The sequence below is a fragment of the Chenopodium album genome, chromosome 7, assembly GCF_948465745.1.
Source record: "Chenopodium album chromosome 7, dcCheAlbu1.1, whole genome shotgun sequence".
Lineage (NCBI taxonomy): Eukaryota > Viridiplantae > Streptophyta > Magnoliopsida > Caryophyllales > Amaranthaceae > Chenopodium > Chenopodium album.
This window is the reverse complement of record NC_137840.1, coordinates 24,151,976-24,224,064: the sequence shown is the minus strand read 5'-3', so window position 1 is coordinate 24,224,064 and position 72,089 is coordinate 24,151,976. Positions and strand designations below refer to the sequence as shown.

The window sequence follows — 72,089 nt, the reverse complement described above, 5'->3', positions numbered from 1 at the left end:
TGGATGTACGAAAGGAAGGTTGGGAATTCTATTAATCCTGAGTTCTTGAAGGGGGTAGATGAATTCCTTAAATATGTGGAAGATCATCCTGAGAGTAGCAACCCGAATGAAGTTAGGTGTCCATGTTTTAAATGCAAAAACAAACGTCTCTGGGATCCAGATACGGTCAAACTTCATTTGTATCGCAGCGGTTTTTTACCTAATTACTACGAGTGGATGTGTCATGGGGAAGGGTTTCCAGGAACTCGTAGAAGGCAGTCAAATGAATATCGTGAAATGGTTTTGGATGCCTTTGGTCAGTCTCAAGATCAAGGCCATTCCGAAAAGCCACCTGTTTCATTAGAGGAGGAGCCTAATGCACAAGCCAAGCCATTTTTTGATTTGTTAAGGGCTTCTGAACAACCGTTATACGAAGGGAGTTCATTGTCTGTGTTAGAGATGGCTTCTAGAATCACTAGCCTAAAGTGTGAGTATAATTTGCCGCACAGATGTGTTGATGGATTTGCTTCTTTGGTTAATGAAGCGATTCCTAACAACAACCACATGGCCGAGACATTCTATGAGGTCAAGAAAATTGTTAAGGGGTTAGAGCTGCCCCATGAAAAGATTCATGCATGCCCAAAAGGATGTATGTTGTTTTGGAAAGATGATGCTCAATTATCTAGATGTAGGGTGTGTGGCAGCGACCGATACAAGAAGACTTCTAAAGGTAGCTTAGTGCCTTTGAATGTTCTATTTTATTTCCCTATCACACCTAGGTTGCAAAGGCTTTTTGCAACTAAAAACATTTATGAGGAAATGACATGGCATGCTAAAAATCCTCAAGTTCAAGGCACAATGGCACACCCTAGCGATAGTGAAGCGTGGAAACACCTAGATAGTTGCTTTCCTGAGTTTGCCTCTGAACCTCGTAATGTTCGACTTGGCCTATGTACGGATGGATTTGCTCCACATGGTCAGTTTGGGGGACAATATTCATGTTGGCCTGTCATTTTGACCCCTTATAACTTGCCTCCGTCAATGTGTATGAAAAGACAGTTCATGTTTCTTTCGTTACTCGTTCCTGGTCCTAAAAACCCTAAGGGCAACTTGGATGTTTACATGCAGCCGCTCATACATGAGTTGAAACAGTTGTGGGAAGTTGGGGCAAATACTTACAATATTTCGAGAAAACAAAATTTCAATCTTCGAGCAGCCATCCTATGGACCGTTAGTGACTTCCCGGCTTATGGTATGTTATCGGGTTGGACCACAGCCGGTAAGATGGCTTGTCCATATTGCATGGAGAAAAACAAAGCATTTTGGCTCGAAAATGGTGGTAAGGTTTCTTGGTTTTATTGCCATCGTCAATTCCTTCCGACAAATCATCCTTTTCGAAATAGTAAAAATGCATTTTGTAAAAACAAAGTCGAAAAAGGTTCACCACCTCACATCATGTTAGGAGAGGAACTTTGTGAATGTGTGAAAAACCTCCCGAAAGCAACAGATGGCCCCAAGGCACTGAAACGTCTCAAGAATGCAAAAAAAGGGTGGTTCAAGCAAAGCACTCTATGGGACCTTCCATATTGGAAACATCTACTTGTTCGTCACAACTTAGATGTCATGCACGTTGAAAAAAACTTTTTTGATCAGTTGATTCACACTATAATGGACGTGAAAAAGCTATCTTGTGACACGCCATCAGCTCGGAATGACATTGCTAAATACTGTAAACGGCCCCAGCTACATCTTCAAGAGGATGATAGAGGAAAAGAATTCATACCAAAGGCTCCATTTGCTCTTGACAAGGCTCAGAGAAAGGTTTTGTGTGAGTGGGTCAAATAGCTGCGGTTTCCTGATGGTTACGCTTCCAATTTGAGCCGATGCGTTGATTTGCAATCAGGTAAGTTACATGGAATGAAAAGTCATGATTGTCACGTGTTCATGGAGAGGTTGTTGCCCACTGCTTTGAGAGAATTTCTCCCTACCCATATATGGAATGCAATTACAGAGATAAGCCAATTCTTTCGCGATTTATGTTGCTACACAATTACAGTAAGCGACATGGAGCGATTGGAAAAAAAAACATAGCTGAGATCCTGTGCAAGCTTGAGAAGGTTGTCCCCCCATCTTTCTTCAACTCCATGGAGCATTTACCAATTCATTTGCCATATGAGGGCAAGTTATGTGGACCTGTTCAATATCGGTGGATGTATCCTTTCGAAAGGTAAATCAGAGGTCCTTTCTCAACTCTTACTTTCATCTCTTTCATTGCTTTTCGTTACTTATACTTTTACGGCTACATAAACATAATTACAGGTTCCTCAATCACCTGAAATGAAAAATTGGTAATAAGGCTCGTGTTGAAGGTTCCATATGCAACGCTTATCTCACTGAAGAGATATCAAACTTCTGCTCCAATTACTTTCAGCCCTCAGTTGACACAAAAACACGAGATCTAGATCAAAATGTTAATGCTGATGTGGATTCCCCGACTGACAACGATGAAATCCTTGAGCTGTTCACGGTGGATAAGGGTCGTGTGTCAAATTTGGGTAAAACTCGGTATTTAGATGACAAGGAACTCAAACGTGCTCATTTGTTCGTTTAAAGAAATACCGGCATTCTTGGTGAATACAAAAGGTATATATGTTTAGGATAAACTTTTGAAAATCCCTTAAATTTAATATAATTGCTGCAATGATTAATCATGTGTCATTAATCTATTAGGCAGTTTGAGGACTACATTCTTAGTACTCGAACTTATTTGCGTCTAGAAGATGTCATGGAGAAATGCGAAAGTGAATTCCCTGATTGGTTTCATCACAAGGTGATAATACTTTTCGAACATTGCATATCGATTAATTTGTGATAATATAATATAATATATTTCATTTCAATTAGTGTGACATTTGTATTCGTAACGGTTATAGGTGAGAGAACAAAAACCAAGTTCCGATGTGTTGCGAGCATTGTCTATGAGGCCTTTCAAGCGTGTTCAAACTTGGAACCAGATATTTGCTGGTGGCTTTAATTTCCACACATAGTCCTATGGCAAACACAAATCTACGATGAATTACAGGGTGTGTGTCTCAAGTGAGGACGGTGGAGAGTACTTTGGCATTTTAAACGACATAATTGAACTTGTTTACACCGGTCCCGAAAAAGAGTACAAGACTATTTTGTTTAGTTGTAGTTGGATGGATTGTGGTAACGGAATGAACATTCATGAACAATACAAGCTTGTCGAAGTAAATCATACTAAGAAGTATCCCAAGTATGATCCATTTGTCTTATCTTACCAAGTGTCTCAAGTGTATTATGCATCTTACCCTAGCCTTAAACGTGATCGGGTTCAATGGTGGGCTGTATTTAGAACTCAAGCAAGGTCGGTGATTGATGCTCCGGTGGATTTAGAGTTTTTGCAGGGTCCTTCACCACAAGTACATGCAACGCTTTGTCCACCAAATGACATTCCAGACTATGAACTTGATAGTGATGATGATGATGACGATGGCTTTATTATCTCAAGCGATAAAGAAGAAGAAGAAAGCATTGGCTCCAGTGACAGTGACGAAGAAGAGGACATCGATGTATTTTTAGATGACGCTAGTGATAGTAATAATGATAGTGATAATGATAGTGGTAGTAGTGATAAGAGTAATGAAGAGGAGAATATGTAGTTACTCCTTTAACTATTGTCTTCGAATGTTTAGTTTTTAATGACTACTCGGACTTGTAATATTGCATTATATTTTTGGTCTCATTTTATTATTTTAATGTCTTATGGATCTGATTTATGAGTTTACAATGTGCGATCATGGTACTAACAACTTTTTCAGTTGGTCATCATGGGAGGAGGAAATAAAGGAGAAACGTCCAAGAGGAGAAAGACTAAGGGGAAATCTCAGGTTGTGCGTGCTGACGAGGATGAGTCAATGGAGGAAGAGGAGGCACATGATTTGGGGGCCTCTCAAGATATCGTCAATCGGAGACAGATTCCTAGGCATGTACAAGGGCAACAGGAGCAACAGGAACATGAGCTACAGACTTGCTAGAGTTGGACCCTACCACACTTTGGTGCGTATGTATTTGTATAATGAAATATCCTTAAATTCGTTTGTACTTTGATAAAGTGAATTTGTATTACTTTAACCATGTTTTGTTCACTTTTTGTTGATTATCTACTTACATGAATGTCTATCCTTTATTATAGGTTTGATGATATCCTGGTGAAGAATGTGCTCTCCGACTCGCTAACCGGCTACTATGTTAAGCCTTGGAGGAATTATGGAGAGGTTGATGAAGATTCGAGAGAGCACTTTTGGAACTTGTTCAACGTATGATAACTGTAACCTAACATAATACATGTTTTATAAATTATATTGATGGAGTTGAATTTTGTAATAAAGACATTTTCTTGATTTGCAGAAAAAATTCAAGTGGGCACCTGAGTTAAACAACCAAGTGAAGGACACTTTCGAAGAAAAGTTTGCAAATCGCCTACGTGACACGTTCTACAACATCACACACAGGCTGAATGGTCGCAGACCAAGATGGCTTAATACGGATGTCCACGAAGGCATGATGCAAATTGTTGCCACCGATCCAGAATATAAGAAGCGGTCGGAACAAAACAAGAAGAACCGAAGAGGCGGATCCATGGAAAATGTCGTTGAACCGATCCACTTTCAAGGTTCAATGTCATCTGTACAACATGCTAAAAGGATGGTAAAATTCCTACAACATGTCCAGTAACAATTAAGTCATTTGTCTATTAATGAATTTTGGTGGGCTAACATGTTTTCATTGATTTTCTGCATGTACATATAAAGGCTGCAAAAAACCAAGGCCAATTACCAAATGCCCATGATCTTTTCTTGAAGACACACTTCAAGGAAGTGCCTGGAAAAAGCCAAGTGGCTGCCAACAACAAAGCAAAAAGGATTGCGGTAAACACTTATTATATGAGTTGATATATGGCAAATTAGCAAAGTAGAACTCATTATATGCTAAATTTGGATGATTTTGGATGAGTTAGGGTCGATATTTGACATATGTGCTTATTTGTCTTAATTTCTATCCTTAGGCACTTAAAAGTATGTGATATTGGAATGTTAGAAGAAAGAACGAGTCCATTTGCTTGAAAACATAGAAAATAGGCATGGTTTTAGCCATATAGGCCAAATTTGGATGATTTTGGATGAGTTAGGGTCGATATTTGACATATGTGCTTAATTCTCTTAATTTCTATCCTTAGGCACTTAAAAGAAATTGATATTGGAATGTTAGAAGAAAGAAACCTTACATTTGCTTGAAAACATAGAAAATAGGCATGGTTTTAGCCATATAGGCCAAATTTGGATGATTTTGGATGAGTTAGGGTCGATATTTGACATATGTGCTTAATTCTCTTAATTTCTATCCTTAGGCACTTAAAAGCAATTGATATTGGAATGTTAGAAGAAAGAAACCTTACATTTGCTTGAAAACATAGAAAATAGGCATGGTTTTAGCCATATAGGCCAAATTTGGATGATTTTGGATGAGTTAGGGTCGATATTTGACATATGTGCTTAATTCTCTTAATTTCTATCCTTAGGCACTTAAAAGCAATTGATATTGGAATGTTAGAAGAAAGAAACCTTACATTTGCTTGAAAACATAGAAAATAGGCATGGTTTTAGCCATATGGGCCAAATTTGGATGATTTTGGATGAGTTAGGGTCGATATTTGACATATGTGCTTATTTCTCTTAATTTCTATCCTTAGGCACTTAAAAGTATGTGATATTGGAATGTTAGAAGAAAGAAACCTTATATTTGCTTGAAAACTTAGAAAATAGGCATGGTTTTAGCCATATAGGCCAAATTTGGATGATTTTTGATGAGTTAGGGTCGATATTTGACATATGTGCTTATTTCTCTTAATTTCTATCCTTAGGCACTTAAAAGTATGTGATATTGGAATGTTAGAAGAAAGAAACCTTACATTTGCTTGAAAACTTAGAAAATAGGCATGGTTTTAGCCATATAGGCCAAATTTGGATGATTTTGGATGAGTTAGGGTCGATATTTGACTTATGTGCTTAATTCTCTTAATTTCTATCCTTAGGCACCTAAATGCAATTGATATTGGAATGTTAGAAGAAAGAAACCTTCCATTTCATTGAAAACATAGAAAATAGGCATGATTTTAGCCATATAGGCCAAATTTGGATGATATTGGATGAGTTAGGGTCGAAAATTGACTTATGTGCTTATTTCTCTTTATTTCTATCCTTAGGCACCTAAAAGTATGTGATATTGGAATGTTAGAAGAAAGAAACCTTACCTTATATTGTTGGTTGTTTTTTTTAACAATATTTTTTTTTTATCTTCAATAATATAGGAGACCTACCAGAAGAAGCTTGAAGACACAAGGAGTCAGGGGATTCAGAAGAGTCCCAATGAGTTGTACTGGGAGTCGGTGGGTGGGCGCAATAAGAAGGGGCGTGTGAAGGGACTCGGCCAAAGTGCAGAGCTCTACTATGGCAAACAAATGGGTCGAGGTTCCCGTTCTTCACAGCAATACACGTCGTCCGTCATTTCTCAAATGCAAGGCCAAATGGAACACAGGGTGCAAGCTCTCCAAACTCAAATGGAAGCCCGAATAGCTGAAATGGAGAGGAGATACAAGGAGAGTATGGATGAGATGATGACTCGTCTCACCAACAACGACTCATGTTCCACCATTCATCCTCAGCATCGAGACCCTAGGGACGACCCGGGTAGTGGTGGAGCAGGCCAGGGTTTCCAGGCGATTGCGTAGCTTAGCTTTAGTCTAGCATAGAATCACTCTAACCTAGCTTTTGTTTGGTATATATACCAAAATGTGGACTATCTTTTGTACTAGGACATAATTATTATATATATATGTACATAAATATAATTTCGTAGGTCGGTAATTAATTTTTTTAAAACAACAATTTCAGGACTCAATATTTAGTTTTTTTTTTTGTCAATTTATTATTACAAAAATTCAGGTTTGAAAATGCAGAAAATTACAGAAATTTGTTTTGGGCTGGAAATATATTTTACGACGGAATTTTCCGTCGTAATGTACATATTTGCGACGGAAATTTCTGTCGAAAATTTATAGTTTGCGACAGAATTTTCTGTCGCAAAATAAAATTTACGACGGAAAATTCCGTCGCAAATTATAAATAACGATGGAATTTTCCGTCGCAAATATGTACATTGCGACGGAATTTTCCGTCGTAAATTAGAGTTTGCGACGCTTTTTCCGTCGTACATTATATTTTGCAAGGCTTTTTTCCGTCGTAAATTATAAATTACGACAGAAAATTCCGTCGTAAATTATAAATTACGACGGAAAATTCCGTCGTAACCTAAAGTTTGCGACACACCTGTTTCCGTCGGAAGTTTGCGACGGATCTTCAATAAAGGTCAATTCCAAGTCCGACGATATTATTTCCGTCGTAAATTCCGTCGTAAAGTTGGTTTATGACGGAAATTTCGTCGTAATATGGCCATTTTCCTACAAAGGGTTTTTCGACAACCATTTACGACGGAATTCCGCCGTAACCCTACTTTACGACGGAATTGACATATGTTATGACGAACTTTTTTCGTCGCAATTTTGCTGTTTTCTTGTAGTGGGCAAGGTTTGGAGACACTGTGAATTTGGTAGCATTAAACTAGAGCCATGGCTGATTTTTGCAGACAAACAGTCATTCACTGAAGTTTTTAAGGATTTTTGTGTACAAGAAGGGTTTGGAATCTTTGTTGAAAAGAGTGACCCTCAAAGGTTTATAGCAAGATGTGCTATTGATGGCTGCAACTGGAGAATTCATGCTTCAACAATGCCTAACAAAGTCAGTTGGGCAATCAAGACATTGACAGGGGAGCATGCAACTTGTGGCAGGCTTGAGGTAAACCCTGTTGTTAGCTGTGATTGGCTTTGCAGACATCTGCAGTCAGATATTCAAGCCAATCCAGACATTCCAGTAGAGTCTTTGCAAAGAATCTGTTTGGAAAGGTACATAATTCATGTGAAAAAAAGGTTGTTTTACAAGGTGAAAGCAGTTTCCAAGGAGATTATTCATGGTGGCTTTGGAGAGGCATACAGTCTCCTTCCAAGATATGCTGAGATGGTGAAAGAGACCAATCCAAGAAGTTATGCACTAGTGACATGGACACAATTATCTGCAAATGTCCAACCTAGGTTTAAGGCATGCTTCTTCTCCTTTGCTGCCCAAGTTAGAGGCTTTTTGAGAGGGTGTAGGCCTATCATTGACATTGATGGGGCCCATCTAAGTGGTTATTATAAGGGGATTCTGCTAACAACAGTTGAAATTGATGGGAACAATGAGATCTTTGTGTTTGCTTATGGCATAGTAAGCACAGAGAGTGTTGAGACATGGGGTTATTTTATGAGGAATTTGAAGTGCCTTTTTCAGAAAGAGGGATGCAACAGAGATGATTGGACTTTTATCTCTGACAGGATGAAGGTAATTCTCAATTTGCTGTGAATTTTTTTTTTCAAAGGGCAAAGTTCTCCCTTCTCACTTGTTACATTCCTATGCAGGAAGTTGATGCAACAATTATGGAGACATTCCCCAGAGCCAGTAGAAGAATATGCTGTCAACACTTGTACAACAATTGCAAAACAAATGGTTTTAGTGGAACAGCTTTTCACAAGCTCTTTTGGGTTGCTGCTGATGCTTACAATCCATATGTCTTCAACAAAGCAATGGAGAAGATTCATGCCTACAATCCAAAGGCTGTTGATTACTTGAACAACACCACTGAGGTTTGGTCAAGGCATCAGTTTGAGCCAACAATTTGTTGTGACCATAACACAACAAATTTTGTGGAATCATTCAACTCTTGCACCAAGCCATACAGAGATCTACTTGTGTTAAAGCTACTTGAAGGTTTATAATTGAATTTGCTCTGTTGTTAAGTCAGTTTCTAAATGCAACTTCTACCTTTCTTTACTGTAATTTCTATATTGATTTCTATTTTGTAGCTATTAGGCAATGGTGCATGAAAAGGATGGCTCCAAGGTTTGATAAAGCAACATCAATGGGAGATGGGGAGCTCACTAAGTATGCTACTAAGATCTTGCAAACAAGATCAGATGAGTCTAGGTTCTGCTATGCTACACCATGTGGGGGTGATGAGTTTGAGGTGAGGGATCAACATGTGTACTTTCCCATTAAACTTAGGGTTGGAACTTGTGGTTGTGGAAAGTGGCAACTTTCAAGGATCTCATGTAAGCATGTACTTAGGGTGATTTACCACCAAAGGCTGCAGGCTGTAGATTTTGTGTCACCTTATTTTAAAGGGAGGGCATACAAAAGCACTTACGCTGAGCATATGCACCCAATGCCTGACCAAACCTAGTAGCCTTCTTTCAACCTGCCTAACATACTACCACCCCCAGTGAAACGATTTGCAGGCAGACCTAAGAAGCAGAGAAGAAGAGGTGCAAGTGAAGCAAGAAAAGGGAAGAGGCATAGCACAGCTAAGTGCAGCCTATGCAATGAGTTGGGGCACAACATGTTGACATGTGTTGCAAAAAAAAAAAAGATTGCAGCAGCTGAAGCAACAACTGCAGCAACCAACAACAATGCAGAAGCTGAAGCAAGCACTTCAAGGTCCAAGAAGAGAGCAAAGAAAGCTGCTTGAGCTTCAAACCCCTACCCTTTTGACTGCACATCAACCTAGGTTAATGTAGTCTAGTTGTTGAACAATATAATTCCAATGTGTGCTGTGTTGTGTTAGTATTTTTTGGTAAATATTTTGTGTAAACTTTAGACAAATATATTGGCAACAGTGGCCTTAATTTTTTGGATGAACAATGACCTTATTTTTTGGATGAACATGATTGAAATAGGAAGAAATATATGGAAGACATGTTCAAGTAAACACTTTATTCAATTTCATCTCAATTACATGTTGTTCACTTCATCATTACAATCACAAATATCACACACATCAATACACCTAATTTCAAAACAGAATTTAAAAGTTTTTGTTGCTATTTCACTTTCTTCTTCAATTGCTTTAATTCATCATGCAAATTGCTATGTCCCAATCCATCCCTATCATAGTAGCTTCCCGTACTTTGACCTTCTTGCGCCTTTAAAACTTTGCACCATTTGAAGCTATTACACGAGTCACACTTGTAGTATAGCCTTTGTGGATTTAATGTTGACTCCGAATTTCTAATCGCGTATTTTCTGCCACAACCGCAAAATTTATTTGGAACGCGCACATATGCACACTCGTGTGTTGAGGAAGATGTGTTTGATATCAAACTCATGATTATGCAAGTAGGAGGGATGCAATGTGTGTTCTAAGTCTTACATTTATACAAGAATGTGTGTGCAACGGCTACTTTGCCCCATCAATAATTCAAAATTGTTAAAAAAAACTAGCCGTTACTTTAGAGGTATATTGTGTAATAACTTTAATAAGTAATGACATTTGGTGAAATTAATAAATATTCAGTGGCATTTGGTGAATTAGGAATCCCATTAACGGACTGTTGACGTCCAGACCTCAATAATGGCACGATGTGACATTTTATTATTTGTGAGTGGCATTTGGTGAATTCTGAAAAGTGCAATGACATTTGATGAATTTTTAAATTTGTCAGTGGCATTTGATGAAATAGCCGTTTTTTTAATTGAATTTGCAAGTTATAGAATGTATAAAGACTTAAACAAAAAGATCAAAAGGGGTGACATGTGTCATATGTGGTAGTGAGTGACTTGTAATGACATGTGTCATATGAAAAATTATGATTTGTGTTTTTAAATACTAAAGTATAGATTCCAAAACTAGATAACTTATATATTTGGAAGGAAATTATTTATTTCTTATTTTCCTTTGAACTAGTTTGGTTCATTTATGGGTTTTTTTAAAGGATTTTTTTTTTTTTTTTGGGGGGGGGGGGGGTGAGGGGGATTCTAATGCCGTAATTTAAGATATCCAAAGATGAGAGGGTAGCTAGCTTGTTTTTCGTAGGGTGTGCTTTTGTTTTCTGTGTTTGTTTGTTTTAATTTCTGTTAGTGTGTTTTTCTTTTGTTAGGGGCTATCCCTTGTTTTGCACAAAAAAAAAAAAAAAATAATCCCTTCCCATTAATTTGAAAAATAACATTAAACATAATATATTTGCAACAATTCTCTGGAGACTTTACTTTGTTCAGAGGTGCAAGAATCAACATTTTAAAAAAGAAAAAAAAAATACAATTGAGAACATATTCATTGTCTGCCATTATATTCACATAATTATGTGTAAAATTGATTTATTGTACATTTGTACACATTAAACTAAAAAATATTCAAATTAGCTAACATTAACAGAGAGTATAAAATGAATAGGCATGAAAAAAGATGAACAATACCTTAAAAACCCTTATCGTTGTATAAATTTGCGGTAGTGTTGATAGAACAATACTACTTAAAATTCCAAATTTAAATGGTACGATCTAGATGAAAAAATTAGTATATTTGTACTCCGTATATCGTTAAATTTTCCAACTTACAAAAATTCCTTAAAACAAACTTAAAATAAAAGCAAAAAACTAAATTAAAAGAAAAAAAAAATAAAGTGAACCCTAAACAAAACCGGTGCAAATTAAGGAAAAAGAAATAGCTAATTTACTTCCAAGTCAATAATTTAGCTAGTTTTGGAATTAAAATTCATAATTAGCCATTTTGGTAAATAATTTTATTAAATTAACCGTTTTGGTAAAAGATCCACCCTTTTTGATAAATGTTGTAAATAACTATTAACGGAGGTAGTATTTGATTAGGCGGTTGAGCGCTATATAAATACACTGATGCATGTTTCCTAAAATCAAGAAGCATGACATAGTGGGGCTTAAGGATTACCAAGTAGTTGCAGGGCCGTCTTAAATATTTTTGGGGCCCTTTTCTAACCTAAGTAATTGGGCCATAATTAAAACAAAAATATTTGTTTACAAAATTAATCAATATGTGGTACCCAAACTACCCATTTCATAATTATTGCTTTGAGCCTTTGAATTTCTACCTTAAAAATAGTAAATTGACAATAATAAGCTATAGTAGCAAACTAAAATAGAACCCCCCCAAAAAAAAAAAAACATCCAATTTTTTAGTTGCATCTTTGGAACATTTTATATCTCACGAATAATACTCTAAAGTTGCAACTAAAAAAAATTGGAGGTAGTAAAAAAAATAAAAATAAAAAATATAGTATTAGTAGAAATAGCACCTGAATAACACCATATGACAATAAGTACAATACTACGCAATACTTGATCAGTTTGTTGATTGAGCAAATTCCTTGAAAATTGAACTTCAACTCTTTCATTTCTTATGAATTCTACGGAGTTTATATTTTTAATCTCAAAATTAATCTGAGTATGATACTTCGTATAGTTTAAATAATTACTCTATTATTCGTTATGGGAGAAGATATGAAATTGAAAGGGAATTTATAGGGGCTAGAAATTTAGCCTTAAAAATATTTTATATGAAAATTAAGGGATTTATTTGTGGAAAACACCAAGTTTATGCCACCATTAGAAGCAGTCAAAGGTGAGAAATTCTTTTCATACCGAATTACGTAAACGATGGAGGAAGGCAAAAAATTTTAATTGAAAAATTGAAAAATTTGGATAAAACAAGAAAATTAATGACAATTTATTATAAATGAAGATGGAAAGTTTTAGAAATTTTTTGGAAGTTCAGGGTAATTTACGGAGGAGATGGGCGTTAAATTGGAGTAAATAAGGGAGGAAGATGAAACGTTAGACACAAAGCAGTAAATTTTATACGAATTATTAACATATAGGCTACTTTTGAAATTGGGCCCTTCAAAACTTGGGGCCCTGTGCTAAGGGCTGTTTGCACTGGCCCTTAGCTGACCCTGAGTAAAGCTCTGTTCTCTTCACCTTACAAAAATAATATTAAGTAAAAATAATTTCAGTTCAGTAAAAATAAGTTTAGTTCAGTAAAATTAATTTCAATTCAGTAAAAATAATTTCAGTTCAGTAAAAATAATTTCAGTTCAGTAAAATTCAGTTTTCTTAAAGAAAAATTATAATAGAAAATCAGTAAAAATAATTTCAGTTCAGCAAACTTAAGGTGAATCAAACAGGGCCTAAATGTGGGATCATGGTGAACGTGAATAACCTCCCCCATTACGTGGACAAGGTCAGATGCATCCAAGTAAACATCACTATAAGAAAATTGGTTTTTGGTGATGGCAAAAGTCGTTGCTAAATAAAGATTGTCATTGCAAAACATATCTTTTTCAACAACAATTGTCATTGCAAGGTCTTTGCGTGCATTATTGGTGTCACAAAAAATCGAAACGACTTTTTGTCGTTGCTAAAGATATGTTTTACATAACGACCAATGTTGTTGCTATGACTTTGTCGTTGCCATAAATTGTGTTATAACTCATATGGAATATATTATTTGCAATGTCCATTGTCGTTGTCAAAGCTTTGTTTTGCAACGATATTTATTGTTTCAAAAAAGATTTAGATTTAGCCACAATAAAAGTTGTTGCAAAATATGATTTATATTTTTCAAAAACAAAAAATTTAATTAAAAACATACATATATATATGAACTTGAACATTTTAATTAACCTTTATTGTAATATTATACTCCATCCGTTTCATAATGTTAGTCTCATATGGAATCAATCACATAAAATAAGAAAACTAATATATTTGTAATCTAACATTAAAGTACAACATAATTCATAATTAGTTTACCTTATTAAACTTTTTTGATTTTTTATTAGGAAAGCACAAGTCATAATTGCATAATTTAAGGTAAAAATTTCATTACTTAGAGTCATCTCATCAATCCACAATCAATTAATTCCAAAAAAATCAAGTTATAAATGAAATATATTCAATATGAGTAGATATTTTTGAAACGCCCAAAATAATATATGGGATTAACATTATGAAACGGAGGGAGTATAAAATTTCATTCTAAAAGAAAGTAATTATGTTGTTCAATGTTGCGAATAGCATTAATTGCAACATTTAACATCATTATCAGCCCCAACACCAACTACAATAGATCCTCTAGAATGAAACCAGATGGGTATCTTCCTTATAACTTGTCAAGAGTAAACACAAGAAAACCTATTAAAACCACAAAGAGAAAAATGCTTTTGAATCTTAGAAAAATAGACTATTATTCTTATTTGAGTATAATTGAGTAATCTAAATAATTTCAAATACTTTAATGGCCTGTTTGGTTTCAAGCATTTCATTTGAAATGCAAGATTTGGCCAATTTTCATTGTTTGAATAATCCAAACATTTGGATTTGGAATTGGCCCAATTCCAATCTAATTAAAACATTAGCTCATATATCAGAATTTTAAGTTCAATCTAAAAACCTATCATTTGAAATACCATATTGTTCACTCTCTCTCTCTCTCTTCGTGCTTTTATCACTCAAGCTTTATCTCTCTCCAAGCTCTCTCATCAAGCTTTTTCTCTCTCCTCCCCTACTGTCAAATTATATGTCTAAGGTTAGTTTCTCAATTCTTAATTTTTTTTACCATGAATTTGCAACGTTATTGTTTGATGTCTGATTTTTAAATGTTGTGTTAGGTTTTTTTGAATTGATGATTTTGTCTTCTGATCTAGAATATGTGTAATTGGTTGAACTTTTGATTTGATGCAACCTAAGAGCATTGTACCTGCCTTTTGTATGCTTAGATTATGAGTTCGAAAGAATCTTCTCAACATAAAGTCATCTACTACCTGACACGCCTATCAGAAACTTCTTTCAATTTTACACAGTACATTATTTGTTATTGGAGAAAATAAAGTCACCAATGACAAATGATAGACGGAATTCAATCTCAGCTCTTGAGTAGCCCTAAGATTGCATTGTTTTGTGATCTTTATGAATTGAATTGTTGTATTATCTTACATCGAGTACTGAATATCAATAAGCCCCACTAAGATGCTAATTCATTTACGTGATTTATTCAAAATGTATAACTGTTGAAGCATAATGGTTTTGATGATGAGGAACTTGAACTAAAAGCAAACTCAACTAATAAAGATTCTCTAGTGTGTGATTAGTCAAGGTGCAGATTAATCTTGGTGATTGAAGAACCATCTGAATCTAAGAAGACATGAATAAGATCTTTATTGAAGAAGTTAAACAAATCAGAGGAATAGTTCTCTAACAAGAACTAAGTTCCCTAACAGGAACGTTCCTTAACAGGAACTTGAAGACTAGCAGTTAAGTTCTTTGGTGGAACTTGATATGCTTGGAGCCAAGGTAATTTACCTGATCAAAGTACGACGCAGCAATAATAGTGAAGGTTTTATCTTAGAAAATATTGTTAATATGGTAAGTAGGTTAGTGCACAAAATTTATTAGAAACGTGATAAGTTTGCTTGGTAAATAAAATAAATATGGAAAATAATAAAAGATAGATTTTAGGAAAAGATTTTCTAAAAATATTATTTTCTCTAAAGTTGATTTATTAAAATGATAAGTCTTCTTAATAAATATCTTTTTAAAACTTATTTTCGGAAAAGATTTTATTCCACTTGATTTGCTAAAACCGTGTTTAAAAGATAAGTTAAGTTAACATATTTATCTTTTCAGAAAACCTACTTTCTATACGAGTGTTACTTGCATAAATAGTAGAGAGCAAAATGATTTAGGTTTTTGTGAGTTTATGCGTGGAGAAATCACAGTGCTTTAATTGAGTAAGTTTACCAAGCTTTTAACTTATCATATTAGTTTCGGATTTCGTGCATTGTTTACCTATCATAATAGGCGTCTTATATTTGTATTGGTTGGGTTATTTGGGTGAAATTTATAGTTTGTGTTACATACAGTTTTGTGTTAGCTTCTTGGTGAGGCTGTGAGTTTTGTACTGGGGTGGTACGGGTATTTAGTACTTTGGCAGTACGTGTAGTACTTTGGTGGTACGAGTGAATCTAAGTGTGGTGCTTAGATTGGGTAGGATAGGGTCCTATCAAGTAGCAAGTCCAGTGAGGAACTTGTGAAATAAAGGTATGTGTGTAATAGGTTGTAACTTGGTGTTTGCCTTATTATAGTGAAGTGTTTTGTGTTTATAATCCCTAAGGTAGAGTCGAGGTTTTACTTCCAGTTGGGCCCTGGAAGGTTTCCTCGTAAAATCTGTGTGTTTTATTAAGTTCCTATACGCATTGTTATTTATCCACAAAAAGTAGTCATTAGGAACTCTATACAATTCACCCCCCTCTTGTATTAATCGTCTCAACTAACAATTGGTATCAGAGCAAGGTACTCTCGTGTAAGCGAATAACTTTGCTGAGTAAGTTCCTGGAGAGATGAATTACAAGGAGAAACTTGAAGAAGGGTACTCTAACCAACGTCTACCCACACTACGCCAAAAACATTATATAACAACACATGATTAATAGCGGTTCAACTAAAAACGCTCTAAAAAGTACCTCCATTAACTTCTAATGGCAGTTTTGGGTTTTAAGTAAGTTTTTATAGCGGTTATAATAGAACCGCTATCAAAAGTAAAGAAAAAAGGCGCCTGAAATTAAAGCCTACAACCCGTAAAAAATCAAAACCCTCGCAAAAACTCAAACCCTTGCAAAAAACTCAAAACTACCAACCCTCTCAAACCCTCGCAAAAAACTCAAATTGAAAACCCTCTCAAACCAGAATCCCTCATCCGGCAACCTCACTACCTCCGGCGACGTCACTACCGGTCCGGCGACCTCCCTTTCTCTGTTTCTCTCTCCTCTCCTCCATTACTCCCTTTATTCGCCATCTTCGTCGCCATCTTCGCAACTCTAAGACTCCAATCTGCAGGTTCGAAATTCTTACTTCTTATTATCGATTTTCTGTAATTTTTTTTTGAATTTCACTTCTTATCATTTTTTGGTGGATGATTTCGGATTAGGGTAAGAGGAATTCGAGTGAGGTCAGGTTTGAAGAGGAGTTTTGATGTGGTTGACGTTTCTGTTTTCGTTTGCGAGGGTTTGGTTAATTTGGTTAATTTGTTGAATTTATTGTTGGATGTACTTTTTTTTGTTGAATGTAATTTGATATGTATTTTTACTTTGTTGAATTTCTATTTTTTTGGTTGAATGTGTTTCGAATATCTGTTTTTTTTTATTTATTTTTGAATTAGCTTGTTGAATATATTCTGAAATTGTAGTTCTAATAGCCTCAAACCCAAATCTTCCGATTCATGATTTTTCCTAAAACCCAAGTGTTTCATGATTTTTGTTGTAGATTCTAAACAGCCCAACAAAGACAGGAGCACCTTTGGCAAGTAAGACTGGACGAGGCGAGTCTGTGGACTCCGCTCTGGTCTGCGAGGACGACTGGACGAGGCGAGTAAGGCGACCCTTGGCCGCGGCGAACAGCACCGAGTCACCGACGACAGCTGACTTAGTTCAGTTTAATCAGAGGTTAGTTTTCTTTTGTATTTGTTGAATATTTGATTGTATTTTAGTTTGTAAAGTTGTATTTTGTAATTGTAATTGTGAATTTGTGATTGTAATTGGAAATTTGTGATTTGTGATTTTGTGATTGTTGATTTGTTGTTGAGGACTTGACTTTGTGATTGAAATTGGAAAATAAAGAAAGATACAAAATGAAAGAAAATGAGATTAAATGTCTTTGAAATTAAAGAAGGAAGAAAAAGAAAATAGAATGAAGTTTTTGAAATTGAATTTTGGACTAGTAAAATTGTTGCGATACAACTGTACTACATACAGTGCAATGTACATTAGACATTTGAAGGTGGTGATTTTTTCATGAGCAACTTTTCAGGATTATTTCATCTTTTTATTTTTCTTTTGATTGATTTGGCACATATGCAAAAGGGTAAGTTTGGATATGTTGTGTGTGCGCTCTTCTTTTGAGTTTTGCCTAAACAAGATAAAGGTTATTTTACAAGTCAGATTTCTTTGTATATTTTGTGTATGGGCTGTAACCTGTAACACACAGTAAGGTAATTTTGCCATTTTTGTTGGTTATTACGGTTGAAATTGGAAAATGGTGTAAGATACAAAATGAAAGAAAATGAGCTTAAATATTTAATGATTAAATGTAAGACAAAATGATACAACCGTTTGATTTGTAATTTAATTAGCACATTTTCTGGTTGTACACTGTATTTTTTTTTTTGTTGGTTTTGATATGTAGACACATTTTTTCACAAACATAGACAGGATTAATAAAGGCTACGTGTGTATTGTTATTGCTACATCATAGTTGTCATGGATCGAAATTGGATGCATGCTCGGCGTAATAGTGATGAGTATGAGCATGGAGTAGAAGAGTTCATTGAATTTGCAAGAAAACATGCTGAGGACGCAACACATATTTTATGTCCATGTGTTGATTGTAATAATATGGTTCGACTTAATATTGAGGACGTAAAAGTTCACTTGATGGCTAAAGGCATTAATCAATTTTACAAGTGTTGGTTACATCATGGTGAGATATTAGGGGAGGTTCCTAATGTGCACGGTATGATGGATTTTGAAACTGGGATGGAAGTAGAGATGGATGGAGAATCTTCCGGTGAAGATAATGAGTTTGAAGAAATGGCAAAAGCTTTAGAGGAAAACTTTGCAGATTGTCCGGAGATGTTTGATAACTTGTGTAGTGATGCAAAGAAACCTTTGTATTCGGGATGCACTAAATATAGTAGATTATCTGCTATTATCAAATTGTTTAATGTCAAAGCAAGTAATGGAGTAACAGATAAAGGCTTTGCTGGTTTCTTAGATGCAATACATGACATGCTCCCACATGGAAACCTACTTCCAACTCGCACCTATGATGCTAAAAAGATGCTAAGCTCTATTGGCTTGACTTATGAAAGAATCCATGCATGTCCAAACGACTGCATCTTGTATCGCAAAGAGTATTCGTTGTTGGAGTATTGTCCCAAATGTAAAGCTCTAAGATATAAGAAAAAGAAGATTCCGGCCAAAGTAATGTGGTATTTTCCAATTTTGCCAAGGTTTAGACGACTTTTTAGCATTCCAGAAACTGCAAAGAGTCTGACATGGCATGCGGATGAACGGAATAATGATGGTATGTTAAGACATCCGGCCGATTCCCCACAATGGATCAAAATTGACAAGGATTTCCATGATTTTGGTAAGGAGCCTAGAAATCTAAGACTTGCCCTTGCAAGTGATGGTGTGAACCCTCATGGTAATCAAAGTAGCACTCATAGTACATGGCCGGTAATCTTAATGATTTATAACCTTTCTCCTTCTTTAATTATGAAACGGAAGTATATGATGCTTTCAATGTTAATATCAGGACCAAGACAACCTGGCCATGATATAGACATTTATTTGGCTCCTTTGATTGAAGATTTAAAATTGATGTGGGATTCTGGCATTGAAGTGTTTGATGCGCATCGTAATGAAACTTTTAATTTGAGAGCCATGCTTTTCGGCACAATAAATGATTTTCCCGCTTATGGTAACTTGTCAGGTTATACTGTGAAAGGTTATAAAGCATGCCCTATATGTCAAGAGAACACAACTTCAACTAAGTTGAAAAACTCAGGAAAAAAGGAAAGGAAAAATTCTGGGAAAGTTGTCTACTTGGGAAATCGTAAGTTTTTGCCGGTGCAACATCGTTATCGAAGGTGGAGGAAAGCTTTTGATGGTAATGCTGAAGAGGGTAGAGCTCCGGTTCCTCCAACAGGTCTTCAGATATTACAAAAAGTGGAGGGCTTAGATGTAAATCATGGAAAGTTGCACTCCTCCCAGGTTCCAACTCGTGGCTATAAGAAGAGGTCGATTTTTTTTTATCTTCCTTATTGGAAGGACTTACATGTTAGACATTTTCTTGATGTCATGCAAATTGAGAAAAATGTTTGTGAAAGTCTTGTTAGCACACTACTCAATACACCAGGCAAGAGCAAAGACTCGCTTCATGCTAGAAAAGATTTAGTCGACATGGGAATTAGACCTGAGTTACATCCTGTTATGCATGGTGATCGTACATATCTTCCTCCAGCATGCTATACTCTAAGTAAAAAAGAGAAAAAAATATTTTGTGAGTGTTTACATGGTGTGAAGGTTCCTGATGGATATTCTTCCAATATTAAAAATCTTGTGTCTTTGAAAGATAATAAACTTTTAGGTTTGAAATCTCATGATTACCATGTACTCATGGAGCATTTTCTTCCTATTGCTATTCGCTCCATTTTGCCTGAAGATGTTCGAAATGCCATTACAAGATTTTGCATTTTCTTTGGTGAGATATGTAGAAAAGAAATCGACCCTTTAAAGCTACCTAACTTGCAAAAGGAAGTTATTGTTACTTTATGTCAGTTGGAGATGTATTTTCCACCTTCTTTCTTTGATATAATGGTCCATTTAACAATACACTTGGTTAGAGAAATTCAGTTGTGTGGGCCTGCATATCTAAGATACATGTATCCTATTGAGAGATACATGAAGATTTTGAAGGATTACGTAAAGAGTGGAAGCCATCCGGAAGGTTGTATGGTTGAGCGCTACCTAGTAGAGGAGGCCATTGATCTTTGTAGTGATTACCTCTCTTTTATTGATGCAGTTGGAATTCCAAAGCCTAGGCATGATGGAAGTTTGAATGGGCAAGGGAAAGGGATCATGGGAAATAAGGTGTTGACTATAAACCCTGAAATGTGGCATCGCGCGCACTTGTATGTCTTGCATAATAGTTCGGAGGTTGATCCATATGTGGAAGAACATATGGATTACTTAAGGACCCTTTATCCAATAAAGAGTGAGAAGTGGATTACTGACAAACACAATTCATGCTTTATTGAGTGGTTAAAGGCTCGAGTTGGAGATGAAATAGCTCAATCACCTTTTGATGTTTCTGATAGACTTAAATGGTTGTCCCGAGGTCCTAGTAAAGATGTCTTCTCATATTCTGGTTACCAAATAAATGGGTTTACATTCTGTACAAAGGGTAGGGACAATGAAACTACAACACAAAATAGTGGGGTGTCAATTGTAGCACAAGCTATGCATATCTCAAGCGCAAAAGACAAGAACCCCATTTATGCAAATATGTCTTACTATGGAGTAATTTAGAATTCCTATATTTGGTTGTAAGTGGGCTGATAACAATAATGGAGTTCGTTTTGACCATAAAGCCGGTTTCACATTTGTTGATCTCAATAGAGTGGGTGGTAAGGATGATCCATTCATATTGGCCAGTCAAGCAACACAAGTTTTCTATGTTACTGACCCAGCTAATAAAAGATGGTCTTTTGTTTTGTTGTCGAACAAAAGATATCCTATCGATGATGTGGACCATGAATTAGATGAAAGGGAATATCCTTCGTTTGTACTGCCATCACAACCACTCGATGATCAAGTTGTTGAAGAAGATTTTTATAAAAGAGATGATCATGAGGAGGGGATATGGGTACATGCGGAGGAAGGAGCTACCAAATCCAAGAAAAAAAGAAAAAAAACTTGACATGGTACTATATTTGCTTCTGTTTTTTGCTTTTGCTTCTGTTAATTTTGCTTCTGGTTCTGCTTTTGGTTTTGCTATTTTTGCTTCTCGTTCTGCCTTTTGATTTTGCTTCTGCTTGTGGTTCTGCTTTTTGGTTCTGGTTCTGCTTTTGGTTCTGCCTTTTGCTTTTGCTTCTGGTTTTGCTTTTGCTTTTGGTTCTGCTCTGTTTTTTCTTCTGTTCTTCTTCTAGTTCTGCCTTTGCTTCTGCTTCTGCTTCTGGTTGTGCTTCTGCTGCTGTATTCAGTACAGCAGTAGTGCTTCTGTGTACAGCAGTACAATACAGTTTGTGTTATTGCTTTGCTTCTGTATTCAGTACAGTTTGTGCTTCTATATTCACTAAATATAGTCTGCTGCTGCTTGTAATTCAGATAAATGGACTCGAATGAAAAAAACAAAGGTGAGTGGGTTCCTTGCCCAAGAAAAGGAAAAGCTGAAAAAGGTCGTGGAGCAACTAAAATGAGTAAGATTGTTCGAGCAAGACATAAGGGAAAAGTTTTTCAACCTTCATGGAATCGCAATGGATTGCCTATAGGGAAAGAAAGTGTGACGATGATGAGTTATTGGGAAACAACCATCCGTAAGAATGTTCCCATTACTATTCCTGATTGGAAACATGTTCCCCAACGTTTGCTAGATTCATTATTCGAAGAACTCAAGGTACTATTCTCAATTGTACTCAAATTTTATATTATTGTTACATTTGTGCACATGCCTAATAACTAAGTTTGTTAATATTCTCCTGACCTTTGTGCTTGTAGTTGATATACAAGGTTGACGAAAGTAGGAGGAAATTTATGATGACCAAAGCTAATATTGCTTGGAGAAACTTTAAGTCTTCGCTCTCAAGAGAATGGATATGGACTGAAGATATGGAGATACGTAAGACACCACCAAAACAATACGATTTCATCAAGTTAAATGACTGGACTGAATTTGTAACAAGTCGGCTAAAAGAAGAATGGGAGGTAATTTACGACTTGATTGTGTAGTATAGATACTTTCTACCACACCTATATTGACCATTTTGTAATCATCGTTTGACGAATAGGAGAAGAGTGAAGCTGCTAGAAAGTCTGCAAAAGGAAATATTTATCCTAAAAAACGAGCTCGTAGAGGATATGCTCGATTTGAGCAAGATGGTGTAAGTTAACATTCTTTTATGATCTATGTTGCAATATCTTTGACCCACAAATTATACCTACAACAAGAATTATTTGTGTTTTTCTCAGCTTGAGGAGTTGGCTAAGAAAGGCATCCATGAATCGTCCTTAGGCCGTGGACAGCTGTGGAAGTTAATCAGGAGGGATAAGGATGGAAATGTTGTTGATGAAGGAGCAAAATCAGTAGCTTCACGTATTTTATGTATTTTATTTCAATAAGTTTTTATTTTTAAGTAATTGTTATTTTGATTACCAAGTTGTTCATGGTATAGTCATTGATACAGGATTACTTTATGAGTTTGTCTGAGCAAGGAGGGATGGAAGACATTGGGCGAGGAGATGTGTTGTCAAGGGCGTTGGAGAAAAAAGAGCACGGTGGTCGTGTCATAGGTGTTGGAGTAGGAGTGACTAATACGAGCTACTTTGGAATGATTCAAACAAAGAAGAAGTATATGGATCAAGTCAGAAAATTGTGCTCTCGTGTGCAATCATTGGAAAGCGAAATGAAAAAGATCAAAAAGATTAATAATGATGAGGAAACATGTCAAAACGGAGAGGAAGAGGATGATTGTCAAGCCACACAAAAGCATGGGGACAAGGAGGATTGTCACACCTGTCAAAATTCTGATTTCGATTGTCAGCCTTCTGAAATCAACATCCCACAGGTTACCTAAACTTGTATTCTGGTTTTGTATTGTGGTTTTGTACCAAAGTAGTTGTACTAAAATTTCATATTTTGTTTTATATAGGGTATAACTCCTTGCCAATTAGCGTTGTCAGATCCTTCTTATCGTATGGTTGCCTCAGGGAAGGTTCATAACTTCATAATGGAAACTATGGTGCATAATACACCAATACCATCAGGATATGTGAAAGTTGGTATTGACTACGCTGTAGAGGAGAATACACCTTTGCCAATGCCAATCAAAGGAATAGCTGATGTGATCAAAGATGCAATAGGCAGTATCGTGTTATGGCCCATAGAACTTATTGTTCTAGATAAGGTGATACAAATTCTTCCTTGAATTGTATAATATTTTTGGCGGTTCCATGTTTATTTTATTGTTATTTTGAAAGGTTATGAACCCTTTAGAAGAAAAGGATAAAGAAGAAGGCCAAGATAAACAAGGGAAGGATAAACTAGGCAAGGAATCTATAAAACCACGACCAGTGACATGTCTACGCAAACGAAAGCCACAAAGTCTAGAAAACTCAGAAAAGGTAAAGAATCCATTAACTCTTGATGCATTTTTTATAAATCACACAAAGGCCTTATTTTTCTTGTATTTTAAATCTAATAAGTTATTTTCTTTATAGCTGGTTAAAGTTCATGAAGGCCATGAAAAATGCTCTAATGCAAACAATGAACCCATTGAGTCGCAAAAGGTTGATCACCCATCAAACCGAACACCTACTTCACCTCCCATTCAATCACAAAAGGTTAATTTAATAGAACTCAAGTTTCTTTTTCAGTAGTTAGTTTTTGCTGAGTAATTAGTTTTTTAACATATTCATATTGCACAATGTGTGTTTTTATTAATAGGAAATGAAATCGTTTGACAATGAGAAGGAAAAGGTTGATCGATGTATTGAAGCATTAGTTATTGCAAATGCTCAACCAGAGATGATAATGTTTTTCAAGTATGCTGCAAAAATTGCTTTAGATGAACAAATTAGAGTTCCCATTGATATTGGGATACGAAGTCAGTGCAAGGAGGTGTATCTTGGTACGGAGAAAATTTTTGATTTCCTTGTACAAGACCAAATCGGACTTTGTCATATGAAGATATAGATGTCGTAAGTTTCGATACCATTGAACTACAAATTCTTACTTAGTAGCTTACAAATTTTAATTATTTTAATTACTTGTAGAATTACCTCGCGAACTCACTTGCCTCGTTATTTGTTTTCAAATGAATTAGAAGGATGTATTCAGTTGCTGGCATTAGTGGTGTGTCTTCCTTTTTTGGTTTTATATGTCCATCTGGGATATCACAAGTGACTCAATTTCAAAATGGGGACATGAAGAAGATCAAGGATCACAATATGAATAGAAGTCACTACATGGTGGATGTCTTTAAAGACAATGCATCAAAAGGAAAAATTTTCCTCGCTCCATATAATGCCGGGTACCCTTTTTTTTTTTTGGTGATATTATCGTTTCCATGTCTACTCTCAATATTCATTTTTTATTTGTCTCAAATAGGATGCATTGGGTATTGTGTGCTATTGATCCTTTCAATAACATCGTATACTACTTTGATTCCTTACACAATGAAAAGGAAATAGGCACGGGAAAAGGCGTTAGTGAGGATTTGCGTGAAATCATAGATGTGTATGTGCTTTTTTCTTATCAACTATAACTACCTCCATTGACACATTAACTTTATGTATGTCTACTTAGTTTGGTCTATTTATTTCTTTAGTGCTCTGTTTCAATTTCGGAGTGAAATGGAAATTGCAACGAAATTGAAGATGGATACTAAATGGAAGACAATAAAGGTATTAACAATTTGATAATTTAGTGTAGATATGAAATGATGAAATGTATGTATGAGTTCTTACTTTATTTTGTTATAAAAAATGTAGTGTCCTCGCCAGAGCAACGGAGTTGATTGTGGCTATTATGTGATGCGATATATGAAAGAGATTATCTCACACAAACGCACCAAGATTCCCGAAAGTGTAAGTTTGTATTTGTGTCAATTGTGTGGTTTTACTGCCATATTCTTCCAAGTTTTACTACCATGAGCTATTGTTCATTGTCCTATGCTGTTGTTGTTTTCTAGCTTGTTGTTTGCTAGCTGTTGCTCGCTGTTGGTGTTGTTGCTTGGTTGCTTCTGGTGTGTTGCAAGTGTTTGGTGTTTTGTTCTGCTGGGTGTTGCTGTGTTGTTGTTGTTTGCTGCTGCATAGTGTGTTGCTGTTGTAGCTTAGTGTTGTGTTTGAGATAAGATAATGGTTTGATTTCGGTTTGGGTTATACTTTGAATTATCATGGATTTGTTATTGATGTTGATATTATCCTAAGCAAATTGTTTTTTTATGTAGTATTTTGCAGGATGCCAGTTTTCCCATTACGATGAAACTCAACTTGATGATGTTAGACTTGAGTGGGTGCGTTACGTGTTTCAACATATCTAGTCTAAAAGAGTTGTTATAAGTAAATCACTCTTACTTTCCCAAAGTTTGAGTTTTGATGCAAAAAAGTACAATACATCTTGGGAAAATATTTTTTGTAAAGGAACATTTTGTAAAGGTGATGAATTGTGTTGGGAAAATATTTTTTTGTAAAGGAACATTTTGTAGAGGTGATGATTTTGTAAAGGAACATTTTTCTTTTTTGTAAATTATTATTATTATTATTATAGGTTTTGCTATATTATTATTGAATTATTTAGTAATTCAATTTTTTTTAAAATAGTTGCAAACTTATAATAGCGGTTACAAAAATTATACTATTTATCAAAGCATATTTATTATAATTTTGGTGTTTGAACCTTTTAACAGCGGTTGTAATGAAATTTGAATTTTGGCGCAAAAGGCATTATTTAATGGCGGTTACAAAAAGTACGCCATTATAGAAAACTTTTCCCACTTTTTCTGATTAATGTTTTATAGCGGTTATACAACCGCCATTAAAAGTGTCATATCCTTTTAACAGCGTTTAGATGAATGGCGGTTGGGTAACCGCTGTTAAAGGGTATTTTAACCGCCATTAAAGCCAATTTTTGGCGTAGTGCCATGTTCAATGGTAAGTTTTACACCTACTGGAAGAACAGGATGGAGATCTTCATTAAGGCAGAAAATTACCAGGTTTGGCGTGTTATTGAAGCTGGTGATTTTGAAATAACCATAACTAATGAAAAGAAAGAGGTAATTCCTAAACCTATTTCTAATTATGATAAAGAAGATTATCAGAAACTTGAACTGAATGCTTTAGCAATAAAGTATTTGCACTGTGGAATTGGACCTCATGAACATAATCGTATCATGGGATGCAAGTCTACTAAACAGATTTGGGATCTACTAGAAGTAACTCATGAAGGTACAAATGAGGTAAAACGTTCTAAGATTGATTTGTTGATGTCTAGATACGAAAGGTTTGAAATGCAATCAAAGGAAACTATAGAGAAAATGTTTACTAGGTTCAATGATATTATTAATGAACTGAATTCCCTTGGAAGACACATTCCGATTGATGAAAAGGCTAGGAAGATCTCGAGGAGTCTACCACAAGATGAACGATGGAGATCAAAGGTTACTGCTATGCAGGAAGCTAAGGACTTCACAAAGTTCAACATGGAACAACTAGCTGGATCATTGATGACTCTTGAACTACATCTGAGTTCCAACTCTGAAAGTTCCAAAAACAAGAGTTTGGCTCTTAAGGCTCAAGACTCAGAGGAATCGGAAGCTGATGAGGAAGAAATGACAATGCTAGTCAGAAAGTTTAAAAGGATGATGAACTACAAGAAGTTCGATAGGAACAAGAAATATGCAAGTTCCAGAAACACAACTTGTTTCAAGTGTGGCTCGAAAGATCACTTCATTAAAGATTGTCCATTACCAGACGGTGAGAAATGAAAGACTAAGGGCAAGGAACAATCCAAAGAGTCAAGAGTCTACAAACCTTACTTCACCAAGGACAACGTGAAGAAAGCCATGTTGGCTGCTTGGGGAGATTCAAATTCTGAGGAAGAGGAAGAACAACCACCAGAGGAAACTGCCTATCTATGTTTGATGGCCAAAATTTATGAAAAGGCAAAGCTGAAGGAACTAGAGTCTGAGGTATGGTTTTTTCGAAAAGAACTTAGACATTTCTGTAAAGAAAACTTAATATTAGCTGTCTTGGAAATTCAAGAAGAACTTAAAGATTTGCATAAAGCTAAACATAAAAGTGATGAAGCTTTGGTTACTTTTAAAGAAAATAATGAGTGGGTTGATAATTTAAAATTTGATATTCAATATAGATTCTTTAGTCTGTTTGATGATAATAATTATTTAAAAGAGACTATAGACAGGCTGAAACATGATAACATAATGTTGAATGTGGAAATATCCTTAATGAAACTCTGTCTCAATACTCCTGATTCTGAAGTTCCTCCACTTGCTCAATATCCGAATTTTGAAAAACTGAAAACTGATTTGGAAGATATAAAAGAGGATAAGGCAAGACTTGAGAGGGAACTTGAGAAATCTAGAAAAGGCAAACAACCTGTAGACTACAGAGTTCCAGATTAGATTACCAAAGCTCAAACCAAAAGAACAGAAGGTTTGAGTTTTAAAAGGAAGTTTCAAAAGGAAAAGAAGTATGTTGACCTTCCTAGTAGTATAGTTTGTTATTTCTGTGGGAATACTGGACACAAACAAGTTAAGTGTCTTAAGAAAGAAAAGAGTACACAGAAAAACAAAAAGCATGTAGAACATATTTGGATCGAAAAGAATAAACCTATTGTTGTTACACAGGAACCCAAGGAAACCTGGGTTCCTGAACCTAATGTTTGATTTCTCATGCAGGTTCCAGTGAGGGGGAACAACACTTGGTACCTCGAGAGTCGTTTTTCTAAGCATATGACTGGAGATAAATCTAGATTTCTCTAACTGGATGCCTACTATGGGGGAACTGTGACATTTGGTGATAACATGACAGGAGATATAGTTGCTATTGGAAAAGTAGGAAGCTCAAGTTCCCATGCTATTGATAATGTATTTTTGGTCGAGGGTCTCAAACACAACTTGTTAAGTATTTCAAAATTTTGTGACAAAGGTAACTCCGTAAGCTTTACTTTTAATAAGTGCAGAATCATTCACAATGACACTGGGAACATCATCTTAGAAGGAACTCGTAAAGGTAACACATATGTTGTTGATCTTAACGAAGTTCCTAATAGCAGTTTAACATGTCTTAGTGTCATTGAGAATGATCCTTTATTGTGGCACAAGAGATTTGGACAGGCAAGCTTTACTCTACTTGATAAATTGAGATCTAAGGAACTAGTGGAAGGACTTCCATGTATTAAGTTCCTGTATGACAAAGTGTGTGATGCTTGTGTTAGAGGAAAACAAACTCGAGTTTCATTTAAGTCCAAGAAAATGGCAAGTACCAAAAGACCTTTGGAACTTGTTCATATGGATCTATGTGGCCCTATGAGAATACAAAGTAGAAGTGGTAAGAGATATGTTATGGTTATTGTTGATGATTTTTCAAGGTTTACGTGGGTTTTCTTTCTTGTTAGTAAAGATGAAACATTTGAAGAATTTGTAGCTTTTGTAAAGAAAGAACAGAGAAGAACAGGTAATCCATTGATACATCTCAGATCAGATCATGGTACTGAATTTGAAAATTCAAAGTTTGATGAATTTTGCACTGAGCATGGAATGGATCACAACTTCTCTGCCCCAAAGACCCCTCAACAAAATGGAGTGGTGGAACGCAAGAACAGAAGTCTTGAAGACATGGCTAGAACAATGCTGATCTTAAGTGGTTTGCCTAGGAACTTCTGGGCAGAAGCAGTGAATACAACATGCTATATTCTTAACAGAGTATCAGTTTGAGCCATCACCAACAAAACCCCTTATGAGTTGATCAAAGGGAGAAAACCTAATATTTCTTACTTTAGATCTTTCGGTTGTAAATGTTTTGTTAACAATGGTAAAAGGAACTTGGGAAAGTTCGATAAACGTTGTGATGAGGCTGTATTCTTAGGATATGCCTCTAATAGTAAAGCATATAGAGTTTATAATAAAAGAACAATGTGTGTTGAGGAATCTGTACATATTATATTTGATGAAACTGAACAATCTCTAAATGATGTACAGGAGTGTGATAATGATTTCGAAATTGGACTTGTCCGCAAGACAGATCCAGATGAAAAATCAACATCATTGCAGAAGCAGCAAGTGGAAATTGGTGAGCAAACGAATCTGGAAGCAAATGAAGAAGCAGAAATGGAGAATGCTCTAGGAACTCCTGCTCAAGAACTAAATCAAAATCAGAATGAGGAGAATCCTGTTGAGGTTCCAACTGAGGCTCAAGAACAAGTTCCTACAGAAGAACCAGTCAACAATGATCAGGAAAGATTGTATCCAGTGAAGGACTTTACACCTAAACGATGGAAACATCAGAAGTTACATCCTGTAGATGCAATCATGAGTGATATTACAAAAGGAACTCAGACTAGATCCCAACTTAGGAACTTATGTGCATTCTATGCATTCCTTTCTTCTATGGAACCTAAGAACTATGTTGAAGCTTTAACTGACGCAGACTGGATTAATGCTATGCAAGCTGAACTAAATGAGTTTGAAAGAAACAAAGTATGGCATCTGGAACCTAGACCCAAAGATAAGAAGACAATAGGCTTAAAGTGGGTGTTTAGGAACAAGCTAGATGAGCATGGTATTATTGTCAGAAATAAAGCAAGACTGGTTGTACAAGGTTTCAATCAACAAGAAGGAATAGATTATGAAGAAACATTTGCTCCAGTAGCCAGGTTAGAGGCTATTCGTTTACTTATTGCTTTTGCTGTTTATATGGGATTCATGTTGTTCCAGATGGATGTAAAATGTGCATTTCTAAATGGTTTTCTAAATGAAGAAGTCTATGTGGAACAACCTCTTGGATTTGAAAATCCAGAGTTCCCAAACCATGTCTACAAGCTTGACAAAGCTCTCTATGGGTTAAAGCAAGCTCCTAGAGCATGGTATGAAAGATTGTCAAAGTTCCTATTACAAAATGGTTTTAAACGTGGAAAAATAGATAAAACTTTGTTTTTAAAATCAAATGGAACTTACATATTAGTTGTACAAATTTATGTTAATGATATTTTGTTTGGTGTAACTAATGAATCTTTGTGCAAGTATTTTGCTGACCTTATGAGTGGAGAATTTGAGATGAGCATGATGGGAGAATTAAATTTATTCCTCAGACTGCAAATAAAGCAATCTGAGAAAGGAATCATGATCCATCAACAAAAGTATATCAAGGAACTGATCAAGAAATAAAAACTTGAAAATGCTAAGACAAATGATACTCCAATGGGCATTGCAACCCGATTGGATGATGATCCATCTGGAACTTGTGTTGATCAACCTATGTACAGAGGTATGATAGGATCTTTACTTTACTTAACAGCTAGTAGACCTGACATATCTTTCAGTGTAGGTTTGTGTGCCAAGTTCCAAGCAAACCCAAAGGAGTCTCACCTGAAAGCAGTAAAGAGAATCCTTAGATACTTGAAAGGAACTGATGACTTGTGTCTCTTCTATCCTAGAAGTGACTCATTTGATTTACATGACTTTACTGATGCTGACTATGCAGGTGATTTAGTGAATAGAAAAAGCACTTCAGGTATGGTATAGTTCTTAGGACCTTGTTTAGTTTCTTGGGGTTTCAAGAAGCAAAACACAATTGCTTTATCTACAGTTGAAGCTGAATACGTGGCAGCAGCAGCATGTTGTTCACAAGTTCTTTGGATAAAACAACAGGTTAGAGATTTTGGTCTTATTTTTGAATGTGTACCTATATATTGTGACAACACAAGTGCTATATGTATCTCTAAAGATCCAGTTCAGCACTCTAAGGTAAAACGCATCACATTAGGCATCACTTTCTAAAAGCTAATGTGGAGCAAGGGAATATTAAATTGGAATTTTGTAATACGGAATTTCAACTTGCAGATATTTTGACCAAACCCTTGAACAGAGAAAGATTTGAGAAGTTGAGACTGGAACTTGGAATGATCAAGCTGAATTGATTGCTTCTGAAGTTCCTAGATATGGCAAAGTCAAGAATAATGGAAATAAAGCGAAAAGGGCATTTAACACAATTTTGGTGTGATAAGCATAGCTGAAGTGTCACCGTTGTTAACTACCAAAGGTAAGTTCATTAAATTGCTCAATTGTGTTAGTTATTAAATATATACATTGCACATATGTAAAAAGCGTGTTCCAAGTGTGTATTTATAGAAAGTTTCTTTTAAATTAAATGAATTTGAAAAGAAAAGTTTTTGAAAGATTCATCCAGTAATTTCAAAATTGAAAAATTAATTGAATTTGTTCAATTAATGACTGAACAGTGAAACCCCTTAAATTCCTTCACACCGCTTCATTAATTATAAAAAGCTGATTTCACCCACTTCTTTCACCTCACTGTCAAATCAATTAACCCCTTCTCAGTAAAAAACCCTCTCGAACTTTAAAAACCTTCCCTAAAACAACAATGGTGATCATTGCTGAAATTGTCTCCTCAGAAAACTCTCAACACTCAGAAAATACTATTCACGAAGAAACATCTCCTTTAGCCATGGTGAACTAAAAGTCATCTTCTACTTCAAACAAAACTCCTGAAAACCCTAAAAACTCACATCTGAAACCTAAAGAAGTTAAAAGTAAGAGTGATCAAGAAGAATCCTCTGTCTCAAGTATTCTTCAACGGCTAAAAGAGTGAAAAGAGAAGAAACAAAGTGAGAAGTCTCTTGAAGAGAAAATCGAGGAAGTTGATGATTTTGCTCAAGGAAAAAAATTCAAAAGAGACAAAAGAGGAGAACGAAGAGGAAGAAGAGATGAATGAGGGAGAAGAAGATAAAGAAGATCAGAACAATTCAGAAAAGGAAGAGTCAGAAAAGGAAGATGAAGAAGAGGAGGCAACTGATCAAATCGAACTTGAGTCATAGGCAGGGAGGTATGTTGTAGGACATCGCATTGATCTTGTTTGGTGTAGAAAAGCAAGGTTTTTAGAATTTCTTGATTTAATTAAGTTCCAAGGCTGGGAATTCTTGCTATCAAGAGTTTCAGCAAATTATTTGTATCCTGTTGCTATGACTGAGTTTTGTCAAAACTTTCAAGCAAAATTAGGGGTAATTTCGAGTGTTGTTGATGGGGTAAAAATTGAATTAAATATTGAAACCCTAGGTAAAATTCTGAAAACACCTACTGAGGGTTACGAGTCATATATTAAAGGAAAGGCCAGTGTCAAAGTCGGTAACTATTTGACAGGCGACATTGTTGAGGCCTTAGGTGGTCAAAGGGGGAAGAAGGTCATGAGTCACAATGATCTAAGTCCTTTAAACAAATTGTTGTTTAATCTAGTGAAGAAAACTATTTTGCCTAGAACTGCTAAGAAAGGGGAAGCATGTCTGATGGATATGGCTGTAATTTTCTTTTTGTCTAAGAAAATTAAAGTCAACTTTCCTGCATTGTTGTACCAGCATTTAGCACACTGTGTTCCTAGTAGGACAAAAGTGGGGTATGGAGCCATTTTGTCTACTATGTTTGAAAATGCTGGAGTGGTTCTGAAGGGTAAATATGGGGCTTTGGATGAAAAGCCAGAAAATGTGATCAATGAGGAAATTTTAGCTGGGTTGAGTATGGAGGTAGTGAAAGGAAAAATTCAGAAAATAGAGAAGGGAGAGAAAAAGAAAGAAAAAGTGACTGGGAAGAGGAAGGAAAAGGCTGTATCTGAGCAGCCTGTGAGAAAAAGCAAGAGGATTTCTGCCAGTGCTGTTCCTCAAACAAGCATGGAACAACCACTGGAGTCGGATGTTGAGGAAAGCATCCTTAATGAGCAAATTGCTGAATTGGTGGACAGGATGGAAAGGGTTGAGAATCAGGTGAAGGATTCTGCTGGAAAACTTCAGATGCTGACCCTGTAAAAGCTGGTGCAGGAACAGGGGAAGGAGTTAAAGGAACTCAAGAAGCTTGTGCTAAAACAGGACAAGGAACTTCAAGAGCAAAAGAAGTTTCAGGAAGAACTGAACAGAGCTCTACAAGAACAAAAGGAGGAATTCCTGGTGAAAATCAAGAGTCTTGAAGGGAATATGGAAGCTTCTGCACAACAGACAAAGGAGAACTACAAGAAAATTCTGGAGTTTCTAGAAACCTAGCCTATCTCCTTTCCTTTTCAGCCTAGCCTATTTTCTCTAGCCTATCTCCTTTTCAGCCTAGAAACTTCAGTCATGAACAAGTTTAATTTCCGTTTTAATGTTTGAACAATGAATTTTGGTTGTAACTTTTCTTAAATTGTTCAACTGGATGATATATATTTTGGGTTTTTAATGACTAATTGGAACTTTGCTTATACTTGTGTGTTTATGTATGTATTGAACACTTATGTAGAAAGGTAGAACTTGCTTGAGGTAGCTTAGCAGCGCTGCCTTCAGTTTCCCACACTCGATGAATTGCTTGTGGGGCTGTGGCTAGATGCTTAATAACTTGAAAAACATGACTTTTTGATAATGCCAAAAGGGGGAAAAGAAGAAGCAAACTTGGAGGTTATAGTTGTTCTTGGTTCTAGTTAATAAAGTATCAGAAATTTCTCTGATAATATGATGCTAAAGTTGTTTAGTTTGATTTTTCTTCTAGTTTATTTCTGTTTTTGTTTTTTTTTTGTTTATAGTTTTATTTTTGTGCTGTGTGTGTTTACTTTTTGTTAATAAAAAAAAAAATCAAAAATACGACCTTCTATTTTGTTTAACTTGTTTTAGAGTTTGCTTAAGTTTGTCATCATCAAAAAGGGGGAAATTGTTGAAGCATAATGGTTTTGATGATGAGGAACTTGAACTAAAAGCAAACTCAACTAATAAAGATTCTCTAGTGTGTGATTAGTCAAGGTGCAGATTAATCTTGGTGATTGAAGAACCATCTGAATCTAAGAAGACATGAAGAAGATCTTTATTGAAGAAGTTAAACAAATCAGAGGAAGAGTTCTCTAACAAGAACTAAGTTCCCTAACAAGAACATTTCCTAACAGGAACTTGATGACTAGCAGTTAAGTTCTTTGGTGGAACTTGATATGCTTGGAGCCCAAGAAATTTACCTGATCAAAGTACGGCGCAACAATAAAAGTTAAGGTTTTATCTTAGAAATTATTGTTAATATGGTGAGTAGGTTAGTGCATGAAATTTATTAGAAACGTGATAAGTTTTCTTGGTAAATAAAATAAATATGGAAAATAATAAAAGATAGATTTTAGGAAAAGATTTTCTAAAAAGATTATTTTCTCTAAAGTCGATTTATTAAAAAGATAAGTCTTCTTAATAAATATCTTTTATAAACTTATTTTCGGAAAAGATTTTATTCCACTTGATTTGCTAAAACTGTGTTTAAAAGATAAGTTAAGTTAACATATTTATTTTTTCAGAAAACCTACTTTCTATACGAGTGTTACTTGTATAAATAGTAGAGAGCAAAATGATTTAGTTTTTTGTGAGTTTATGCGTGGAGAAATCACAGTGCTTTAATTGAGTTAGTTTACCAAGCTTTTAACTTATCATATTAGTTTCGGATTTCGTGCATTGCTTACCTATCATAATAGGCGTCTTATATTTGTATTGGTTGGGTTATTTGGGTGAAATTTATAGTTTGTGTTACATACAGTTTTGTGTTAGCTTCTTGGTGAGGCTGTGAGTTTTGTATTGGGGTGGTACGGGTATTTAGTACTTTGGCAGTACGTGTAGTACTTTGGTGGTACGAGTGAATCTAAGTGTGGTGCTTAGATTGGGTAGGATAGGGTCCTATCAAGTAGCAAGTCCAGTGAGGAACTTGTGAAATAAAGGTCTGTGTCTAATAGGTTGTAACTTGGTGTTTGCCCTATTATAGTAAAGTGTTTTGTGTTTGAAATCCCTAAGGTAGGGTCGAGGTTTTACTTCCAGTTGGGCCTCGGAAGGTTTCCTCGTAAAATCTGTGTGTTTTATTAAGTTCCTATACGCATTGTTATTTATCTGCAAAAAGTAGTCATTAGGAACTCTATACAATTCACCCCGGCTCTTGTATTAATCGTCTCAACTAACAATAGCCTATTAGAGAGACTACAGAGCACTCTATAAGCTTTAGAAATGCAAAGCTTTTGCACGTACAATCAAGGAAATACAGAAGAAAGCAGATAGATAAAAAAATAATTTAACTAGAAGAGTAATATGTTATAATAATTGTTCACTACCACAAAATAGGGAATAGAGATCGCCTAAAACAACCAATATAGATCGCCTCTAGGGCGCTCTCCTGAGGGGGTGCCCTATAAAGTCTATAGAACGCCTCTAAGGGGCGTTCTATATCTAACACAATACACATCTTCTATCCAAGATAGGCGCTTCCTATTTTAGATAAAAGGTAAATAAAAAAATAAGGAAAAGAGAGTTGTCATCTTAGGACAGGCGCTCTATAAGTTTATAAAAACGGAACGCCTGTCATAGATAGGTGTTCTTTATTCCTCACTTTTTTAATTAAAAAAAATTATAATTAATAATAATAATAATTCATACGTAATAAATAAAAAATCATAGCAATAACATTTTATTTATAAAAAATATTACAGTAAAATACAAATATTTGAATGATAATAACTAAATTCCTTAATAAAAATAATTACATTACAAATTTTCTAACACAACAAATTAATTATCAATAGGGTAACAACTGTGCAACGACTTGAATTGCCCTCAAAAGTCAAAACCTCCAAACCACTAGCAGCACTTAGATCTAGCCTTCACTAGCCTCAACCACCTTTTCCATTAATAAGGCACAAAATAGAGAAGTCGCATCAAACACCTGCAAATCAAAACATGAAAAATCATGACATGAAAATCAATTCATAAGAGACGAAGATCAAAATCATGACATGAAAATTAGAAATTATAAAAATATGAAAATCAAGTGAAAAAAGATAAAAATCAGAATAAATAACATAACCAAGCACCAAAAGATCTAAACTAATTGAGAAGTAAAACGAAATCTCAAAATGAAAACTAAAATTTTGACTTAGAATCAAATCATGTACTGTAGATTGATAATAATTAAAAAAAAAAAACAGAAAAAATCATATCAATCACTTTAAATCAACTAAAAAACGGAATTTAACATTGAAATGTGAACACAAATAAGATTACACTTCATATACCTTTATGCATCTTTGGACTCTATAATCCGTTTCATAGCAGCAACACCTCATTACAACGCATCCAAATCATACGACGACGATTTATCCGGCTTGATCTACGGCGGCGTTGCAACGGAGCATTACCGGTTCGTTGAAACTGACTTGAATGTAATCAATTGAATTCATTTTTCGGCTCTAAACCTTCAACATTTCTTTGAACTACAATTATCAGATCTAGATTGAATGAAATCGCATTTAATTTTTGAAAATTTGAGGGAAAGATACAAGTGACCATGCGTTGATCTTGATTGTAAAACCGAAAAATATATTTACTTGCGTAATTATGATTTTTGTTTCATATTTTATTTTTTAGTTTGAGAAGATGAGATGAAAGGTGAGAAAGAGGCATGGAGATGAGAGGAGAGAAGGAAGAGAGAGAAAGAAGAGGAGAAGGGAGAGCGGCGTGCAGGTTGAGGAGTAGGGTTTTAGTTTTTTACGGAGCATTTAATAAGGTAAGATTTATTATTATTATTATTATTATTATTATTATTATTATTATTTTGTAATTATGCTAAATATCGCTCATCTAAGAAAAGCGATCTATATCTAAAGTCATATTTTTTATGTAAAATATATAGAACGGTTAACCTGACAGGCGCTCTACAGATCTTAACATACAAAGCGCTAATCTTAGGTAGGCGTTCTGTAGAATGCTAGAGATCGCCTATCTAACTTGACAGCTTTATATTGTGTGTTATGTATTCCCTATTTTGTGGTAGTGGTTGGAAATGGTAATGCAATCGGATAATTGCAAGGCCGGACGATCCGTACTCGTGGAGGATTATACGTCCCAAGGAATACTCGTGGCCAACCGGGTGGGCCGTTGCCCGACTGGGCCCACCTAATTTGCTTGAGTGGGTTTTTTTTTTGTCTCCTATTTTTGGGATACATTTAAAATACGAGTATTGTCTACTTCTTTTAAAAATTAATAATACAATATTATTGAACCTTAAACACATAAACACAAGCCTACCCTTTTGAGGTTTGAACAGTTTTTGAGCAATTCCAACCTTCGAATTCGGGTACACGAATTATGGAGGTTGTTATACTACTAAGTAATAAAACAGAAAATACTTATCTCTTGATGCGTGAACCAAAGTGATAATAGCCGCGTCGTGGAAAACCACTGACCTAAAAGACGATTCCGCGCTACCTCCTGGTGCAGTAGACTAGAAGCGGTCGCCCTCCAGGATAAGCACGGCGCCGGAGTTTATGTGCACTCACAAACCCGACTGGAACTCAGAATACTTGCCCAGAAAACAGAACAGAAGAAACTCGTGTGTAGATAATTTTAGAGAGGAGAGATAACTGAATGTGTTGTGTATATTTGACTAGGAAAAGCAACGAGTATATATAGGCAGAAGAAGGGAGACATGAAACGTAAAACGAGGTACGAATCTGGCTAAGAAAACGACCAGATTCATTCAACCAGTCAACAACGTAAGCAAGAAACAAGGAATTAATTAATCAGCTATAATCAAGGGATTAATGACTGACTTAATTCCGTAATCCCAACAGTCAGAAAAGAATATTCCCAACAGACAAAAAAAGAATATTCTGTTTAACAAGGAAAAAGATATAAAATTCTTCCAAAAAGATAACAAGGACCCACGCCCGCGCATCGCATTCCCCAAGGCCCGACCCGACCCGACCCGGCTCGGCGCGCGCGCGTGTGTGTGTGGAGTAACACTTAACTCCCACTCACTCAACTAAGTAGTGTTAAGACACTACAATATAAAAACAAGGAAAAAACCTTTCCCCCCAACCAATGTGGGATTTTCCCCTTTCATTTGTTTTTCTCTCTCTCTTGTTTTCCCCATCCCTCTTATTTTATATCAAGAACTTTCAACAGAGGTCGTTGTGAAAAATTTGGGGGGGCGTGCGTCACTAGGATACTTTTACCGGTGGTGGCGTATTAAGTATGGCGATTGAATTTGTTCCAGGGAAATTCTTGATTTGTCTATTGTTATTCCTGGAATCAACATGTACTCTTTTGAACAATTTAGAAGCAAAATAGTATATTTAATTAAATTGTTGATTTCCTGAATATGGAATTTGTACGAGGGTTTTATGAAGCAAGCGTATTTGACGGTTTTTTAAGAACCCTTATTTTATAAGAATAATTAATTTTGGATTTTTTCAAAGTCGAGGTCGACAAATTTTATTAATGAAATCCTATAAACCTTGTTGCGAATTTGGGAATATTCGAATTGTCAAAACCTGATTAATATAAGTTGGCAGCGATACATTGGATTAGGTGAGGATCGATCTTTAAGATTGTATATATGAATATGAATTATCAAGTGATCAAGGCTCTACGGTAATCGAAAGGAATTTTATTCCCTTTACTGATCATTAATATTCAATTTTTTTTTAGAAGTTTCCTATGATCCCAAAATAATAAGATGTTGATAGTGGAATCTTGCATCTAATTGGAGATCTTTATTAAAGTGTGTAAAAGGAATTGCTTGCTGCAATATTTTAGGAGTACGTTATTGTAATGATCATGCAATGAAGTGCCATCAACTGGGTTCTTGTTTTGACGCTGGGCGTCAAAATAATACTCCAAGATTGACGAGTGTAACAATGGTGTTGCAAGTATGGTGTCGAAGATGCAGCTGCGACTTGCAAGCTGTTATTTACCGAGGCTCGTAATAGCCTTTCGGTCTTTTCCAAGTAGCAAGTTTGGTCCAGTAAAGGAGCCTAGGAGAATTTGATCATGTAAGCTAGCAACAATGATCGGACTCGTCCCAAACATCAGGAAAGTTCCTCTCAAATTTATTGTTGTTAGTTGATATTTTCTAACTCTATATAGTATATGTTTATTATATGTGCCCTAATTGTGCATAATTTATTATTATGATGTATTGTGTTGCAATGTGGGAGTTGAGTTAGTCTTTTTCATGTTGGTGAGAACTTTGAGATGGGAACTTTTTGAGATGTTGGTCTAGTTAAGTGCTAATTGTTTTGCTAAAGTGTAAGTACCTTATTTCTGCTATTGTTTGTATGTTTTGTTTAATCATGTGTGATTATAAGCATTGTTATTTTCCTAGTTGATTAGGAATGTTTTTGTTCTATCTTTGATAGTATTATGTTGAATTGTTTCCCTAATCTTGGAAGAAATATTTGTTGAGCATGGAGTATGTGATAAGCTTGTGATGTTCCTTGTTGGGATTTAGAATTATCGTTGATAATTCTTGTGGTTTGTTTAGCTTATCTTAGAACTTGAATTGTGTATAATTGCTATAGGACTAGCATTTAACCTTTGTTGAAGGTCTAGGTGTGACCGGATTTTCCTCCATGCTTGAGAGCAGAAGTGAAAGGTATGATATGACAATGACTAATAAGGTTGTACTAGGCTAAATGTTATGGACTCCACATGCAGTAAGAATGGAAATTACGTTTCTATGTTAATTGTAGATTATTTATTTTGTGAAATTAATAAGTTTGAACCACATATCAGCTCCACTATTCATGTCCTAGGAGCTGATACAAACCCACCTCTCGTCGTTTTCCCCTCGCGAAATGATTTTCCCTGAAGGTTCGTGCGTTTTTCTTCTTTTCTTTGTAAATAATTTCATTATTTCGTGTTTTTTGAGTTTTCATTTTTGTCAAATTTACAATTTCATGTTTTCGGAAACCAAGGGTTTTATGGATTTCGATTTAATTCAATATTACTCCATAGAAATTGTTCAATTCCTTTCTCAATTACATGCAGCTTCGCAATTACTGAATTTTGACAACATTTCATTGTAAGATTTCTTAACACCATATAGATCTGTGTTTTTGTGCTTTCAAATTACTGATGTGCAGTGGAGCGAACCTGGGTACGGGATTTAACTCGGGTATTGAGGCCATGTGAACGTTGGGTATGGTAATGAGTTTGATGACGATGAGGTAAAAGATGTTTCTTAATAATTTTTCTGCATTTTCGTGATAATCTGACCCTAATTACAGAAAAAATTGAACTTGATATGGGGCTTATCGATTTTGTCTTTGATCATGTATATTTATATAGGTTTGTTATCGTGAGATTTGATTTATATTTGTGATCAATGTTGAATTTTGGTTTGTCTATAAATCACTGAATTCTTAAGAAATAGATATGTAGGAACTCAATTTTGGTCGAACAATTTAATTTTGAAGTACTGTTTTTTGCTTGTGAGATCTATCAATATTTTGTGTGTATAGTATTCGTTTGATTGTTATCTAATGGATTCATCTGAAACTCGAAATTATTAGGTGTTAAGCTTTTGTCTGACTCATACCCCTACAAGGAACTCTTCAATGGATGCCTTTGGGACGTAGATGGAAAGGTATGAATCTGTACAAATCTTTTCATTTCTTGCAAGTTTGTGAATTATGGTTTTCTGGGCTTGCAACTAATTGATGTGGTATTATGTGTTTATCTACTTGCAGTGGACTGTTAAAGGTGGTGTTGATGTCAACATTAGTGCCAACCCTTTTGCTGAAAAATGGGTAAACGTCTCAAGGAATAAATAGTAATGTCTAAGGGGGTTGTATGAAGATATGTTGAATTCACTCAGATGTTACCAAGCTAAGGATTCTGTTCTGAATTTTAAATCTGCTGTTAATGTTCCTCTATTATCTCTGAATGAGGCTTTATTTTGTTTGAAATCCTAAATCTGATGCAAGGTCTAAGGGGGTTGTTTTGTTTGAAATAATGATGATGATTTTGCTACTTGGATTTGAAAAAGATCTTGAAAAGATGCAATGTTTTATTGTTTTGGTTGTAATGATGATTTTGCAGCTCGAATTAAATAATATATTAATAGTTGTTGTCGTTAGCTACTTTTTTTCGGGAGCTATATATAGAGTGAGAGGGTGGGAGGTGGAGGTTTGGCTTCTACTTGAATTTTTTTCAAACTGATGAATATTGCACTTGTACATTAGCAGTATATGGAATGAAGTGCTCAAATGTGTTATGAGTCTCTTTCAACGTTCTGTCAATTTGGGCCCTGTGATGTCTCTTGAATCTTTATTGCTCATAATGTGCAGTGGACATGTTTAGTTCTGCTTTGAAAAATTGAGTCTGCAAGTCTAGCACCAGGTCTCCTTGTTTATTGGCTATTTAAAGATGTGTAGTGGCTGTCCCTTCCAGCCTTCCTGCTTTTTACATAAGAAATCATGAAATTTCTTTTGGCTTTTGTTTAGTTGTTTGTGCATGGATGGAGTTGCTAGTTACTTTCAATATCTAATCTCTTTGAAAGTGCACACCTGTCTTCTGCCCTTTTAATGCATAAATCCTAGTGATCTGATATACAGAATTTATCTTATGCATTATGCATATTTTATTTTTAATTATTTTACCCTCAGCTTGTAGATCCTAATGTTTTTAATTACTTTTACAAAATGCATATCCTTGACCTCTTTGAATTTTGATTAATAATTTACTTATCTTATGTTGAAGTTCCTGAGATTTGGTCACATTTCCTTTTCTTTGTATATATCTTAGACATGGCTAAATTAGACCTTTCTTGACTACCTTTGAGATGATTTCAATCATATTTTAGAACAAAGTTAATGATAGGTAAATTTAGAGAAGTTAAGTCCATTGAAATAGATTTTTAAAATCAAAAGTTAACATATATGCCTAGATGTATGCTTAGAGTATACAAATAGATCTTCCAGTTTTTTTTTTTTTTTTTTTTTTTTTTTTTTTGCATAATGATTTTCCATTTTCTAATTTCATGTTTTTGATAATTTCTTAGGCTTTTTGTTTGTTGCTCTGATATTAGTGGTTTTGTATGGATTTATTTCGTGAAATTAATAAGTTTGAACCTTTATAATTATTGATTGTTGCCTCTTTGATTGTTTAAGTTGTTATTATTATGATATTTGGATGAAAAATCTCGATATTTGATGTTGTTTTGTTAATTTGTTGATATAATTTATGTGGGAAAATTTGTCCAGAGCTTATTATTAAATTTTGTATCTTTGATTGTTTTAGTTGCTATTAATTGATATTTGGATGAATTAGGAGTTGATTTTAGGAGACGATAAAGTTGGAGTGTTAGGTAATGAAATGCTTAATATGGAAAGTATTTTCTTGTTATTTTTCTCCATAATTCACGATTTGATGAATTCTCATTTATATTCTATGTTTTAGAAATATGGGATTTTAAAACTTTTTGTTTGAGTTTGCAAGCATAGCTACTGTTTGGGACTGAAATTATGCTGTTGATCGACTTGGTCCCCTGCAACCGACTTGAGTTCATTCGGGTTGTGGTGTTTTTTTGTGTGTTTGGTCTTGAGGATATAGATATTTTCTTCTCTTCCCATTCATGTACTCCTGCCATTCAATGTGTCAGGTTTATAGTTCTGTATATTTAGGTGTTTGCAATTGCTTGTTTGATCAGTGGTTTTGGTACGTGGTGCTTCATGATTGTAGCTTTTCAATCATTCTACAAAAAAGTAGATTTCATTAGCATGTGTCGTTGTAGCATGTTATTAAATTTGTATCTTTGATTGTTATAGTTGCTATTAAATTTGTATCTTTGATTTTGGTAGGTTCTATTAATTGAAATTTCACAATTAATCCTGCTTTTTTTACGTATTCTATATCTTGATGCAAGTTTTTGGTGTTTTGATTATAAAATTTGTGGATGAAAGGATTTGGGTGTTACATATTCTGTCGAATTTAGCTGGTTTTGTTTTATTTTAGGCTTAAACATTGTTGCTTTTTAATATGATCTGGATCATGTTTATTTTGCCTTACTTCGAGTATTTGATTGGTTATATATGGTTGAATTTGCTTTTTATTGGAAATATTCTGTGGTGCTAATTGTAAGGGGTCAAAATCAAATTAGTTTTCTGATAATTTTGACATTTGATGATGATATTTTTGTATTCTGCTGTTGTGATTGATTCTTTGTTATTATGCATTATTATTGATGCTGCTGCGATATGCCTATGTGGTGTGATTGTGAGATTTGATTATTTCTAAATACAATGCTGATGTGATGTGCCTATGTGGTGCCGATGTGTCTTATGTTTCTTAATTTTGAGTTTTGGTGAAAGAAGGGATCCTTAAGTATGATATGCATTTCTCTTGGTGCACTTGTGTTAATTGCTAATTTAAGCTACTTACTTTTACTGCCCTTGCTGCCTGGTTTTGATATTATGATATATATATATGTTTAATTATGTGCTACAAATACTTGGCACTTTAAAAGAGATAGAGCATTCCATCATGAGCATGTTTGAATTTGAGGTGCCAACTTTTTATTCCCTTTCCTTTTTTTTTTGGTTTTTGTGTTGACTAGACAGTCATGTAAGTTCATAATAATGGAGTTTCCCAATCTAGGACAAGAAAAGGAGGGTGGGGTGAACCATATGAATGTAGAGAGTGAAATTTCAGTTTGTGTGTGTAAATTCTACTTAGCTGTGTTTATTGCAATATGCATGCATTTTGTATCATGCTACCTTTATTGTGAGTGTGGTGTAGTAAGGACTGTATACGAAGTATATATTAAGATCTGTTGCTTGAACAAGCTTGCAGGTCCACAAAGAGGGACAATTGCATTTATCGCTTGATTGGAGTGGTGGAGCATTCTAGATCAATGTCAGAGGAGGTGACAAAAGAGAAAATATACGAAGACTATTGGAAGATTTTATTTATACGCAAGGTTGCTGCTGCCTCGCCAAGGCTGTTTCATTGGTGTGACTTTGCTTGTATTTAACAGTGACTAGTATTTTTTTAAGTTTTTTGGACCAAAATTGTAATATTATAGCCTTTTTTAATGAAAATATGTAAGTATATATATATGTTAGTGTTTATATATCATTTTATGTGAAAAAAAGCAAAAAAAAAAAAAAAAAAAATTTTTATTTTTTTGGGCCATTTTTGCCACCGGTTTTGAACAGAACCGGTGCCAAAAACCCCTTTAAAAAAAGCGGGAATGGGTTTTTGCCACCGGTTAACCGGTGCCAATAATCATTTTTGCCACCGGTTTTGAACCGATGGCCTTTCTTGGGGTTATTGCCACCCCCAAATGACCACCGGTTCAAAACCGGTGGCTTAGGGGAGTTTTGAACCGGTGGCTAAGTGGTTTTTTTTCTTTAGTGGTAGTTTTATTCAATTTCAAACTCTTTGAAACATTATTATCAATCCTAACTCCATTAGGATTTAAGAGAACCTTATAGAGTATTCTAGAAGACTATAATCAATCCTAATAGTTTTTGGAATGATAATTAATAAAAGGTCCCCTCTAGATCATTAGGCCGCATTTAAAGATCAAACCGGGCCAGTCTAGTAATTTGGCCATAACTTCCTCATTATTCATCGAAATTGGGCTTATAATATATCGTTGAAAAGGTCTTTTCAAGCCCTCTCAAACTACACTATTATTGGACCCTTACCATGGACCAAACTAAACTGGAATGCACGTTTTTCATAAATAGGGTAAGAAAAGAAATATTCTCCAAAAAATAGAAAGAAAAGATATTTTAATAAAAACATCCTCATCACTAGACTTTTTAGACTTTCGCTTTATTCGATAATCAAATGACATGAAAGGTATTCATCGCTGGTTTCGGTTTTGGGGAGACACAAATGGGTGTCTATAAAAGCCCCCACTTTGACTTAGTTTTGAGAAACGCAAGTTTTGAAAATGAAAGTTAAAGTATCGATAAGGACGGAGAATGATTCAGAATGTTCTGCAATCCTAAATCATTCTTGTAATGCCGATGCCTGCAAAACTAGCGTTAGGTAAAACAAATAAGAGAGTTAAAGAAACGCGCATCTTGCACCATCGAACACACATCCTTCCACAAGCTAGGGAACACCATCTTGCTGCATTTGTCGTTGTGACAACCTTCCACAAGCTAGGGAACGCCATCTTGCTGTTTTGATGTTCACTCGTCTCTGAACAATAGAGAATTTTTGAATATGTTCACGCTTCTCTGAACAAAGAGCTTCTTTTTAATATGTCCACGCGTCTCTGAACAAAGAGGTTCTGAATGATATGCCCACATGTCTCTGAGCAAAAGAGCTTTGATGATATGTCCACGCGTCTTTGAACAAACAACTTTTGAATGATATGCCCACACGTCTCTTAGCAAAAGAACTTTTTTATATGTCCACGCGTCTCTGATCAAAGGAGCTTGAAAGGATTGTCCACGCATCTCTGAACAATAGAGCTTTGATACTTGAATGTTTGTTGCGATCGTTCAGTTGGTTGCGAGCAGGAGCTTTGCTGAATAGTTGTATCCTATAAAAATCAAAAGATTGCCAAAAGACTTTGCTAGTGTTTTTTTTAGGGTTGACCTAAGGCTTGATGTTTTTTTCTTAGGTTGACTTAAGGTGATTGATTGACTTGAGGTTGACTCAACGTGACTGACTGACTTGAGGTTGACTCAACGTGACTGAATGACTAACTTGAGGTTGACCCAAGGTGAATTGACACGTGTGACTCATGACCCGTGTGTGCATTGTATTGTGATGTGCTTGACTCAAAATGCGAATAAGCAAAAAATTTCCGTCATTTTTGTGGAGGGTACTAACTTTCTCCCGAAAAAGAAAGACACGAAAAAAAAGAAAGAAGCGAATTTTTTGAAGGTACATGTTGAATGAGCTTAGTCATATGTTATGCAAGGATTAATTCATCCTAGGCTATCTCAATTGTTGACTCCATGATGAAAGTATTTGGGTAACTTAGGCACGGAGGCTAAGCACTTCGTATTTTATGATACAATGATGATTGATGAGTAATTTTGTTATGACGAAGTATGCTTCAATGTTGTGTTAAGATTTCATGACAAAGGGTTTCCTAAGGGAAGGACTATTTGGTCATGTATTCGTGGAGTGTGTGAAAGTGACACTAAGGTTAGGCCGCAAGAGCTAAGTGTGTGGAAAGATATTATTTTTAGAAGAGTCAAATAATGGTGACTCTTAGGCTAGGTAAGCTAATGATGTAAGGATCAAGCCCCCAAGTCTAGCTCTAAGTAGATAGGGATGAGCATAGGAGATCCCTTGATATCATCATTATGTGTGAATGTGAATGTGAATGCACGAAGTACATTACCCATTTTTCATCTTGCGTCATGGGAATCTCTTTATCCGAAAGATGAGTAGTTTCTGCATGATTTGTTTGAATAGGATGTTGTGCTAGAAAATAAAAAATTACTTTCCCTTTTATTGATTTTTATGGAATATATTTTATTTCAAATTCAGCCAACATTATAACCCACTTGGATATTCTTCCTTGTATAGGTGGTTGTTCAATAAAATACTTTATTGAATTTTGTTGAGAAATCACATGAGTAGTGTGTGGTAGCATGTAATGTCGTAGTTTTTTGGTTGCCCACACTAATGCTAAACTCGTTTTTTCCAAGGTGCTATATTTTGTTTCATATTGAATGAATTTTTTTACTTATGTAGTATATTGCACTCTCTACTTTTTCTACCTCTTGTGCTAGCATGGCACCTGTGGTCGTGTCTGTAACCGTGATGTATAACCTAAGAGGTAGTTTGGGTACTGGTGATGCTAAAACCGGTGGACTTTTGAGATAATCTTTGATTTTCTCAAAGGCCCTTTGGCATTGATCGTCCCATTCATGTTTTTCTTCTTTTTTCAATTTTTTAAATATTAGCTCACAAGTCATACTCAATTTGTTGATAAACCGACTAATGTATTGCAGTTTGCCAAGAAACCCCCTAATTTCGTTTTCTGTTTGAGGGGGACACATATCAACAATTGCCTTTATTTTAGAAGGATCGATCTCAATACCACGTGTGCTTACTACGTATCCGAGTAACTTACCAGAAGTTACTCCGAAGGCGCATTTTTGTGGATTCAGTCGCATTTTATATTCTTTTACGCAAGTGAAAAATTTGCGTAAGACTTTTATGTGTCCCATTCTATCTTTGGACTTTACAATCATATCATCCACATACACTTTTATTTCTTTATGCATCGTATCATGCAAGAGAGTTGTAGCCGTTCTTTGGTACGTAGCTCCTGCATTTTTTAGACCGAAAAGCATGACTGTGTAGCAATATGTACCCCAAGGGGTGATAAAACATGTCTTTTCTTAGTCTTATTTTTCCATTAGAATTTTTTTGTAACCTGCGTATCCATCCATAAAGGATAACATCAAATGTTGAGTCTTTTTATCTACCAATATATCAATATGAGGTAGAGGAAAGTCGTCTTTTGGGCCAGCCTTGTTAAGGTCTCTAAATTCGACACACATGCGAACTTATCCATCCTTTTTAGGGATTGGGACGATGTTTGCTACCCATTCCGGGTAATTACATAAGCGAATGAAACCTGCTTCTAATTGTTTTTGTACTTCTGCTTTTATTTTCAAAGCAACATCTGGTTTTACTCGTCGAAGTTTTAGTTTTAATGGTTTAGAGGTAGGGTTCAAGGGAATGGTATGTTCTGCAATTTCCCTATCTATCCCATGCAAGTCCTTGTATGACCAAGCTAACACGTCTTTAATTTCTTTGAGCGTCTTTTGAGGATCGATCGCTCTTCCGGATTTAAAGTTAAGCCAACTTTGACTTCCATTTTGTTTTCATTAGTTCTTATATTGACTGTTTCAGTTTTTTCAACTATAGGGTTCTTTTGTTCTCGTTCATTCATTAGTTCAACCAATTTATTAATATTATCATCTTCATTAGATTGATTGTTATAGCATTCAAAAGATTTAAGAGAAGGCATATACTTAGTAATAGAGCTCATATTATTCAATTCAAAAGAGAGTACATCAAGAGAAGACTCCTTTTTAGGATCTTAGTCCTTAGAACAAAGAAAATAAGGGTTCATTAATGGCCACAAGGCTCACATTTTTAGCTTTCTTAAAGTCTAAGCTAAACTCGTCATCCATGTTGGGGTTTGGTGAGTCCGACTCACCGCGGTAACAACCCCGACCCAAGGAACCACTCGTAATTAATAAAACCATAAAGCATATATAAATAAGCACAACAAAAGGAAGAAGGAATCATACCCTTGAAGCGAGCTTCGCCCTCTCAAAATAGGCTCTTACTTGAAAGCCTTGAGCACTGCTAATGCCGTGCCTCCAACGGTATCCACCCACAACGGACAAACACGACTTTTTAGGTCCGCTACCTTGGAGTTAGCAAGGTCCGACAAAAACCCAAGTGTTAATGGAGTTTAAGAGTTTTTCCCAAAATATGGAATGCTCTTTCTAACTCCCACTCAAGCACTTTACTCCAAATACCAAGGTTGGTATTTATAGAGGAAAGTATGAGTGAGAATTTCTATCCAATCAATGTGGGATCATGAAATTCCACAAATTAATTTAAAGCTAAATTAAATTAAAATTGCAAACTAATAATAAATATACAAGTGGCATTACCATGTGAAATGGGTTGGTGAGGACCACATGGAGAGTAGGGGACCATACTTGCTCCCCACTCAATACTCTCCTTGTGCCACATGTTCTTACCCACTTGCTCCCAGATTCCTCAAGCTTCCCCATAGTGACCAGCCCTATGGCCCAGCCACGAGCCCAGCCCCGCACCAAGATGCGGGCTGCTGCTAAGCGCGCAAGCCACACACTTGGTGCGGGCTTGCTGCTGTGCGTGGATGCTAGTGCGTGCGCTGCTAGCACGCCTAGCTTGTGGCAGCTAGCTGCTGTACGCACCACGTGCACGGGGTTGCTAGCTGCTGCTAGCACGGTGCGCTAGCACGCACCTAGCCAGCCATGCTAGGCTCGGCTTGGTGCGCTTGCTAGCCAGCTATGCTTAGACATTTTTGCCCCTAGCATTCGGATGCTCTGGGCATTCCGATGCTAGGGGTATTTTGGGAATATGGTCAATTTATTATTATTTTGCGCGTCTCGTCTTTTTATTATTTTTGACTCGACTTCCGACGATCGGTTTCGATGCTCCAAGCTCGAATTACCGACGTCTAAATATTTAACACTCGGGCGACGAATTAATTTCTCTCGAATTAATTCGTTGAGTCGGTTCGTATATTTTTCTTGGGTGTGACCCGAAGGGTTTAGTCAAGATTAAGCTGTAATATTAATTATATTAATATTACTGATTGGAAGCGGCCTCCACCCAGGCATTCCGATCACTTGACCTTACTTAATATATTAGCTTTCTAATAATTCTAAACTCGCTATCAGAATAATACACTTGTTCGAAGGACACCATTCCTTTCAATCTCCCACTTGTCCTTCCGGACAAGTGTGCATTTAGTGTATAGCCCCTTTCCTATGTCTCTTCATGTCTATTCATGAACTACAGAGTAAGATTACTCGTCATCTCTGTTACTTCCAGAAGTGTTTCTCGAAATCCGAGTTTGAATGTCAATAAGCAGATGATTTCTAAAATCCATTTGAGCACGACCATGCATTTTCACAGTCTCGCTCTTCGAGAGGCCTTGTAAACAACAAGACATGTTCCCTATTGTTAGTAGAGGGACATTTCCAGTCTTGTAATGTAGCTTCTCATACTAAGAGGACCTAGCCGCCCGATATATGTCGTTATAATCCCCAGTTACGGTTGACGTTTGGCGGATACCAAAGCGGACTAGTACTCAAACAAGTGACCTCCCACTACTCATGGTCAAGGAAAAGATTTCCGATAGTAATAATGAGAAAAAAACTTATGACGATTTTTAAATCTCTTAAAGTATTCTCATAGGTCGATCCAGTATGGTTCTAAACCAATACCTGTGCAAATAATTTATATCCTCATAGCATAAGAAACGGTGCTATAAATCATACTACACACTAATCTCTAATGGTCATTAATCGTCCACAAAAAATATGACCTTGATTAGGGATGATTTTCGATTAAATTATTCAATGTTCACTAAATAGGTGTTTCTTTATCCAAGCCATTGACTTGATACCCTATTTTGAATATTTATTAAAATCGAATGGACTCATTATTTAATTCTAAACCACAATTAAATAGAGACGGAGTGAATTAAATTGCATGAAAAATTTTAATTACTCCAAAAACAGAATGGTTCATCACAGTGATTTACATTAACATTGTCCAAAATTTAATTAAAACACTATAATATGGAAATCAAAGCCAGTTCGCGACATGCTTGATTCCCATTGCCTTAATATGTTTGTTGTTCTTCACTTGAGACAAGGGTTTAGTATGTGGATCAGCTACATTGACATCCGTTCCCACTTTGCAAATTCTGATTTCACCTTCTGTCTTCCATTCTCGAATCATGTGAAATCACCTCTTGACATGTTTGACCTTCTGATTTTCTCGTGGCTCTCTAGCCTGAGCAATATCTCCATTGTTGTCACAATGGATGTCTATTGGACCCTTGATGGAGGGTACAACACCAAGTTCATCAGTGAACTTGCGAATCCAAACTGGCTCTTTGGACGCCTCAGACGCTGCCAAGTACTCGGCTTCAGTTGTAGAATCAGCGGTTATGCTTTGCTTTGCACTCAACCAACTAAACGCTCCTCCATTGAGACAGAATATGTATCCGGATTGTGACTTGGAGTCGTCTCTGTCTGTCTGGAAGCTTGCGTTGGTATATCCCTCAACAACCAATTCATCTTTACCGCCATAGACCTGGAATTTATCCTTGTTCCTTTTCAGGTACTTCAGAATATTCTTGGCCGCAGTCCAATGCGCCTCTCCTAGGTCTGATTGGTATCGGTTCGTAGCACTCGAGGCATACGATACATCCGGCCTAGTACATATCATGGCATACATGATCGATCGAATAAGCGAACCATATGGAATACGACTCATCCTTTCTCACTCATCAAGTGTCTTTGGACACTGCTTCTTGCTTAAGGTTATGCCATATGACATGGGTAGGTGCCCTCTCTTGGGTCCTTCCGTTTGGAATCGAGCTAGTACCTTATCGATGTAAGTACTTTGACTCATTCCTATCATCCTCTTTGATCTATCCCTATAGATCTTGATGCCTAGTATGTACTGAGCCTCTCCCAAGTCTTTCATTGAAAAACATTTCCCGAGCCAAGCCTTTACAGACTCTAACAACGGAATGCTATTTCCAATGAGAAAAATGTCATCGACATATAAGACTAGGAAGGCGATGTCACTCCCACTAACCTTCTTGTAAACACAAGACTCATCTGGATTCTTGATAAAACCAAACTTACCGATGGCTTCATCAAATCGCAGATTCCAACTTCTGCTTGCTTGCTTGCTTTAATCCATAAATGGACTTCTTAAGCTTGCATACCTTCTTAGGATTGTTCTGGTCGACAAAACCTTCAGGCTGTGTCATGTACACAGTTTCTTTCAAAATTCCAATGAGGAAGGCTGTTTTGACGTCCATCTGCCATATTTCATAATTGTAATATGCAGCAATCGCTAGAAGAATTTGAACAGACTTTAGTATAGCTACTGGAGAAAAGGTTTCATCATAATCAACGCCGTGAATTTAACTGTAACCTTTTGCTACCAGCCTTGCTTTGTAAATGAATACATTTCCATCTTTGTCGGTTTTCATCTTGAAAATCCATTTACATCCGATAGGTGTGTAACCTACGGGTAAATCAACCAAGTCCCATACTTGATTTTCAAACATGGAGTCCATTTCGGATTTCATGGCCTCTTGCCATTTTGCAGAATCGGGGCTCATCATAGATTGCTTGTAGGTTGCCAGCTCATCTCCATCCAATACTAGGATGTCCTGATCTTCGGTTAATACAACACCGAGATATCTGTCAAGTTGAGATCTTGGCCGAGTTGACCTACATAGGGTAATGGACTGAGCATTTGCATTGTCGGTTTGATTTTGCTTATTTTGACTTTGACCAATGTCAACAGATGCTTCGTGAGCACTTTGATTGTCAACTTGTCCTTGTTGCTCGTCCTCTTGAACTTCGTCGAGTTCGATTTTCCTCCCACTTGTCATTTTGGAGAGATGCTCCTTCTCCAAAAAGACACCATCACGAGCAACAAACACTTTGTTCTCGGATTTGTTGTAGAAGTAATACCCTTTGGTTTCTTTTGGATAACCACAAAGTAAACCTTGTCAGATTTCGGATGAAGTTTGTCAGAAATGAGGTTCTTTACATATGCTTCGCATCCCCAAATATTGAGAAAATATAACCTTGGAGGTTTATTTGTCCATAATTCATATGGAGTCTTTTCCACTGCCTTTGACGGAGCACGATTCAGTGTAAGTGCCACAGTTAAAAGTGCATTACCCCAAAAAGAGATTGGAAGTTCACTAAGACCCATAGTCGATCAGACCATTTCTAACAGGGTTCGATTCCTCCTTTAAGATACTCTATTCCATTGAGGAGTTCCCGGAGGTGTCAACTCTGAAAGTATTCCATGTTCTTTCAGATAGTCATCGAATTCTTGGCTCAAATAATTGCCACCTCGATCCGATCAAAGCGCATTGATTTTTTTGCTTAGTTGGTTTTCAACTTCATTCTTAAATTCCTTGAATTTATAAAACGATTCAGATTTGTGCGACATTAGATAGACATAGCCATATCTACTATATTCATCCGTGAAGGTTATGAAATACCGATAACCACTCCTTGCGGGTGTACTCATTGGCCCACATACATCGGTGTGTATTAGTCCCAACAAGTCACTGACCCTTTCTCCCAACTTGGAGAATAGTTGCTTTATCATCTTGCCTAATAAACATCCTTCGCAATTCTCAAAGGATTCTAAATCAAATGAGTCAAGAATACCTTCTTGAAGAAGCTTCTTGATGCGTTTGATGTTAATGTAGCCAAGACGACAATGCCACAAGTAAGTTTGACTAGACGGTGTAGTCTTAGCTTTCTTTGCAGGATTATTAACGTTATAAATTTCTTTGTCTAGAGATAACACATAAACACCATTTTTTGAATGTGCCGTACCATATAAAACATTATCGAGATAAAATGAACATGATTGGTCCTTAACTCGAAATTCAAAACCTTTGGCGTCCAACGCTGAAATTGAAATGATGTTTTTGGTAATGTTGGGAACACAATAAACATTGTCAAGTTCCAAAACTAGCCCTTTGGGCAAAGACAAACTAAGAGATCCTACGGATATAGCACCAATCCTTGCTCCATTTCCTACCCGGAGCTCGATCTCTCCCTTTGCTAGCCTCCTAGTGTTCCTTAGTGCTTGTGAATCGGAACAAAGGTGTGAGCCACGTCCGGTATCTAATACCCATGAAGCCGAGCTAGTGAAGTTAAAGTCTATAACGTAAATACCTGATGTAGAACCAACGGTTCCGTTCTTCTTATCTTCCTTGAATTTGAGGCAGTCTCTCTTCCAATGTCCCTTCTTCTTACAATAGAAGCATTCGGAATCAGACTTAGAAGATGCTACCTTTTTCTCCTTCTTGTCTTTGGTAGCTTTCGGCTTAGGCGGAAAGTTCTTATTTCCTTTCCCCTTGAAGCCCTTCTTCCTTTTGCCCGCCCTTTTTAATGGCTTGCCCTTCTTAATAATTAGCATATCATGCCTTCCCTCATCCTTGAGCGTCTGCTCATCTTGCTTCAACATCCCATGAAGCTCGGTGAGGGTTTTTTTCCATGCTATGCATGTTGTAGTTCATCTTGAACTGGTCATAGCCTTTGTGAAGGGAATGGAGAATGATGTCAATAGCCATTTTAGTTGAATACCCCGCATCAAGCCTTCCCATGTTCTCAAATAATCCGATCATTTTGAGCACATGTGGGATGACTGGCTCTCCTTCCTTGAGCTTAGTCTCAGGGATCTGCCTGTGGGTTTCAAACCTTTCAGTTCAAGCCTGTTCTTGAAACATATTCTGTAACTAAGAAATGATCTCATAGGTCGATTCCTTCTTGAAGAAGGTTTTCTGAAGTTCAGGAGACATAGTGGCTAGCATTACACACTTGACATCCCGATCGGCTACTTGCCATCGGTTAAGGGCTGCTTGAGTTACCTCCTCATTGGAAGCCTCGGGCATTTCCTCATCAAGGACATACTCTTTCTGTTCTTGCATAAGAACGATGCGCAAATTCCTTTGCCAATCAAGGAAATTGGTACCACTCAACCTCTCCTTGTCGAGAATTGAGCGTAATGAAAACTGGTTGTTTGAGGTTGAAGACATGATTCTACAATTGAACGAATTTTAATGAAAAACCATTCAAATTTACTTAAATAAGTATTGAAATTAGATTGAATTTTATTTATGCAAAATTTCAATACTTATTTAACGTCTTATTTACACGTAAAATTATCCCTATTTTGTGAAAATAAGGCGATTCCAAGATCCGAAGAAACAAAGAGTGGTTAACCATGCTTTGGCTTGTCTTAACACTCAATCTTCTAGGGTAAGCATTGCCTTGATAATGGATCTAAGCCACTCTTGGTTAGACAATCGTTGCATCTAATGCATCTTTGATGATGTATCTCTTTTGCCACAGTATATGAGGATTCCTCACTCATACCGATGAGTTAAACCAAAACCAACGTGCACACCCGGTGTGCCTTATAAGCCTTGGAGAAGTGATGGCACCTCGCTTTGGCGTAGCCTACCATCACCCTCGTTCGGTTGGTAAGTGTTGTTTTGGAAAGGCAAGTTTGACTCAATATTATTAGGGACCTAGGAATTCTATGTTGGTTGATTTAAGTGAACTTAACTAATCATCGCAACATAAAGAAAAACTAAACATGCATCTAAGGAATAATTCACATGTATATATAAGCATAAAATATAAAGCGAAATTATAAATGCATATTGGCAACTAGCATGACCCCTTGAATTCTTCAAATCTTCAAAAGGTCTTTATTTGCAATTCAAGGCTTTGTCTTCCAAGATACGCCGTCTTCAAGACTTAACCAAACTATGCAAATACTAGTGTCTACGACTAGGAATAATCTAAATATTAAGGTACAAAAACTTAACGCTGCGTAGACAGTATTTAGATTTACAAAAATACATAACGACACGTAGTCCGTATTTTCTTTCCTAATCGGGTCCCACTAGTTGCCATTTCATAAAACCTGTGTGAGAGAATATATATTCCATTCATCCATTCACTATTTGTGAATGGCCCATGCAATTTACAATATCAAACAAGTAAAATGCATTTAAACAACGCGCGCACTAGTGACTAATCTAGGTGGTTAATCCGATTAACACGCCTAATTAAAACTAGTCAAAGTTGCTTAACCGATTATGTAATTGACGTCATTAATAATTGAAGCTCCCACTAATTTCCGCATTTCCCTTAATTAATCCAATTAATTAAGTCGGTAGCACCCAAACTTGTCAAAATAAAATTTTGCCAATGCCTCTCAAAACCGAGGCCTAGCCTCCCAAAATTTTAATTTAAATAAACAAAATTAATTAAAATAAATAAAACGGCAAAATAAGCAATATTAAGCCAAACACATTTCAGGTGGCTATCGCTTTAAGCGTTTTGCCAAGGAAACTCGAATAATCGCGGCTCATGCAAACCAAGCATACTACGGCTATTCACCTCACCGCACCAAGCATATGCACACATAAAACTCCGCACACAAGGCTCTTGGCAAGCAGCCATGGGCTGCTGCCACTGCCGCACGCACGTGCACGCACAACCATGGCTGCTGGTGCGTGGCTACTGCGACCGTGTGCTGCTGCCGCGCGTGTGGCCGCACGAAAGGCGGGGCGGCCACCTTGGCAGCCACATGCGGGCTGCTATGCAGCCTGGCTAGCCAAGGGTGGTTCTTTGCCTCGTTTTGCATGCCATGGCCTCGGGATTTGATCCCATTTCGCAAGACATAATTAATTAATTCTAAATTAAATTTAGAACTAACTCAATGAGCAAAAAAATAAAATTTTTAAACAAGTCTAACTTAATAAAATTTCAAAGTGCAAATAACCAAAATAATTCCAAGAACCATTCTTAATTAAATTGGTTTAGCTTGGTGCAATAACAAAGTTGAGGCAATTTCTCACTTTTAATTTAATCAATTTAAATTAAACTTGAGAATTTGACAAAGTAAGGGGAAGTTGAAAAAATATGAACTTTAATGTTCAAATGAATTCCAACATCTAAATTTTGTGAATCCTTGAAAATTATATCTTCCAACATGAATATAACCAAATTTCTATCACAAAAATTGAAACTTTATGTTTCCAATCAACTCAAAATGATTAAAATAACAAAGTTTAACACAAAATAACATGGAATTTAGTGGTTTTTAAAGTTTCAATCACTTATCACAAATAAAGATTGAATCTTTAACACTTAGGAAGCCTCAAAACAAAAATTTTCACACTAAAAAGCATTTAGTTTGCAATTATGAGAAAATAAATCAACCTTTAAGCATCAAATACTACCAAGTAAGTAGGCTTTAAGGGGACTTAAAAATGCAGAAAATAATGCAAATAATCAACCACATAATCAACAAGTTATGCCATTAATTTAAAGGTTAGAAAAGACTTAAAATTTTTCGTCAAATGCGAAAAATCCCTAGAAAAAGGCATTTCTGGTCAGAATTTCGCTAAAATCACAGTCTTAACGGGAAAACAACCTTTCTAGAACACCTTTTCCACCCAAAATTCACTATTTTTGGGCGAAAATCTGGGTTCTGGGCCAAATTCGACATTAAAAAAGGGATTAAAATAAATAAAATCGAGCTACTAATCTAATTAGCAACTTAAACCAGAAAAATAAGCCAAAATAAACCTTGAAAAACATGATTATAAAAATAAACGAGCGGGGCTCCGATACCGCTGTTGGGTTTGGTCAGTCCGACTCACCTTGGAAACAACCCTGATCCAAGGAACCACTCATAATTAATTAAACCATAAAGCATAAATAAATAAGCACAAGAAAAGGAAGAACGAATCATACCCTTGAAGCGAGCTTCGCCCTCTCAAAACGGGCTCTTACTTGAAAGCCTTGAGCACCGCAAATGTCGTGCCTCCAACGGTATCCACCCACAAAGGACGAACACGACTTTTTAGGTCCGCTACCTTGGAGTTAGCAAGGTCCGACCAAAACACAAGTGTTAATGGAGTTTAAGAGTTTTTCCCAAAATTTTGAATGCTCTTTCTAACTCCCACTCAAGCAATTTATTCCAAATCCCAAGGTTGGTATTTATAGAGGAAAGTATGAGTGGGAATTTCTATCCCATCAATGTGGGATCATGAAATTCCACAAATTAATTTAAAGCTAAATTAAATTAAAATTGCAAACTAATAATAAATCTACAAGTGGCATTACCATGTGAAATGGGTTGGTGAGGACCACATGGAGAGTAGGGGACCATACTTGCTCCCCACTCAATACTCTCCTTGTGCCACATGTCCTTACCCACTTGCTCCCATATTCCTCAAGTTTCCTCATAGTGACCGGCCCTATGGCCCATCCACGAGCGCAGCCACGAGCCCATACTGAGCCCAGCCCCGCACCAAGATGTGGGCAGCTGTTGTGCGCGCAAGCCACGCACTTGGTGCGGTCTTGCTGCTGTGCGTGGCTGCTAGTGCGTGCGCTGCTAGCACGCACCACGTGCACGCGGCTGCTAGCTGCTGCTGTGCGTGGTTGCTAGCACGCACCTAGCCAGCCATGCTAGGCTCGGCTTGGTGCGCTTGCTAGCCACCTATGCTTGGACATTTTTTCCCCTAGCATTCGGATGCTCAGGGCATTCCGATGCTAGGGGTATTTTCTGAATATGGTCGATTTATTATTATTTTGCGCGTCTCGTCTTTTTATAATTTTTGACTCGACTTCCGACGATCGCTTTTGACGCTCCAAGCTCGAATTACCGACGTCTAAATATTTAACACTCGGGCGACGAATTAATTTCTTCTGAATTAATTTGTCGAGTCGGTTTGTATATTTTGCTTGGGTGTGACCCGAAGGATTCAGTCAAGATTAAGCTGTAATATTAATTATATTAATATTACTGATCGGAAGCGGCCTCCACCCAGGCATTCCGATCACTTCACCTTATTGAATATATTAGCTTTCTAATAATTATGAACCCGCTATCAGAATAATACACTTGTTCGAAGGACACCATTCCTTTCAATCCAATTCTTCAAACATCTTCCCCTCACCCGTAACGATTTCCAGCTTGTCACCTTTATGATTGGTCACTTGAAAGATTTCCTCTATCCATGCTCGAAGGTTTGATTAGAAAGGGTGATCAATGAGGTTGGGTCAAAAGCTTCATATTGGATGGCATTCTGATTAGTCATGGTAGCAACATGGTTTTTCTCTAGTCCAAATAGCAAGTTGAATGCTTGCCTATTATAGCACCCTAGGGTTGGGTGTTTTGATTTAACAATTTCAAGATTGTTATTCAAGAAGTAGCAATATAATTATGAAATATCTCAAATCAAGGCTTCTTGATTTCTCCTAGAACTAATGGTTTTGCAAAGTCATAGCAAGGGTAATCTTCTACGTCCCTAATGAATTATCCATTAAGGTTTTGTTGGTAAGATCGGAACAAAATGATTATCCCTTTTTTATTGTTGTCACTACATGCTTTGTTTTTAGCATCATGAGACTCTAGTTCCTCCTTGGTTGGTTTGTATCCCAATCCAAAAGAGAAACTTTTCTTTGGGATAGAAAGTAAAAGAGATTTCTTCATTCCTATTCCCAAAGGCATCCCAGGAAAGTAACTACTCTTAAACAAGATGTTGTTTACTAACTGAGTGAAGTATGGATCAAGCTTGAGTGGTTCTTCATGGCTTTCTTCCATTTCAATTGTGTATATTGGCTCTGCGGCAAATCTCCACATTTCCTCTTCATCATTATCATGGTTTATTTCTAGAAATGATTGGTCATTTATAGCTATTTTGAGAGGAGAAGCATGTATAGTCATAGGAAGCCCTTGATAGTTCAACCTAATCATTTGATGAAGTGAGGATGGTATTGCACCAAGCTCGTGTTTCCAAGGACGTCCAAGTAGAAGATTGAATGTGGTTTTAATGTCCATGACATGGAATTCAACCATCTTTTTAATTGGGCCTATGGTAATAGGTAGCTTAACAGTTCCACACACCGATCTCCTCGAGTTTTCACAGGCCCTAATGCTTTGTGTTGTTGATTGAAAATCCTTTTCTGGATTAAGTCCTAGATATTTTGCTGTTACGATGGGCACACATTTACAGCTGACCCTTTGTCTACTAAAGTAAGAGGGATATTGTACCCTTTGCACCCCATAGTTAAGTATAATGCATTGTTGTGGGTAGTGTCTTAAGGCAAATCATCATTAGTGAAAATGATTGATTTGTCTGATTTTTTGCTAGTAAGCAAGCTAACGAGATCCTGGGGGGTTGTTTCTATACTAATAGACAAAGCCGTTATACTACAAGAAAATTGTCTTTTTGTAGCGATTGTACATTCGCTACAATATGCAAGTATATTTGTGAAATAAATAAGGAAATCGTATCATTTTACAATCGTCATAGTTTTCCCATTTAAAATAGATACGGAAAACATAATAAACGCTGTAAATCTTCTATCTTTTTTCCATCTTCTTCGTGGATCATTACTGTTATTATATTGCGTGGAAGTCGCAAATACATCAATAGAGGATGAAGTATTATCATTCCCCTTTATATAGTTATTCCTAGGTTGATGATGATAAGGTTTGGTTGCTTTTTCTTTAGCAAGATCATCTTCAATCCTAGTAGCCAGAGAATAGACCTTTTGAAAAGTGCCTATACCAAGGTAACGTAGATGCTTGTTGTATTTTATCAATGAATTTTTGTACTAACTCAAGTTCAGGTGGCCTTTGGGCAAGGTGAACCGCCTTTTCTCGCCATCTACCATAGAAATCAAGGAAATCTTCATCGTCGCCTTGATTAAGCATTTTGAGTTCACGTAGAGTATATTTGAACTGTACGTTACTCTCATATTGGGTAATGAAAGCCAAAACTACATCTTCCCATGTTGTTTTGTATTTTGTATCTAGCCCATAGTACCAATCTCTCGCAGTTGGGTCTAGAGATAAAGGGAAAGTCAAAGCATAAAGCTTAGGATCATCTCCCTTTAATGCCAAGGTGCTAGTAAAACACATTACGTGGTTTTATGGATTATTGTTCACCTTAAATATTGGCAAGTCCTGATGAGTGTCATTTATGGCACTCATAGGGTAGTCTTTTAGGGTTATTTCTTTCTTTTTTTTTCATGCTTTCTTCTCTTATTTTTGGTCCTTTTTCCTTAGGTTTCTCTTTCTCCTCTTTTCTATATGGTTCTCGTGTTTTCCTCATGTTTTCCTTTTATTTGGCTCTTTTTCCTTTTATTTCCTTTCTTTGTTTGCTTGTGTAGGTATTTGGAGAATCACCTTTGCAAAGGAATCGAGTTGGGGCCTTAATGATCAAGTAAGGAAGAAGCATTTGGCTAGAGAGGGCTTAGAGAGGCCTTGGAGAGGCCTCGAAGAGGTCTCCAAGGTATTTCCAGCAGGCCGTGGGCGCGGGTTAGTGGAGCCGCGGGCGCGGGCTTAAGAAGAGCAAATTGCAAGATTTTGGCAGGAGCTTCCCGCGGTTGCCCCGCGGGCTCTCCGCGGGAGCGGGAAATCTTGAGAGGGCACTCCATCTCAGAGAGACTGCGACCCCCTTATTGAGTTTTTGGAGCAGGGGATTGGCCGCGGGCGCGAGTCTATATTGCCGCGGGCGCGGGTGCTGCCCAGAAAGCTCACAGAGGGTTCCGTACCCATTTCTCCGCGGCTGCGGATTCATCGAGATAGACCGCGGGATTTGCCGGTTTCTTCTTTACCTATAAATAGAATTGTAATTCCTTTTCAAAAGGAACTTTTTGATAATTTTTTATTAGCTTAGTTTTAGAGAGTGAATTTAGAGAGAAGTTAGAGAAAAGTTCTTGGTTTTGGATTTGTAACTCAACATTTGATCAATCAAGTTTGGATTTCATCATTTTCAATCATCAATATTATTGAGAATCTCTTCCTTCTTTCATCTTTTACTTACTTGCTATTTGATTTTTGCTTGTTGCTTGTTCTTCTTTGGATTTGAATTTGATATTGTTGAATATTTTGATTTCTCTTAGATTTTGATATAGAATGAAGATTAATGCAATTTCTAGTTATTTGTTCTTGAATTTCACCATGATTAGTGAGTAGATTAGTTGCTAGGGAAAGGAGGAAGCATGTTTCATTAATGAAATTGCTAGTTGATGCTCTTTGATTGATTGATTTGTTGCAATTAAATTGGTTGACATAGTTTTGCATGTGATTGATTAGACTAGGAGTGATTAATCTATAAGATTAATCTATATTGCATTGCAACTCTTAATGACATGAACAATTGAATTGAAAGTTGCTCTAATTGATTGGGTTTGCTTGTGATTCTTCTTGATTTTCCTTTCATAGTGACACCTAGATTGGCCTATAGGAGATAGCATTTGAACTCTCTTGATTGCTACTATTGTTTGTCCATTGCAATACTTGAATTAATTGATTGAGCTCCAAACTAGCATTATCATTGAACTTGCATGTGGAACCCATATCCCTAGTGTTTAGACATTTGTTTTACTTGATTAAACTTGTTTTAGTTTACCATAGTGCCAACCATAATCTCAACTCCATCTTCGAGGTAGCTTGACTTAGACTCTAGTTTTCATCATTGCATTCCCTAGGGATCGACCCTTAACTTGCCATATATTCATATAAGGTTGGTTAGTTGTTTACAAATTTTGTTTGACTTGGGAAAAGGGTAGATAAGGACATACATTTTCCTCCTGTCAAAATGGCGCCGTTTCCGGGGAATGCTATTGGTTCTTAGCTTTTGTTGTTGAGTCTACTTCATTTTAATTGAAAAAAAAATACAAAAAGATTTTGATTCTTTAGGCTACACTTGTAGCCGTGCTACTAATATTTTCTTTGAAGTTTTGCATGCATAGAGCTTGTGATCGATCCATTGTGCCTTTTGACCCGGAAATTGAAAGGACTCTCTCAAGGAGAAGATTAGCTAATCGATCCTTGGGGTATAGTTCTTCAAGTGAAGAAGAGATTGAAGAAGATCAAGGCATAGGAGAAAATCCGAGAGTTGCCTTGAAGGAGCTAGGAATACCCGGTGCTTATAGGTTTGAGAGCGGCATAGCTCCGCCTACAACACCGGCAAATGATTTCGAGATTCGGCTGGCCATGATCACCTTAATTGAGAGGAGGCAATATAGTGGGGCTAAGAATGAGAGCCCGTTGAACCATCTTAAAGAATTTGAAAAATATTGCAACACCATCAAAGTCAACGGAGTTTCTCAAGAGTTCATACGCCTCAAGTTGTTCCCCTTCTCTCTCATAGGAAGATCCTTAGAGTGGCTAGATAAAGAAGTGAATCCCAACTCCTTGAGAACATGGGATGATGTTACAAAGGCCTTCTTGTCCCGTTCTACCCTCAAAAGAAGACGATGGAGGCAAGAGACTTGATTCAAGGGTTCAAGCAAAGGCCAAATGAAAGCCTTTACGAAGCATGGGAGAGATACAAAGAGTATCAAAGGGAGTGCCCTCACCACGGAATCCCAACATACCAAGTGGTCCAAATCTTCTATGGCGGTTTAAGTCCCCAAGGCATGTCATGCCTTGATGGGGGGGGGGGGCCGGGGGTCCTATCATGAACAAGACTGAAGAAGAAGTGGTGGACATTATTTAGGACGTGGTGACGTACTATAGAGATTGGCAAGATGGGGAGAGAGACTCTTTAAGCAAGCAATCTTCATTGTACTCGGTGGACCATCTAAATGCGATCAACAACCTTTCCTCCCAAATGACAAACTTGGGAAAGGAGATGACCGCAATCAAAGCCAAGCTGGAGAGCACTTCTTCTTCTTCCCAAGCTTCGAATCTTCCCTCCCAATTTAAGGGGAGAGGTACTCCTTCTAACTCTCAACCCCCTCCCTCTTCACATAATATGCCTATGGGTTGTTTGTTTTGTGATGCATGTGGATCGTATGATCATGACTCTAGTAATTGTCCTAATGAATGTATTGATGAGTTTGATAACAATGAGAGTGAGCATGTGAATTATGTGTCAAATAATATTGCTCAAAGGTTTGATAATCAAAGAGGTCAATGGAATAGGAATTACCAAAACCAAGGCAATTTTGACAACTATAATCAAGGTGGTGGTTATAGAAACCAATGGAACCAAGGTTCTCGTGCTAGCTATAATAACCAAGGTTATAGTGGCTAAAATCAAAGCCAAAATTATGGTAATCAAAACCAAGGTTATGGAAATCACAACCAAGGTTGTGGTAACCATAATCAAGGTGGTGGTAACCATAATCAAGGTTATGGTAAAAATCAAAATAGGAGTACTTGGAACAACCAAGGGAAGGGCAATTTTCAAAATAATGCTCAAAGAGGTCCCTCACCCGGATTTGTTCCAAGGACTCAAGGAGAAAATTCCTATTCACAACCTTCTTCACCTAGGACCAATTTGGAAGAAATAATTGAGAATCAAACCAAATTGTTGAACACATACATGGCCGTTAGTGATAAGAAGTTTAATGAAATGATGACCCACAATAAAATGCTTGAAAACCAAATTTCTCAACTTGCTCATGCTTTGAAAGATCATGCAAGCCCTTATTCTTTACCTTCCCAAGGTCTTGATCCCAAGAAACACGTGAATGCTATTGTTACAAGGAGTGGTAAGGTTCTTGAGGAGAGATTACCTAGGAAGGGTGAGGATAAGGAGGTTCCTAAGGAAGCCTTGGTTGAGAATGAGGGGGATAGGGCATCATTGGATGAGGTTGTGGTTGAGACACCTAGAGAGGTGAGAGTAGAGAAAGAAATTGTGAAACCCAAGCTCCCTTACCCACAAAAATTCATGAGACACAAATTGGATGAACAATTTGGGAGATTCATTGATATGCTAAAACAACTTCATCTTTCTCTACCTTTTATCGATGTGATCAACCAAATGCAAAATTATGCCAAATTCCTCAAGGACATTTTGAGTGGGAAAAGGACTTGTGAGTTTGTGGAAACTATCAATTTGACCGAAAATTGTAGTGCTATCATCATGAACAAAATGCCACCCAAATTAAAAGACCCCTGAAATTTCTCCATCCCTTGTGCCATTAACAAGATGCAAATTGATAATGCCCTATGTGACTTGGGAGCTAGTGTGAGGATAATTCCATATTTGGTTTATCAAAGGCTTGAACTAGGGGAACTCTTACCTTCTAACATTACCTTGCAATTAGCCGATAGGTCAATCAAGTTTCCAAAAGGTAAGGTAGAAGATGTTCCATTGAGGGTTGGGAAGTTTGTGTTCCCGGTGGATTTTATTGTGCTTGAAATGGATGAAGATGCTACCATTCCAATCCTTTTAGGTAGACCCTTTCTTGCTACCTCGGGTGCTATGATTGATGTGAGGAGTGCAAAGATTTCCCTTAAGGTAGGAGATGAGGTCATTGAATTTGATTTTAATGAAAGCATGAAATATCCATATTCTTCTCTAGAAAATTGCATGATGATTGATTCACTTGATCATGTTTTGTCTTCCATGCCTGAGCACTTGCTCACCTCTAACGATGCTCTTGAGAATGTTTTGTTGAACAAGGACAAAGTAGGTACACCATGCAAGGAAGTGGCATTCTATGAAGAATTTCTTAATGGAAGCATGGAGGAAGTGGATGAGCAAATGTGCTTGAAAATCTCAAGCCAAGAAGCTTTGCAAGCGGCCACATCAAAGGAAGGTAATGGTGTGCCTATGGTAGAGCTCAAACCTCTACCATCACACCTTAAGTATGAGTTCTTGGGCCCTCATTCCACTTACCCTGTGATACTTAGTGCATCCTTGAGCGCGAGCCAAGCTCAAGCGTTATGTGGTGTTTTGAGAAAGCACCAAGGTGCTTTGGGGTACACAATTGATGATCTTAAAGGTATAAGCCCCGCCTTGTGCCAACACCACATAACACTTGAGGAAGGCGCCCTTTCTTCTATCGAACGACAAAGAAAACTACATCCCCAAATGGGAGAGGTAGTTAAGAAGGAGATCACCAAGCTATTGAATGCGGGAATCATATTCCCCATCTCTAGCTCAAGGTGGGTCTCCCCCGTGCATGTCGTTCAAAAGAAGGGGGGCATGACCGTGGTTGAGAATGAGAAGGGTGAGCTCATTCCAACTAGGACGGTCACGGGTTGACGGATGTGTATTGACTATAGGCGTCTAAACACATCCACCAAGAAGGATCACTTCCCTCTTCCATTTATTGATCAAATGCTTGAAAGACTAACAAGGCACAAATTTTATTGTTTCCTCGATGGATATTCGGGATTCTTCCAAATCCCCATCCACCCCGATGATCAAGAGAAAACTACCTTCACATGTCCTTATGGGACCTTTGCCTATCAAAGAATGCCCTTTGGGTTATGCAATGCACCCGCTACATTCCAAAGGTGCATGATGTGTATTTTTTGGGATATGTTGGAGGAGGAAATGGAGGTCTTCATGGATGACTTTTCGGTGGGGGGTGTCTCATTTGAGGAGTGCCTTGTGAACCTTGAGAAGTGTTTGGAAAGATGTGTTTAGGTCAATCTTGTTTTGAATTGGGAGAAATGCCACTTCATGGTGGAGGAAGGTATAGTGCTTGGGAACAAGATTTCAAATAGAGGCATTGAGGTGGATAAGGCAAAAATAGAAGTGATTGAGAAACTTCCACCTCCGGTGAATGTCAAGGGTGTGAGATCGTTCCTTGGTCATGCGGGTTTCTATAGAAGATTCATCAAGGATTTTTCACCTATTGCTAAGCCCCTAAATGACCTTCTTCAAAAGGATGTTGAGTTCATTTTTGATGACAAATGCTTGAAGGCATTTGATAGATTGAAGAAGGCCCTTATCTCCACTCCTATTGTTCAAGCCCCAAGGTGGTATCTTCCTTTTGAATTGATGTGTGATGCAAGTGATTGGGCTATTGGAGGTGTTTTCGGATAACGTGTAGACAAGAAGATTCATGTGATTTACTATATGTCCAAGACACTCAATGGGGCTCAAAAGAACTACACAACAACGGAAAAGGAATTTTTAGCAATGGTGCACTCTTTTGAGAAATTCCGTTGTTACTTGTTGGGTTCCAAGACCATAGTCTTCACGGATCACGCGGCCCTCAAGTATCTATTTGCCAAGAAAGAGTCCAAGCCTAGGTTGATTCGATGGGTGCTTGAATTACAAACTTTTGAGATTGAGATTAGGGACAAGAAGGGTGCGGAAAATGTTGTGGCGGACCATTTTTCTCTCCTTAAGGGTGATCAAATTCATGATGATGGTTCACCTATTGAGGATAAAATGCTTGATGACTTCTTATATGCCATAGAGGTGAAGGAACTCCCATGGTATGCCGAATTGGTGAATTTTCTAGCATGTGGGGAGTTTCCACCCTCTTTCTCAAAGAACCAAAGGAAGAAAATCAAAAGGGAGGCAAGACATTACTTTTGGGACTATCCCATCCTATACAAACGAGGGGTTGATGGCTTACTTAGGCATTGTGTTCCAAATGAAGAGGTTCCTAGTGTTTTAAGGATGTGCCACTCGGACTCTAGTGGTGGGCATATGGGTGTTTCCAAGACCGCTACCAAGGTTCTTCAATGTGGTTTGTGGTGGCCGCATCTCTTCAAGGACTCATGGGGCTTTGTGAAGTCATGTGACCGATGTCAAAGGGTTGGGAATATCTCCAAGAGGAATGAGATGCCTCAACAACCCATTCTTGAGTTAGAGGTGTTCGATGTTTGGGAGATTGACTTCATGGGACCATTCCCATCTTCATATGGTAATCAATTCATACATGTGGATGTGGACTATGTTTCTAAAGGGGTTGAGGCCATTGCCTCCCCTTCTAATGACCACAAAGTAGTGTTGAAGTTGTTCAACAAAATCATCTTCCCAAGGTTTGGCGTGCCAAAGGCTGTGATAAGCAATAACGGATCTCATTTTGTTCACAACGCCTTCCAAAAGATGTTGAGGAAACATGGAGTGCATCAACGGTTCGGCCTTCCATATCATCCTCAATCGAGTGGCCAAGTCGAGGTCTCCAATCGTCAAATAAAGCTCATTCTTGAGAAGACGGTTGCAAGGAATAGAAAGGATTGGTTGAACAAGTTAGATGATGCTCTTTGGGCTTATAGGACGGCTTTTAAGACGCCTATTGGTACTACTCCATATCGCCTTGTCTATGGCAAATCGTGCCATCTCCCGGTAGAGCTTGAACATTGTGCCTTATGGGCCATCAAGAAGATAAATTTTGACTTAGCTAGTGCGGGGGAGAAGAGGTGGTTGGATCTTCACGAGCTAGAAGAACTTCGACTTGATGCTTACGATTGTTCTAGCACCTACAAGGCTCGCTCCAAGGAGGTTCATGACAAGTTGATTGAGAAAAAGGATTTTTGTGTAGGTGACAAAGTCCTCCTCTACAATTCAAGGATGAAGTTGTTCCCCGAAAAGCTTATGTCAACATGGAGTGGACCATTCTTGGTGAAAGATGTTTTTGATAATGGTGCCGTGGAGATTTCTCCTTTAAACTCCTCATCTTCATTCAAAGTTAATGGTCATCGGCTCAAGAAGTCCTATGATGGAGTGTTTGTTGGACTTGTTCACAAAATGATTCTTTTTAGGCCACCATGAGATGGTGGTGCACGTCGAGCTAACAACGTTAACCAAAAGCGCTTACGGGAGGCAACCCAGATTCTCATCTCATTTCTCTTTCCTTTCTTTTCTTTTATTTTTCCTTGATTGGTTTTTGATTTCATTTTTGAGTTGGTTTTGTGTTTGTCTTGTAGGTCGCCCATTATCATCACTTGTTGGAAAGAAGGGGTTTGAAGAAGAGTTTAAAGTGAAGGGGAGAGGGCTCCCCGAGGGCTAGGAGAGACCTCGGGGGCATTTTCACCTCTTTGAAGCAAAATTGAAATATCATTCCAGGGACTTCCCGCGGTTGCCCCGCGGTCTCTCTGCGGGCGCGGGAGGTTCTGGAGAGGCCTCGCAAGAGTTGGAGAGGGCGTGACCCTCATATCAAGCATAATTGAATTTCTTTCCAAGGACTTCCCATGGTTGCCCCGCGGTCTCTCCGCGGGCGCGGGAGGTTCTGGAGAGGGCGCGTAATGATTGGAGAGGGCGCGGGCTTCAATTCGAGCACAATTGAATTCCATTCTAGGGACATCCCGCGGTTTCCCCGCGGTCTCTCCGCGGGCGCGGGAGGTTTTGGAGAGGGCGCGTCATGTTTGGAGAGGGCGCGACCTAAATTCAAGCAAATTTGGAACCCCATTCCAGGGACTTCCCGCGGTTGCCCCGCGGTCTCCCCGCGGGCGCGAGAGCTATTGGAGAGGGCGCGGAAAATTAGGAGAGGGCGCGGCCCCCATCAGGTATTAAAATTCTAAAAATTCCAGGAGGTCCCCGCGGTCTCTCCGCGGGCGCGACATTTTCGGGAGAGGGCGCGGCGATCTAGGTTTATTACTCGGGCACGCCCCTCGCCTCTCTCTCTCCTCTCTTATTTCCTCCTCTTCTCCTTATTTTTCCCCTTCCTCTCTCTACCTCCTCTCAAACCCTAACCCCAAAACATCAATTTCTCACAAATTTCTTCACCGTTTGCCCAAATTTTTCACAAATTCTTCCATATTCCTCCATTTTCAACACTCCTACTCTTCTTTCTCGAGCTCTTTTGGGAAATTTTGGGTCTTTGAAGTGCTTTGAGTTTAATTTGAGTCTCTAATCTTGGTATACTTCTAACCTTTGTAATATTTTTGTCAATTTCAATTGATTTCTTTACATTGGTTTGTTTACCTTGAATTTGAGCATGATTTTTGTGTTTTATGGTTGATTTATGGGAAAATTGGTATATTTGGGTGATTGTTACTTTTTCTTGTTGATTCATGATTATATTGATGAATGATTGTTGATATTGTTGTTTGTTGTTTGATTTTGGTTGTTGTGTTGATTGGAACAGGTACCTTGTAGTTTGTGGTGGTTTGGTTGGATTTGTAAGGAGGTTTGTGAGTAATTTTTGGTGGAAGTTGTTTTGTTTGAGGGAGTTTGTTGTGTTCTTGTGAATTGTGTGAATTTTGTTAAAATGGATTTGATAAGAAGAGTCAAAAGTAGCAAGAAGCGCTCAAACCAATCCCCCGGCCAATCTTCTCAAGGCCAATCCTCAAACCCTCAACCCCAACTGCATTCCACAACTCAAGATGATGCTCCTCCTCCTCCTTTACCCCCTCTCAAATTTTGGAACCGGTCTAAACAAACCCCCATCTATAACAAAATGAAAGACCGGAATTTTAGACCCTCTCGGCATTACTTTCGTGAGGATATGGCCAAGCTAGGTATTGAAAATGACCTTGACATCCTTCTAGATAACCTAAGCTTGGCTGAGTTTCTAAAATCGGCCCCTAGAACCTATTTGGAGCCTTCCATTGAGTTTTTCTCCACATTTGAGTTCAATAAGGTGGGATAAACCGATTTTATTATTTCCTTCTAACTCTTCAATGTCAAACACACCATGAACCTAGCCGAGTTCAATGTAGCCCTTGGTTTCAACCCCAATGGTGATATCTTCGAGCCCCTTATCTCCCTAGTCCAAACTGAGTATAATGAGGTTTCTTGATGGAAAACCATAGCCAACAGGAGGGAGTTTGATTCGAAGAAGTCCCTTGCTAGTGAAATTATCCATCCGACCCTTAGGATCCTTCATAGAATTCTTTGGTATTCGGTCTTTAATAAGCAAGATTTGGGGAAGTTATCTCGGGAGGAGATTATGGTGTTATGGATGGCTACCAAGCCGGAGTTAGGGTCAAGGATTAATTTTGGCTATATCTTCATGAATTGTTGTAAGGAGATAATGCATGGGGTCGAAACGAGGGAAATTCATTGTGGGGGCATGGTGACACGTCTTGTGTCGTATTTCAAGCAAGAGGGGTTCTTGAAGTCTTGAACTCTGGTTGGAAGGAGTGAAGACGTGTGGATCAGTTTGAAGCAAGTTAACACTTTGCGTTTCAAAACTAGCACTAGGAGAGCCGGCACTTACTCTCGGCTAGTGAGAAATACCCACCATTGCCTACTCCCTAACCCGGCCGCCACCTCCATCCTTCGTGAGGCTAGAAGCATTTGGATGGTCCCTAGGGAAAATGGGAGGATTGATGATGAGATGGAGGAGGAGGATGAGATTGATGGGGGTGATGGGAATGATGAGGAAGAGGAGGAAGGAAGAGGAGAAGAATATGATGAAGAGCAACAACAACCGCCACTACAACAACAACAACATGAGCATTTTCATGATGATGCTCAAAGAATAAGAAGAGAAAGGAGACATCAAAGACAACAACAACAAGATTTCCAAGGAGATGCTTATCTCCGAGAGATGGAGGCCATGAGAGCCAACATGGAGCGCATGCAATTGATCATGCAAGGTATGTACTCGGACCACCAAACTTTGTCTTATCAAACTAGCGCCTTGTATGACGCTAGTGTGCGTAGGGGGGAGGTCACACCTCCGGTCAACTACCCTTATGTGCCGCCCCAACAAGGGCCGGTACCTTCATGGGGCGGTGACAACCTCCCTACGTACCCATATTGGCCCGGGGTGGAGGACCCCGATGTGCCAAGGCGTGACTTCCCACCTTATGATTATAGGGTCTCACGGGGGAGTGATTATCGGGGTGATCCCGCATACTACTATGTTCACCCCCATCACCCCGAGCCCTTTGTTCAGCCTGAGCCCTATGACCAATTAACCCAATCCCAACTTGACCTATTCCGGGGTCACTATGGTTTTCCTCCTAGTTACACCGGAGGTTGGGATACGTGTGATGATGGTGCCGGCCCTAGTGGCCAATAGTCCCCTTATGCATGTTTGCTTCCCTTTTTGTTCTCCCCTTTCCCTACTTTGCATGTTTATAGGCATCGCGGTCGATGCCTTCATTTTGTGAGGGGGGAGGGTCAAAAAGGATGTTTTATGTTGGTTTCGGGAGGCACCTGGGGCTCGGTGGGAAGTCTTTGATAAGGCTTTTAGTGGATTTCTGCTAATGGTCTCGTTGGTCTGTTGCTTGTTGTTGTTTTGTTTCATTTCTTGATGTTTTTGGGAGTTTCTTGAGAAGAAAAAAAAATAAATAAAAATTTTAATGATGATGGTTTCTCTAGGTTTTTGTATATAATTTTTATCTAAGTGTTTTATTGTTTGCTTTTGTTTGGAAGTTACTAACAATTTCATTTTGTATATATAGCCTTTTTCTTTAACTCACCTTGCTCGTAGCCTATGCTTTGGATTGCGGAACCTTTTGGAGAAGCACGTTCCTACTTCTTGGGTACTTTAATTTAGCACGGATGCTTGGTGAGGCCTTTCTTATTTTACCTCTTTATTTTCACTTCTTCATTTTCTTGGTTGCTTAGATTAGGATTAGATTTAGGAAAAGTTGAATGGTTCGAGGATGTATGAATTTAACACCTAGTGTGTTTGGGGTCTTTGGCAATGTGGCCATTAGAGCGCTTGTATGTCGATTGGGATAAACGTGTTATGATTGCATCTTTGCCCTTTTCCTCTTTCCCTTTCTTGTCCTTGTCTAAGTTTTCCATCTTCTTCT

General features: G+C 37.2%; 2 protein-coding genes, 2 long non-coding RNA genes and 1 other non-coding gene across 5 annotated transcripts; 3 read left to right on the top strand and 2 right to left on the bottom strand.

Moving 5' to 3' along the window:
* Nucleotides 1-3,830: 3,830 nt before the first annotated feature.
* On the top strand, nucleotides 3,831-9,675 carry LOC145640095 (uncharacterized). Its single transcript, XM_081691407.1, has 5 exons — nucleotides 3,831-4,032; nucleotides 7,639-8,492; nucleotides 8,570-8,918; nucleotides 9,014-9,259; nucleotides 9,446-9,675. Exons 1-5 carry the CDS (start codon nucleotides 3,831-3,833, stop codon nucleotides 9,673-9,675), a joined length of 1,881 nt encoding a protein of 626 aa, XP_081547533.1.
* Nucleotides 9,676-18,268: 8,593 nt separating this feature from the next.
* Nucleotides 18,269-21,103, top strand: LOC145640094 (uncharacterized). Its single transcript, XM_081691406.1, has one exon. The coding sequence runs from the start codon at nucleotides 18,269-18,271 to the stop codon at nucleotides 21,101-21,103; it is 2,835 nt and encodes a 944-aa protein (XP_081547532.1).
* Nucleotides 21,104-35,932: 14,829 nt separating this feature from the next.
* Nucleotides 35,933-37,048, bottom strand: LOC145640993 (uncharacterized). The gene is made up of 2 exons (XR_014115082.1): nucleotides 36,587-37,048; nucleotides 35,933-36,237 (listed from the first exon to the last, which is right to left on the bottom strand). It is a non-coding gene; the product is annotated as an uncharacterized LOC145640993 (long non-coding RNA).
* A 2,977-nt stretch (nucleotides 37,049-40,025) lies between these two features.
* LOC145638963 (uncharacterized) lies at nucleotides 40,026-44,432 on the top strand. Its single transcript, XR_014114760.1, has 4 exons — nucleotides 40,026-40,166; nucleotides 40,439-40,522; nucleotides 40,868-40,941; nucleotides 41,045-44,432. It is a non-coding gene; the product is annotated as an uncharacterized LOC145638963 (long non-coding RNA).
* Nucleotides 44,433-62,936: 18,504 nt separating this feature from the next.
* On the bottom strand, nucleotides 62,937-63,042 carry LOC145641306 (small nucleolar RNA R71). The gene has a single exon (XR_014115350.1). It is a non-coding gene; the product is annotated as a small nucleolar RNA R71 (small nucleolar RNA).
* Nucleotides 63,043-72,089: the final 9,047 nt, after the last annotated feature.

Excerpts from the sequence above, each read along its gene's own strand:
- LOC145640095 (XM_081691407.1), top strand. The coding sequence starts at position 3,831 with ATGGGAGGAGGAAATAAAGGAGAAACGTCCAAGAGGAGAAAGACTAAG. Across the intron at positions 8,493-8,569 it reads TTATCTCTGACAGGATGAAG|GAAGTTGATGCAACAATTAT; the intron begins GTAATTCTCAAT and ends ATTCCTATGCAG. Across the intron at positions 9,260-9,445 it reads GCAACTTTCAAGGATCTCAT|GCAGACCTAAGAAGCAGAGA; the intron begins GTAAGCATGTAC and ends AACGATTTGCAG.
- LOC145640094 (XM_081691406.1), top strand. The coding sequence starts at position 18,269 with ATGGATCGAAATTGGATGCATGCTCGGCGTAATAGTGATGAGTATGAG.